Source organism: Xenopus tropicalis, chromosome 5 (assembly GCF_000004195.4).
Source record: "Xenopus tropicalis strain Nigerian chromosome 5, UCB_Xtro_10.0, whole genome shotgun sequence".
Taxonomy (NCBI): Eukaryota; Metazoa; Chordata; class Amphibia; order Anura; family Pipidae; genus Xenopus; species Xenopus tropicalis.
The window spans coordinates 32,384,523-32,456,611 of record NC_030681.2 but is presented as its reverse complement, the minus strand read 5'-3'; the positions used below and the strand labels follow the sequence as shown (position 1 = coordinate 32,456,611).

The 72,089-nt window shown below is 42.2% G+C and overlaps 1 protein-coding gene across 4 annotated transcripts; it reads left to right on the top strand.

Moving 5' to 3' along the window:
- The first annotated feature begins 19,419 nt into the window (after positions 1-19,419).
- On the top strand, positions 19,420-68,718 carry lgalsl (lectin, galactoside-binding-like). Of its 4 annotated transcripts, XM_031901614.1 has the most exons (6): positions 19,420-19,516; positions 19,800-19,871; positions 54,351-54,422; positions 60,886-60,974; positions 63,557-63,734; positions 67,437-68,713. In XM_031901614.1, the coding sequence occupies exons 2-6, from the start codon at positions 19,833-19,835 to the stop codon at positions 67,578-67,580; spliced, it is 522 nt and encodes a 173-aa protein (XP_031757474.1). In that variant the 5' UTR covers positions 19,420-19,516; positions 19,800-19,832; the 3' UTR covers positions 67,581-68,713.
- The last annotated feature ends 3,371 nt before the right edge of the window (positions 68,719-72,089 follow it).

Here is a 72,089-nt window from a genome sequence, read left to right as displayed (position 1 = left end):
GCGGCCCGCATGCGGCCCCCCTCTGTGTGGCCCCCCACCTGTCTGGCTGCTTTGATGGCTTACCTTTGAGTAAGCATTAAATGGTATCAGTACTGAGATTAACTGGCCCCCCGCATGGTTCTCACCTCAGATTCAGGCTGTAATCCCTCTGTATTGTTTAAAAATGTAATCCCCTGTGTTTTTCACACCTTTTAATACCTGCATTGTTCACCCCCTGCAGTGTTCACACCTCAGGCTCAGATTGTAATCACTCCCATTGTTCACTTCTTCACACCTCAGACATAGGTAGGCAGAGTATGTAGGCAGAGTATGGCACATACAGCCAGCATAGGGCAGGTAGAGTATGGCACACACAGGCAGCATAGGTCAGGGACTGTATGGCACACACAGGAAGGGTAGGGCAGGCAGAGTATGGCACACACAGGAAGGGTAGGGCAGGCAGAGTATGGCACACACAGGAAGGGTAGGGCAGGCAGAGTATGACACACACAGTCAGGGTAGGGCAGGCAGAGTATGGCACACACAGTCAGGGTAGGGCAGGCAGAGTATGGCACACACAGGCAGGGTAGGGCAGGCAGAGTATGGCACACACAAGCAGGGTAGGGCAGGCAGAGTATGGCACACACAGGAAGGGTAGGGCAGGCAGAGTATGACACACACAGTCAGGGTAGGGCAGGCAGAGTATGGCACACACAGGCAGGGTAGGGCAGGCAGAGTATGGCACACAGAGGCAGCATAGGGAAGGCAGAGTATGGCACACACAGGCAGGGTAGGACAGGCAGAGTATGGCACACACAGACAGCATAGGACAGGCAGAGTATGGCACACACAGGCAGGGTAGGGCAGGCAGAGTATGGCACACAGAGGCAGCATAGGGAAGGCAGAGTATGGCACACACAGTCAGGGTAGGGCAGGCAGAGTATGGCACACACAGTCAGGGCAGGGCAGGCAGAGTATGGCACACAGAGGCAGCATAGGGAAGGCAGAGTATGGCACACACAGGCAGGGTAGGGCAGGCAGAGTATGGCACACACAGACAGCATAGGACAGGCAGAGTGCTGCCTGTGTGTGCCATACTCTGCTTGCCCTATGCTGCTTGTGGGAGGTGAACCTGGCAGGGGTTTGTTAGCAGTTGGAAATAGCCATTAAATGGTCCCTAAGGTGTGTAGGGTAGGAGGAGGCATATGGAATTTAAGGGTATATCTTAATATGACATAATTCTTTCACATATGAATGATGGTTGATATCCCCACAGTAAGGACCAAGCATTTGGGATTTTGCTGTGCTACCACCATTGTGATAAAATAGGTGTGGTTTGAAGTGGGTGTGGTTTCAAAAAGGGGAGTGGTCAAAACTGGCTTCCATTAGCGGCCCTCCACCATGTATGCTAGAGAAATTCCGGCCCTCGGCACTGTAGAAGTTGGACAGCACTGCCCTAGAACAATGAGAGAGTTTTTTGTGCGAAGTGGAGCATAATGACTTGCACAAAAATACCCTGGGCTGGTGGGTGTTTTAAAGGGAAAATGTGCTGGCCAAGATTAGAAGACCTGTAATTATACTCACTGGTTGGCACTTGACAAATTTACCCCCTGGTGATTTTTTTTTCACACTTTTTAAAACCGTGTGCACACTTGCATGCACAGTACAAAATTATTTTCACACAAAATACTTTGTGCACATCACAATTTGTGTGCGAGTACAAGCGGAACATTGCTATAAGCTATAGGCTAATTCAGAATGATTTGCGGCCCCTCAGACCTCTTCCAGCGCTTTAAAGGCCGAGGGGGGGGGGCATCACATAAGTCTCTTCAGATGGTATTAGGAAACGCAGCTGCTTGCAGATACAATTTGTGTTACAGCCAGACTTTTACCATTTTTGGTATTTTTGGCCCCTGCACCACCCAAGGCCGCCCCCCCCCGCACCGCTAGTGTGGAGAGTGCAATTGCGTTGTCTGCACTAGCAAAGCCAAATTTCCGTCTGTGATAACTTTGGGGGCGCTGCTGCCTGAGATGAGTCTTTCAACTCGCCTCATGGTAGCAGCACCCCTGGCTAGGCCACATAATATAGGTGGCCAAGGCCACATGCACCCCCAACCACTTGATCTGCAACCAGTCCTTCTGCTACCACCACCAGTTCATCTGCATGGCCCCTTCACAGCTTGCAGTTCATTCCCTTTTCTCCTGTCAGCTTACCTCGCCTACCTACTGCTTGTCCCAGCCTTGTTTTACTATATAGCTCATCCTAATTTTGTCATTTATTTCAGCAATATTTGTGTGAATGATTATATTGACATATTTGTCTATTTTTACAGCAAGAAAGTGGGGAAAAAGTGATATTAGTACTGGTATTAGTAGTGACTATGATGTGATATTTGGATATGCAGCATGCAAGGTATTGAGGGATTAACTAAGAATCCCTTTCGTTCTTTTGCATCCACAGGGGGTTGGCAAGAGAGGGTTACTTGCCCAGCTCCTCCATAGGAATTTTCCTTGTCCCTATAATGGTGTTTAAGATCTTAACAATTGTTGACAACAATTGCATGGTCTCCCTGGCAACTGTAGCCTCATACCTGTTACTTTGTTTCATTTTGGTCAGAGACTGAGCCACCAGCATGGTCACATGATGCTGGGTACGACAGACAATATTTTAGAAAATGGCTCTGCTTTGTTGGAGACAGGGCCGCCATCAGGCGTACACAAGGGGGACAGTCGTCCCTGGCCCGGGCGATTTTTACTTTTAAAGGGGCACCAATATATTAGGGGGGCACTGATGCTGGGCACCAATGTGTTAGGGGGGCAGTACTGCTGGGCACCAATGTTTTAGGGGGTCACTGCTGCTGGGCACCAATGTATTAGGGGGGCTCTGCTGCTGGGCACCAATGTATTAGGTGGCACTGCTGCTGGGCACCAATGTATTTGTGGGGCACTGCTGCTGGGCACCAATGTATTAGGGGAGCTCTGCTGCTGGGCACCAATGTATTAGGTGGCACTGCTGCTTGCACCAATGTATTTGTGGGGCACTGCTGCTGGGCACCAATGTATTAGGGGGCACTGCTGCTCGGCACCAATGTATTAGGGGGGCACTGCTGCTGGGCACCAATGTATTGGGGAGGCTCTGCTGCTGGGCACCAATGTATTAGGTGGCACTGCTGCTTGCACCAATGTATTAGGGGGACACTGCTGCTTGCACCAATGTATTAGGGGGGCACTGCTGCTGGACACCATTGTATTAGGGGGGCACTGCTGCTGGGCTCCAATGTATTAGGGGGACACTGCTGCTGGGCTCCAATGTACAGTATTAGGGGGACACTGCTGCTGGGCTCCAATGTATTAGGGGGACACTGCTGCTGGGCTCCAATGTATTAGGGGGGCACTGCTGCTGGGCTCCGATGTATTAGGGGGACACTGCTGCTGGGCTCCAATGTATTAGGGGGTCACTGCTGCTGGGCACTAATGTATTAGGGGGGCACTGCTGCTGGGCTCCAATGTATTAGGAGGACACTGCTGCTGGGCTCCAATGTATTAGGGGGTCACTGCTGCTGGGCACCAATGTATTAGGGGGGCACTGCTGCTGGGCTCCAATGTATTAGGGGGACACTGCTGCTGGGCTCCAATGTATTAGGGGGACACTGCTGCTGGGCTCCAATGTATTAGGGGGGCACTGCTGCTGGGCTCCAATGTATTAGGGGGACACTGCTGCTGGGCTCCAATATATTAGGGGGACACTGCTGCTGGGCTCCAATGTATTAGGGGGGCACTGCTGCTGGGCTCCAATGTATTAGGGGGACACTGCTGCTGGGCTCCAATGTATTAGGGGGTCACTGCTGCTGGGCACCAATGTATTAGGGGGGCACTGCTGCTGGGCACCAATGTGTTAGGGGGCTCTGCTGGGCACCAATGTATTAGGGGGGCACTGCTGCTTGGCACCAATGTATTAGGGGGGCACTGCTGGCTACCAATGTATTAGGGGGCACTCCTGCTTGGCACCCATGTATTAGGTGGGCACAGCTGCTGGGCAGCAATGTATTAGAGGGTCACTGCTACTGGGCAGCAATGTATTAGGGGGTCACTGCTGCTGGGCAGCAATGTATTAGGGGGCACTGCTGCTGGGCACCAATGTATCAGTGGGTTACTGCTGCTGGGCACCACTGTATTAGGGGGGCACTGCTGCTTGCACCAGAGTATTAGGGGGTCACTGCTGCTTGCACCAGAGTATTAGGGGGTCACTGCTGCTGGGCGCCAATGTATTAGAGGGGTCACTGCTGCTGGGCACCAATGTATTAGGGGGCACTGCTGCTGGCACCAATGTATTAGGGGGACACTGCTGGCCACCAGTGTATTAGGGGGCACACTGGCCACCAATGTATTAGGTTGTTATGAACTGTAGGGGCCCTGGTCACCAATGTTTTATTATTTATGAGCTGTGTGGGCCCTGGTCAACAGTTTTTCAACTTTTTTTTTTCTTTTCTTTCCAAAGTTCTTATCACATTTTGTTTAGTTATGCTTAGGTATTTAAGTTAGTAGTGCAGATATAAGCCGGAGACAGGTTTCCATGTTTCATCACCCTTATTAGGACTGGATACTTTTTAAACAAGGGGTTAAACCAAATGGCTCTTATTTGTATATTTGAAATGCAGAAAAATTTTAACGCTAAGTGCAACTTAGGTTAGAATAGGTACCTACTGAAAGAGTGGTGGCAGGCTTAACTCTTTGGCCAAAAGTGTTTCTTTTAATGTTTTAGTGCTCATGTCTGTGTGTCCTTTGTACTGATTGTAGGAGCCATTTGGGGAGTGCTGCTCGGGGGAGGGGACGTGGGAGGCGGGCCCAGAAAATTTTGTTGTGAGGGGCCCCATGATTTCTGATGGCGGCCCTGGTTGGAGACAGCAGATGAATCTGTATTTTCTGTCTATGTGTTTCTGTGTAAGAAACACTGAGTACATGGATATGTGCATATATGTGTTCTTTAGTGTGGAGTAAGGGGGGGGTCAGCTTTTCACTTTACAATGTGCATCCAACGTTTATGCTTTTAAAAAAATGCACTGGCCTTGGTACCTTGTGCAGCCTTTTCTTTCATGCAATTGTTGGTTTACTTTATTCCTAATTAATTAAATTCTTAAAATTATGCAACAAAGGAGGCAACAACGTTGGCTGTAACCACAGGATTTCAGTTTCTTTCAGGATTTCAATTTCTTTTGGAAGGAGGTAAAAAAAAATGAAAGATGCCCATTGGCCTACTGTGGAACTGACGTCCATCTTTAATTCTAATGCAGGTGGTTTCAGCTATTGAGAAGGCAGCACCAGGCAAACAGCATGGGAGCATAATTAAGGCTGGAAAAAGTTTATAGCATTCTGCTTATGAAAGTTTAGGCAAAGTAATGCTTTTAATTAATTGATTTTCTGCAGTAATCCTACTAGGCATATTCGTTAATGTGTGTATTGTCTATTTTATGCAATGATCTGCATGTTTGGGGTTATTGTGCTCATTGTTCATTGCTGCAGTAATCTTACTGGCATTTGGGTTTCATATGATCATTGTCCATTTCTGAAATGATCTTGTGGCAAAACTAGTGCAAATTTTCTGCAGTGATCATACTGGTATGTCTTGTGTAAATGGAGTACATATACATGTTTGCAGTGACCTTACTGACATGTTAACATACTCATTGTCTGATTTCTGCAGAGACTTGTCATTTTGGTAGTTTTTTTTTTGGTGCTTTGCTTGTCCAGGTTGTCGGCTTATATGTTTGGCGGGTCCCTGAGGTGTGGTTCTTTAATGGCCCCCAGGTACCCAAGTCCAACACACCAAAAGTACAATTAATCTGAGCTGAATGGCTAACTAATGTGGTTTTATTTTACAGAATCAGTATCAAATGGCTAAGTAGCAGTGGGTAGAGTTCCCTGTGTACCATGGTCCAAGGTACCAAGGTGGCTGCTTTCTGAGCGAAAGAAGGGAGTTCTCTTCACAGAGCTCTTGTACATTATTACACAATTACTTATAGTTTTCAGGCACTAATATAGTAATTATATTTTGATGAGAGCCTACCTTTAACCCTTTAAGCGCCACAGAACATAGAATCTACATAATGTGCCGCATAATGTGGACTAAGTGTTCTGCTGCACTCCTGTGTCTTGGAGCCGAGGAGCCACTCCTTTGCTCCCCACTTGTTCTCCTGCCCCTAGGCAACTAGCTGAGGTGAGCGCTGGATCTCTCTTTCAGGCGCTCAGAGGCCATCCCCATTCTCCTCCTCCCTCAGGATTGCACGCATGCTGTCCTTGCACCTCACATATGGAGCACTGAAATTTGGTTTACCAGAGCCGGCTTTTTGCCGCTCCTTATAATTACCTACTCTTCACTGCTTGAGGCAAGGTTCTCACCTTGCCTCATGGCAGGAGGGGCCCCTGCATATTAGGCATCTGTTCAGTAGATTCCTGGTATTTAAATTATGGATCTTTTATGTTGGTACACTATGAAATTTGGGGTATATAATGTGATAAAATGCAAGCTTTGTGACGATTTTCAGAAATTTCATAAAAACTGTTCTATTTAGCATAGCTTTCTAGTTTGATAGTTTGCAGTAGAAAGATGTATTTACCTATTTTTGTTTTGTCAGAATGTTTACTTTCGGAAAATATATTGTTTTCTAGGGTCTCCGTACTTTTTGGGGGTCTTATGGCACATAATACATATATCGGGAGCTTATATTGTAGCTTATATTGGTTGGTTTTAAAGCTGTCAGCATCGTGATTAACAGTTCAAAGTCTCACACAGCAGGGCTGGAAGTAGGGTTAAACATAAGAGGCAGGGGTCTAGGCTGGGTAGGGTTGCCACCTTTTGGCTACAGATGCTCCGAACAGGAGGTAGGTGGTAACATCACGGGGTGGGAGCAGAGGTATTACCTGTGTTGTTGGGGTGTGGAGGTTACGTTGGGGGATGGGATTATTATGTAGTGTTTACTGACTGGCCGAACACCTGATCGCTTCATCAATCATGCAGTGTCCTGTCAAGATTTCCCCATTGGAAAACTGAGCTGGAAGGTTTGGCCCAGACAGGTGGGGGGGGGGGGGGGGGGGGGGGGGGGCAGGACAGTGAGCAAGTACCTCTTGGCATGTCTTCCCCTAGTTTTGGCCTGTCTTAAAGTCAGGGATTGGTGAGTTGTGCATGCACAGGGGTGTTTGTTTGCTTGCACCAAGCTTTGCCTTAGAGATGAGAGGGTGGGGGTGTGTAGCTGTTGCTTGCCTTGGGCACCTTTAGGATTGCCATTCAGTCGGCATTTCACCAGCCTAGCCGGTAACATACCAGCCAGGGCTGGTGCTGGAATTACAAATTTTGCTGGTAAATTTGTAATCCCTGCCTTGGGCCTACCCCAATGTTGCCCCCACTCCACCTCATTCCCCCTGCTTCTCTTCTATCCCACCCATTACCTTATTTGCAGCTCACTCTATTTTTCCCTGACAGCTTAGCAGATCCACCCCCACTGCATCATAGCACTGCCCCTTTGCATCATAGCCCCATCCATTTTCGGTCGCCCTCTGCCTCAGCTTCATCAGCGGTTAAGGGGCCACGAGAAAGGTGGCAACCCTAGGCACCTTCAAGGAGTTGTCAGGGGATGCAGGGAACAGCAGCTGGTGACACACATGTTGCAATCCTCTGGAAATGTGGTTAGCTTTTACCCCCTAGTCATATTAAGCTTATTTTAGCATCCTATACCCTAACATGAAGAGGTTACACTTGGGATAAGAATAGAGGCAGAACATGTTATACAAGCTGTTTCAGAACACCGTAACCTGTCCCACTTTAATCATAGCTCTGTCACCACTTGGCATTTGAATTGTTGTTATTAAATTCCATGGAATTACTTTGATGTGGCTTTCAGGCGAATTCTGTGAATCTGCTTTCTGTGAGGTACATTAAGGCCTGCTGTGGCAGCAGTGACAGTACAGCAATCACAGCCAATCATAGGCATAGTGCAGGCAGCTTCCGTTCCAGACAAAGGTGAGAATATCATTTTAGGCTGTTTCCATGCTAGGCCATTTCTCATTAAATGCTTTTGCCCAAGTGCAAAAAGACTAGGGGGAACAAAACACCTCTCTACTTGCTCATTGTTAAAGCACTCGCACCAGGGGTATATATGTGTGATAGATCAAAAATCTGGTGCAAGGCACAGAGTGCCACAAGCATGGGTGCAACGCAGCCTTGTACCTAACTCCTGCCACAGATTTGTCAGTGGGTTTCTGGTATATTTAGTTGGAGCACTGGAGGTTGGATGTCCAGATAGGAGGTCTTTCCATAATTTGCATTTCCATATATTGTCTACTTAAAAATCATTTAAAGTAGAAGGAAAGACTAAGTCTGGGTGCCAAAATGTTAGGCACCCCCCCCCCCCCAGTGACTTTAATCGCTTACCTTTTACCCAATGCTGGTGCTCCTGGAGAAGAAAACTGCACCAGCCTGGGGATACCTGCGAGTGGAGTGAGTGTCTCCTCTTCCTTCTGTTTTTGCACGCATGCGCAGTAGAGTGAAAAGCCGAACTTTAGCAAAAAAGTCAGCTTTTCACTCTTCTGTGCATGCGCCGGCCCCTGGAATCAGAAGACAAGAGGAAATATTCGCTCGCAGCTACCCCGGGCTGGTGTGGTTTTTCTCCTTTCTTTTTTTCTCCAAATTACGTGAAAAAAAGTACATTATCCGAAAATCCCCAGGTCCCGAGCATTCTGGATAACAGGTCCCATACCCTGTGTTCAGTTTTGATAATTGCGCAAAACCTGTCTATGGAAGTTTCTGGCTGCTGTGGAAGAACGCACTAATGCAAATGCACAAGATGGTTTGCACATGTGCGGTAGAAACAAGGGACACACCGTTTATGCACAATCCTCAAGGTTACCGTAGAAAATTTAAATGTGGCTGCAGGAGCAGTGCTATGTAGAGAAGGGTAAGTTAAATGGGTAAGTGGCTGCAGGGAAAAAGAACACTGCTGCTGCGGGGTTCTTACGGAAATAGTCGAATCCATAAAGAGCTTAGCAACTGAAGCAGCATGATTAGATGTGCATAGGGCTCCTTGGAGTGCAGTGTGCGATCTCTTCAAGGCAGAGTAAAGTGTACAGGGCTGCTGGTCTACTGTAGAAGCACAGTGTAATATGTATACAGATCAGGACATTTAGGGAAGTGCAGAAATTTTTTATGAAATGTGGTAAAGCACATTCATATACCTGTTGCTATGCTCCTTCAAGTGCTCAGTACTGTATGGAAAGTACCTGAAGCCATTTCAGTTCATATCCCCCATGTTCCGCACACCTGCAGCCTGCATTGCCCTCTGGCCAACTTTTGCACAGGCTGCTCCTGCAAATTGGCACCTGTGTGGTGCATGTGCGTCAACTTCTGTTCCCGTGTGTCTATTTTGCATGTGTGAAATTGGCACATGCATGATTCCTTTACAACCCTTCTTGGATTCTGCATGTTTGCACATACATTCAATAAAACACAGTATTAATGTACACTATCAAGGTAATTCCTGATGTGCAGTCATGGATTTTGTGTTTCCCAATTGCCTAAAATGCCATTGCCCTAAAAGGTATCTATTTGCAATTTTTTTTTTACAATTCAGCCTCTAGAGGTCAGTATGTAGTAGGCTATAAGGCTAATGCCACACGGAGCATATGGAGCGTATTTTCAGAAAACCGAAAAACACTTGCTGAGAATACGCTCCATACACTCAAAAATGCCACTACCAAATGAATTGTATATGCTCGGGTGTAGGCACATGTAGCCGATGCGCTGAAAATGTGAAGTCTCGCGTTTTTTGTCAGATATCGGCTCCATGTGCCTGCACCCGAGCGTATTCCATTTATTCAGGTGCAGGCACAAGGTAGGCCGAATTAACAGTAACAGTTCTCGGTAAGTGGTTTTCAGAGTCAAGAATTACCTTTGTATTTTCCCTCTTCTGCTCCTGGGAACTCAAATACAGCTGATATAGGCAATATCAAGGCAATTTAACAAGCAGGTTCTAGTTTCAGTGACTAAGAGCATTCCAGTTCAGTCTACTTAGCCAGAAATGCCCAGCGTCTATGTTGGTTACTCATAATACTGTTCCATCACCATTGCTTTGTGGAATATGCGGGACTTGCAAATCTGTACATTTATTCACCCTTTGATCCATTACTGTAATTGGATTGGTACTCAGAAATTGTATTATCTTTATGATATAATGGAACTGTAATTGGGACAGGTGGGCCTGCCTGTTTAACGATTCCTTTTTTAAGGAGAAGGAAAGGTGGAATCCCTGAGGGGTGCCAAAATGTTAGGCACCCCCAGTGATTGTAATCACTTACCTGATACCCCAGGCTGGTGCTCCTGCAAAGATACGCACCGGCCAGTGTTCCTCTGCTGACTTCTTTCTTCACCCTGGCTGCGCATGCACAGTAGAGTAAAAAGCTGCACTTTAACAAAAAAAAACAGCTTTTTGACTCTTCTGTGCATGCACAGGCCAAGGAGAAGTTAGAAAGAGGATGGCTGGTGCGATTTTCTGTTAATGGGAGCACTAGCCTGGGGTATCAGGCAAGCGATCTTAAAGGACAAGGAAAGGCAAAGTCACTTGGGGGTGCCAAAATGTTAGGCACCCCCAAGTGACTGTAATCGCTTACCTTGTACCCCGGGCTGGTGCCCCTGTTAGGAGAAAACAGCACCAGCCCAGGGTACCTGTAGTGCTGGCTCCCACACTGCTTTCCATCGCTTGGGTCGCCTTGTGTTGCTCTTCCAATTGCGCACCAGCACCTTCCGTGCTCTCCCTCTACGCTCTCACAGCGCAATTGCACAAAATAGCGTTGGTCATGTGGTACCGCGTGCATCTATTACCGTGCGTTAATTTGCGCATGTTGCGTAAAATACCGCACGAAAATGGTTAGTGAATCGTGTGCTAAGTCGCGAAAAATAAGAAGCAAAATTTTTTTTACCGCATGCTTTAAAGAGCGCTCGTTTTAACGCACTCTAGTTACATAGTTACATAGGGTTGAAAAAAGACCAGTGTCCATCAAGTTCAACACATCCAAGCAAACCCAGCACACCTAACCCACACCTACCAATCTATACACTCACATATATAAACTATAAATACAACCACTAATACTAACTGTAGATATTAGTATCACAATAGCCTTGGATATTCTGATTGATCAAGAACTCATCCAGGCCCCTCTTAAAGGCATTAATAGAATCTGCCATTACCCCATCACTAGGAAGGGCATTCCCCAACCTCACTGCCCTCACCGTGAAAAACCACCTACGCTGCTTCAAATGGAAGCTCCGTTCCTCTAATCTAAAGGGGTGACCTCTGGTGCGTTGATTGTTTTTATGGGAAAAAAGAACATCCCCCAACTGCCTATAATCCCCTCTAATGTACTTGTACAGAGTAATCATGTCCCCTCGCAAGCACCTCTTTTCCAGAGAAAACAACCCCAACCTCGACAGTCTAACCTCATAGTTTAACCCTTCCATCCCCTTAACCAGTTTAGTTGCACGTCTCTGCACTCTCTCCAGCTCATTAATATCCTTCTTAAGGACTGGAGCCCAAAACTGCACCGCATACTCAAGGTGAGGCCTTACCAGGGACCTATAAAGGGGCAAAATTATGTTCTCATCCCTTGAGTCAATGCCCTTTTTTATACAAGACAGCACTTTATTTGCTTTAGTAGCCACAGAATGACACTGCCTGGAATTAGACAACTTGTTATCAACAAAAACCCCTAGATCCTTCTCCATTAAGGAAACCCCCAACACACTACCATTCAGTAGATAGTTTGCGTTTATATTATTTCTACCAAAGTGCATAACTTTGCACTTATCAACATTGAACCTCATTTTCCAGTTTGCTGCCCAGTTATCTAATTTTGTCAAATTGCTCTGCAAAGCGGCAGCATCCTGCATGGAACTTATAGTTTTGCACAATTTTGTGTCATCAGAAAAAATAGAACAGTACTGTCTATGCCCACCTCCAGGTCATTAATAAACAAGTTAAAAAGCAAAGGACCAAGGACTGACCCCTGCGGTACTCCACTAACCACACTGGTCCAATTAGAAAATGTTCCATTTACAACCACTCTTTGTACTCTATCCTTCAGCCAGTTCTCTATCCAATTACAAATATTATGTTCTAGGCCAGTGCTGTCCAACTGGCGGCCCGCGGGCCGCATGCGGCCCTCGACCCCCCTCTGTGTGGCCCCCCACCTGTCTGGCTGCTTTGATGGCTTAACTTTGGGTTAGCTTTAAATAGTACTAACCTTAACTGGCCCCATGCATAGTTATCACCTCAGATTCAGGCTGTAATCCCTCTGTATTGTTTAAAAATGTAATCCCCTGTGTTGTTCACACCTTTTAATCTCTGCATTGTTCACCCCCTGTAGTGTTCACACCTCAGGCTCAGGCTGTAATCACCCACATTGTTCTCCTGTTCACACCTCAGACATTGTATGTACTGCCTGGCCTATGCTGCCTGTGTATAGGCAGCATAGGGTAGGCAGAGTATGGCACATAGGCAGCATAGGGCAGGCAGAATGCTGCCTGTGTGTGCCAGATTCTGTCTACCCTATGCTGCCTGTGGGAGGTGAACCTGGCAGGGGTTTGGTCTGGGAGTTTGTTAGCAGTTGGAAATAGCCATTAAATGGTCCCTACGGTGTGTAATTATATGCTGGGGGTTGCTGTGCTATCCACAGTGGAGGAGGAGGCGGCATATCGATTTAAGGGTGTGTCTTAATATGACATAATATCATTCTTTAACATATGAATGATGGTTGATATCCCTGCAGCGACCATTGTGACAAAATGGGTGTGGTTTGAAGTGGGTGTGGTTTAAAATGGGGGAGTGGCCAAAACTGGCTTCCATTAGCGGCCCTCCACCATGTATGCGAGAGAAATTCCGGCCCTCGGCACTGCAAAAGTTGGACAGCACTGCTGTAGAGTATGCACAATTTGCAAATGTTATACTTCACTTTCAGAAATCTATTGATATAGCTCTCCAGTTGGATTTTTAAATGGACTGCAAATATGGTATAAGGGTGTATCAATTAAAATAAGAAGTTTTTCCCATGACAACCCAGAGATTTACATATCCAATCAATCAGGTAGCACAGCTAGGTATCCGACTTTCTTATTTGTGGTACTCATACCATGTCATAGTATGTCATGCCAGTTGTCATACCATGGTAGTTAATGGCAGAAGTAGACATAGAATACATAATGTAAGACAGTGGTCCCCAACCTTTTTAGCACCAAGGACTGGTTTAAAGCAGGAAAATGTTTCCACGGCCCGGAAGGGGGGGGGGTGCACGTGGCGCGCTGTGCCTTTAAATGTGCAGCGCATTTATTCGTGTCTTTACACGCGCCGATTCGTGTAGGCAGCATATTCACCGCTGCTGGGAAAAGAGACGACACACTTGAAAGCAGCCCACGGCCCGGCGGTTTGGGGTTCCCTGAAGTAAGAGACACAGCACTGGCTATAGTAGCATTGTTATATTTGCATTTTTTAAAATACAATAACCAAGCATCAGTTTTGTATGTAATGAACCAGCATATATTAGCATTAGAAACCACAGCGTTTCATTAATCCTGTGAAAAATTAAAGGGAACGAGGAAGGATGGTATAGTGCGTAACACAGCTTTGTCCCATGGAAGGTGGGGAAAGGGAAAGTGCAGGAGAGGTCTCTCATTTTAGACACCCTTTGGGCCAATGACACTGCTACGAGGAACACAAACTTTCACGTTAGCAAAGTAAGGTCCACTTGTTTCATGGGCTCAAAGGGAGGGTCCAAAATTCCTTCAAGCACTAGATTGAGGTCCCAACCTGGAACTACTGAACAAAAGGGGGCGTACATGTGTTACCCCTTGGATAAAGGTCCGGTCCAGTGCTTCTAAGGCATGTCAGGATTGAAACTGGTCTGACAGAGCCGAGACCTGTACCTTGATCGAGCCAAGTTTTAGACCCATGTCCACTCCCCTCTGCAGAAACGATAGTATCTGGGATTGGTGTAAGTCTGGGTAGGTTGATGTTGATGGGTAGGTTGTGCTCTCGACACCATTCCTAGTAGGTGTGCTTTACTTTGTGATATGCTTCGGAAGAGACTGGTTTTCTAGCTTGTAACATAGTGGAGCTCACCTCCTCAGATATCCCCTGACATCGCTAGATGGATGCTTCAATAACCATCCCATTAAGGCAAACAGGCTGGGATTGGGGTGAGGGATTGGTCCCTGTTTGAGTAAATCTGATCTGCAAGGTAGCATAATGGGTTGTTTGATCAACATCTCCTGTTGGTCAGTGAACCAGGTCCTGCTTGGCCAGAAGGGTGGCACAACTGAGATTGCTAGATTTTCTTGAGTACCCTGGGTAGCTATGGAAGTGGAGGGAACACATACGCTAAGTCAAATCACCAGTTGTGAATCATGACATTCTCCCTCTGCCACAGGGTCCCAACTGCAAGAGAAGAACCAAGGTACTTTTATGTTGTGTCTGGAGGCCATAAGGTCGATCTGAGGACAGCCCCACTGTTGAACTAGGGAGAAGAACACCTCCTGATTGAGTTCCCACTCTCCCGAATCCATGCATGGCTGACAGAATTGCATTGTTGGTTTCCGCCTACTGTAGAATCCTTTGTGCCTCCGCCAAGGCACCTGTACTTCTTGTCTCGCCATGACGATTTATGTGTACCACGGGCCGGACATTGTTGCACTGGATCCGGATGGCCTGAGCCTGGAGTAAGTGTGACCAGTGGTCACTTGATGGGGAATCTGAAGAAAGGATTTCCCCTTCAGATTCCAAAGGTTCTGACTTGTTGAGGGACAGTCTCAAGGCAGGACTGGTTTCCCTTCTCTTGGGAAGGCTTAGTTTGTGCTTACCCGAGGAGGGATTTGTAGGTTTAGCAAGGGCTTTGCCCAGTTTGTCAGCACGGGAGGGAATCCCTTGTAGAAGTGAAGTACAAAGCCAGGAGGATCGGAGCGGCAGGTGGGTAGGGGGGCAGTTCCATTGCAGTACATGTACAAGGCAAGGGAACTTTCAGCCACCAAACTTACTGTGCTGGTGAAAAACTACACCGACCAGAGGTTCTGTACTCCCATACTGCTGGGGACAGGCATGTCTCTGAATGGTTGTCTTTCCCACGGGGGCCTGTAGGTAACCCCGGTGAGTACTCCCGGGTGGGGGGTTAACTAGAAGGGTGTAGGGGGAACCCTGTCCCACCCCAGGTGTCTGCGCTCCTCGCAGACCAAATTCATCCTTGAGGAAAGTCTCACTAGAGACTTTAGCATCCAGCCTGCTGGGGACATGACACTTAAAAAACAGAATAGCAAAGGTGATAAACAGTACCAGTCCTGGAGCTCCCACTTCTTTTTCCTTAAGTGTCCTGCCTCCTGGAGGGTGAAACTTTACCCCATCTGTCTACTGTATCCCCCAGAAATGATATTTATTGCATTTGTAGAACATGTATGATTAGCAGATCATACACTTGCATACACTGTAAGATCCAATTGCGAGCAGATCTTCTCCCAATATTGGTGGGCAATATTTAGCTAATTCAATAATTTGGCCCTAGGGGAGCAAATACACGAGCAGATAAGCTGCCGAATAGGTCTAATGGACCAATATCACCAGCTAAAATCAGCCCTTGTATGGACACATTTAGTAATATGGTTTAGTAGCTCAAGTTAAAAGTAAACAGATTTCAAAATAAGAGGAGTACTAAAGTGGCATAAAGGTTTTTTAAATCAAACTTAAAGCCACATGCCAATTAGATAGCAGTATTGGGTATATGTTTTTTTAAGCTGTGGTGCCAACTGTCAAATCAAGGCAGTAAGTGATGGGAGTCAGACTTGCATACTTGAGGAAAAATCAAGCCTGACTAGCAGCACTGAGAAAATGTAAATGAAACACATAAGTATGGAGTTGTGTTATAAAACAGCATTGCTTTATCTGTGAAAACCAGCACAGTGTTGGACTGGCCCTCCAGAATACCAGAAAAACCCAGGTGTCAGTGGGCCCTCCGGCTCACATAACCATTTGCCTTGTATACCATCTCCATTACTCAATTGTATATGAGAAGAAACAGAAGAAATGGAGGAAAGAATAGATAATGGTATGTAAAAAGAAGTCATTAAGAGACCAAAGAAAATGAGTGAACAGAGAAGGGAAGAGTGGGTCTAAGGTTATCTAGTGGGCCCTTGGCACCCCAGTCTGACACTGAGCACAGTCTTACAGGTCATGTAAGTGTTTTGGTGCTTGTGTTGGGTGGTGGGGTGTGTTAAATATGTATAACTGTGAAGTAATTAAGAGACTAAAAAAAGTGAAGGAACAGTGAAGGAACAGAGAAGGGGAGAGTGGGTCTAAGGTTTTCTAGTGGGCCCTTGGCACCCCACTCTGACACTGAGCATAGTCTTTTCAGTCTTGTCGTGTAAGTGTTGTGGTGCTTGTGTTAGGTGGTGGGGTGGGTTAAATATGTTTGAATGTGAATGTGTGTTTTTGGTACTGAGGGTGGGCTTCTGTGTTAGTCTTCCTTTCTATGGTTGAACCCTTAAAATGAACCAAGACCAGTGAAATGACATCTCTGGCAAGCGCAGGGTCTTCAGTCTTGGCAGGTAAGTGTGTGTTTTTTTGCTTGTGGTAGGTAGGGGGGTTAAATATGTTTAAATGTGAATGAGTGTTCTTTGGTACCGAGGGTGGGCTTGTGTGTTGGTCTTGGTTTTGCAGGTTGGACCCTGCAACTGAACGAATACCAATGGAATGACACCACTGACCAGCACAGTGTCTCCAGTCTTGGCTGGTGACTGTGTGTTTTGGTGCTTGTGGTAGGTGGGGGGGTAAAATATGTTTAAATGTGAATGAGTGTTTATGGTACTGAGGGTGGGCTTGTGTGTTGGTCTTGCAGGTTGGACCCTTGAACTAAACAAAGACCAATGAAATGTTACCTCTGGCCAGCGCAGGGTCTTTAGTCTTGGCTGGTGAGTGTGTGTTTTCTTGCTTGTGGTAGGTGGGGGGGTTAAATATGTTTAAATATGAATGAGTGTTTTTTGGTACTGAGGGTGGGCTTGTTTTTTGGTCTTTGTTTTGCAGGTTGAACCCTTAAACTGATCCAAGACCAGTGAAATGACATCTCTGGCAAGCGCAGGGTCTTCAGTCTTGGCAGGTGAGTGTGTGCATTTTTGCTTGTGGTATTTGGGGGGTTAAATATGTTTTAATGTGAACGAGTTTTTTTTGGTACTGAGGGTGGGCTTGTGATTTGGTTTTGCAGGTTGAACCCTTGAACTGCACATATACCAATGAAATGACATCTCTTGCCAGCGCAGGGGTTTTCAGTCTTTGCAGGTGAATGTGTGTTTTGTTTCTTGTGGTATTTGGGAGGTTAAATATGTTTAAATGTGAATGAGTGTTTTTTGGTACTGAGGGTGGGCTTGTGTGTTGGTTTTCTAGGTTGAACCACTGAACTGAACAAAGACCAATGAAATTACATCTCTGGCAAGAGCAAGGTGTTTAGTCTTTCCAGGTGAGTGTGTGTTTTGTTGCTTGTGGTAGGTGGGGGGGTTAAATATGTTTCAATGCGAATAAATGTCTTTTGGTACTGAGGGTGGGCTTGTGTGTTGGTTCCCTTGAACTGAACCAAAACCAGTGAAAGGAAATCTCTGGCAAGCGCATGGTTTTCAGTCTTGGCAGGTGAGTGTGTGTTTTCTTTCTTGTGGCAGGTGGGGGGGTTAAATATGTTTAAATGTGAATGAGTGTCTTTTGGTACTGAGAGTGGACTTGTGTTTTGGTCTTCGTTTTGCAGGTTGAACCTTAAACTGATACAAGGCCATGAGAATGGTCCACGAACGTATAAGGAAGCATAAGTCAGCAATAAATACAGGAAAAACAGATCAGATCTTCTTTCCCCATTTTTTCTCTTGTCCTGGCCTTTTAGTTTTTAATATCATTTTTATGTATTACTGAGGTTTTTAAGATATAAATGGGTGCTATGTTGCATTTTAACTAACACTGGAAGATACACATTGATCACTTAATTGTAACACATGAGTGTCTATTTAGTTACACTGTTGTTTGATACATTGTTGTAATTAAGAACATATCCACTAGATGGTGCACAGGGTATAAAAGGTGCTGGGCCTGATTCACTAAAGTTTATCGCACGCTTTTTTGCGGTAAAAAAGACGCGACAATTAGCGCGCGATTCACTACAGCATTACCGCATGCGATAAGTCGCATTTTCGCATGCGGTATTTCTAGCGCTAGTTTTACCGCATACGTTCATTTCCGTGCTGAAAAGAATATGATCGCATGATTCACTATAACTTTTGCGCGCTAAATATCGCATTCGGCTATGCGAAAATTAACACCTACTACAGGCAGGCGAAAAATTATACAAAAGTACAGTAAATGATTTTTTGCAATAAAATATGGACTTACAGTGTTATTTATTCAAGTATGTGTTTCCCCTAGAGTGACGCAGCCGCCAGTTTGCAGGGAAATGGTCATTTTTAATACAGTAATTTTCTGCAAGTATTGGCGTGTATGGCTAACATGGCATGCGTTCATTTGCGCGACTATTTATATTTGGCTATAAGTGATGAAATGTTTCGCCAGGCATGGATTCGCAGCGAATTTTTGGACGTGCGTTGAATTTTTTTGCGGTGGATTTTTTCATGCGTTTCGCAAAACAATCCGCCAATGGCGAAACGCCTGAAAAAATTTGCCACGCAAAAATTCACCGCACATACAAAAATTTATACAAGCGTCAAAAAATAATAGTCACACCAACAATTTTTTTGCCCGCACAACATTTTTGCCGTTTCGTGGATCTTTCGAAAGATTTGCTAATTTTCACTAAAGAAACCAGAACACATTTGCTCATCACTAGTGGCTACTATTTATAAGCATCTACTATTTATATGATACCATTTATATGATACCATTTATATGATACCATTTATATGTGGCTAATATTTATATACACCATTTATATGCGGCGACAATTTTTATACACTATTTCTAAGCTACCATTCATATGCGGTGACTATTCGCGGGCGTAATTTAGCACATGTACCAGCAAATACCGCATTGAAATAGTCTTCGCGAGTTAAATAACACATGCAATATCGCGCGTAAAAAAGCGCGAGTATGCTTATAGTGAATCGTGCGAAAAATCGCCAAAATTAAGAAGCGGTAAAAAATTTAACGCACGCTATAAATAGCGCACGTTAAATCGCACTTTAGTGAATCAGGCCCGCTGTGTGTAATTGCCAAGTAGCTTGATAAAAGGTCATATGTGACCTGAAACGTTGCTGCTGTTGTTATTTGCCCAAGAAAATAAAGGCATTTTAACCTAAAAAGACAAGAGGTGCTGTTCCTGTTCTTCTGTACTTGGATATGCCGATGGAAAGTGGCCATTGGGGAACCTGCACTACTTCTAATTAATCACAAAGTTTGGTGCTGACTACTACTCTCTAAGACCAATGAAATGACATCTCTGGCAAGCGCAGGGTCTTTAGTCTTGGCAGGTGAGTGTGTGTTTTGTTGCTTGTGGTAGGTGGGTGGGTTAAATATGTTTAAATGTGAATGGGTGTTTTTTGGTACTGAGGGTGGGCTTGTGTGTTGGTTTTGCAGGTTGAACCCTTAAACTGAAGATAGACCAATGAAATCACATCTCTTGCCAGCGCAGGGTTTTCAGTCTTGGCAGGTGAGTGTGTGTTTACTTGCATGTGGTAGGTTGGGGTTAAATATGTTTAAACGTGAATGAATGTTTTTTGGTACTGAGGGTGGGCTTGTGTGTTGGTTTTGCAGGTTGAACCCTTGAACTGAACATATACCAATGAAATGACATCTCTTGCCAGCGCAGGGTTTCAGTCTTTGCAGGTGAGTGTGTGTTTTTTGTTTCTTTTGGTAGGTAGGGGGGTTAAATATGTTTTAATGGTAATGAGTGTTTTTTTGGTACTGAGGGTGGGTTTGTGTTTTGGTCTTCGTTTTGCAGGTTCAACCCTTAAACTGATCCAAGACCAATGAAATGACAGGGTCTTGACAGCGCAGGGTCTTGAGTCTTGGCAGGTGAGTGTGTGTTTTTTTGCTTGTGGTAGGTGGGGGGGGGGGTTAAATATGTTTAAGTGTAAATGAGTGTTTTTTTGGTACTGAGGGTGGGCTTGTGGTCTTTTGGTCTTCGTTTTGCAGGTTGAACCTTAAACGGAACCAAGACCAATGAAATGAGTCTTGGCAGGTGAGTGTGTATTTAGTTGCTTGTGGTAGGTGGGGGGTTAAATATATTTAAACGTGAATGAATGCTTTTTGGTACTGAGGGTGGGCTTGTGTGTTTGTTGGTCTTGTTTTTGCAGGTTGGACCCAATAAGCAAAAGATGCTTATTGCCAGAGTAGGGTATTTAGTGTGTGTTTTGGTGTTTGTGACATATGGTGGTTACATACGTTTAACCCTTTAAATTGCCATAGAAGTAGAATCTATGTTCTTTTGATAAAACAACTGAAGAGCCACAGATCATAGATTATATGCTCTACAGCACTTCTGCTGAGTAGATTTCCAGCTTATTAAGATCACCCAGTTGCCCAATAGAAAACAGCAGGTACATGAAATTACACACGGTTCATGTTGGTAAGATGCAAGGATTGTGATGATTTTGAGAAATTTCATAAAAATGGTTTTATTTAGCATAGCTTTTCAGTTTGGTAGTTTTCATTAGAAAGGTGTATTTATACATTTTGATTTTGTCAGAATGTATAGGAAAATGTATGGTTCTCTAGGGTCTCCATAATGTCATACTGGGTGCTCAATTTGCAGCAGCCGGAGTGCCAGATGTTAAGATTCATGTGCACTATTTTTATTTGGGTGCTTCTGAACACCACATAGTTTGTAAAATCTATGCACAATGGGCATCAAACTGCTCAGTGGACCCTTGGCTTTGATATTTAGTATATTAACTTTAGTTTTAACTTGGTACCTAATGCTATGTAAGAGATAAGATATTTGAAAGCGAAAGCTTTGTGGCAATATTTTACAATTTTCAAAAGTTTTTCTAGAAATTGCTAATTCAGAAAAGCATTGCTGTTTGTTACTTAGGAGTTGGAAGACACGGTGACACATTTCGGATTTACCAGAAAGTGTACTTTTCAAAGATATATGGATTCCTGGGGTAAACCTAATGTTCCAGGATTTTTGGCTTTGGAATCCAAAGTGTGTTGTATTATGCTGTAATGCTTTGCTGGGAGTTTTTGATCTATAGTCATCTATAAGTCAGACATGAGGCTTTCCTAATCAGTTGAATTTTTGTCAATAAAATAAAATATGTTTCTGGTATAAATCCCTTTATCATAAAAATTTTATTTTGGTAATTAGATCTCTTTCCAGAAGTGGAAATACACACAAACTCAGGCAGATTTAGAAAGCTTAGGTTCTCCTATAAAAATGATATATAATTTTTCTACCTAAACTAAACCCGTCCCCCAGGAAATGCCCCTAAAATCAAAGAGCACAAAATGTTCAAAAAACATGAGGAGTGTTTATGGTACTGTATATCTATTTTTACCTACTGCAATGTTAAGAAACAATGTATAGCAGTAGCCAGCTGATTAATAGTCCTGGGGGGATACAAGGCTTTTACTATATGGTTTGGAGAGTCAGAACCAGTGAACAGAAAGGGATATAGGAAAGTTGTTTTATATTACACGATATTTATCTGTAAAATATTTTTGTTTTTGGCCGGTCATCCCCTTTACTGGACATGTAAACATCTCCTTTAAGTGTGGATTTTATGAAATGATGACCTCAGTGGCCCAGGTTAGAACAGCAGCAAAAGAGGCAATTATCACAGCTGAAAACACCCTAACACAGGCACAACAACAGCACTATAGTATCCCATCTGTAAATACCTATGAAGAGGTGAGGCAAGCAGAAGCAGCCTTAGCCAGGGAATCCACTGTTATAGCTAAAAAAGCCCTACTATACAGCTCCCAACGAATCTTTGATAAAGGGGACAAAAACAGTAAAACACTGGCCTTCCTAGCCAAACAACAGCAACCCTTTACAGCTGTGCCCCGCATTCAATGCGGGCCCGAATAATCTATGATCCTCACTTAATAGCTGAAACATTTGCTAAGTACTATGAAAACCTCTATAACTCCACTATCTAATGTACAATACCCTAGCTGAATAGCTACCTTGACTCCTCAGCAATACCCACAATATTCCCTGCAGAGAGAGCCTGGCTTGACCTACCTAGAACTGTCAATTTGAAAGGGCAATACAATCCCTCCCATCTAATAAAACGCCTGGACTGGACAGGTTATCCTCAGACTGGTATAAATCACTAAACAAAATAATAGCCCCCCCCCCCCGCCTTCTAGAGACCCTCCAAGCAGCCTGGGACTCTCAGTCATCAACCTCCGTCGACTTTTCGCTAGCCTCCAACTCCCACATACCAACAAAGGTTTCAGAGAAAGCCTTCAACTTGGTAGAATGGAACTACCTCTGGGAAGTGCTCCACAGATGTGGCCTGGGCACCAACTTCATCCAATGGGTTAAACTACTCTACAAATCTCCAGTTGCCAAAGTTAGGGTAAACAATTTCATCTCTCCCAATTGGCTCCACTTTGCCAATATTACAGAGAAAGTGTCTCTCTTTGCAGATGACATATTAATATATTTAGAGGACCCCTCAAAATCTCTTTCCACCGTGCTGTTGTCCAAGACTTTGGCTAATACTCAGGACTCCGTATTAAATGGGAAAAATTACAGCTATTTAGCTTTGACCCTACCCCTCACACCCCACCTCCCCAACAGACACAGCTGAAATGGGTTACATCCTTTAAATACCTGGGGATATGGATACACCCAGACCCCCAACTCTCCCTACAACTCAATTTAGACCCTATAATGGACTTCCTGTTACAAGCTCTTGAGACCTGGGCCAAACTACCGCTCACACTTTGGGGAAGAGTGAACATTATCAAGATCATATATGTTCACAACACCCCATTTATAATCCCTTGATCCCTTTTTAAAAAGTTGAAGAAATCATATCTCCATTCATTTGGGCCAACAGCACCCCTCGCATCTCCTGGGAGAGATTAACAGCAAGTATTGAAAATGGAGGCCTGGCCCTGCCGCACTTCTACTTTTACTATTTAGCTTCCCAGATTTACTATATACACTGGTGCCTCGCTCCCAACCTATACAACCCCAACACACACCTCCAAGCATCTATTCTCCACTCAATAGAAGGCCTAAGTACCTACCCATACAGACACCACTCGGATATGACCACTTTACCAAACACCTTACTGACCCCACACAAGGCATGGGCCACAGCCCCGAAAATCCTAAACCACCCATGGCTGCTTCTCTCACCTCAACTCCCACTCTCGGCCAACTCACTTCTACCCCAGCTACAGGAATTAAGACTGCACTTATTGGCTGCAACTGGGTGTTAAAAACCTTGGCGACCTCCCAGTTGGCTCCCAGTTCCCCACACACTAAGACCTGCAAGAAAGAGCCTTGGGCCAACAGGTACAGCTCTTTAGATACTTCCAGCTCAGACACGCCTTTCATGCACAATTCCACACCCTTCCCCCCCATTATAACTATGGTAACCCTAGAGGACATCCTGCTCTCCCCATCTCCAGCCAAACCTTTATCCAGTATGCACCCCTTGTTGACACCAATCCAAGGTTAATATACCAAACACTGTTTTGTATTTTATTGTTAATTGTTGTAAATATAAAAATTTACCTTTTAAAAAAAAAAAAAAAAAAAAAAAGTGGATATTATGAAAGCTTAGCAGAGTAATGTACCTGTTCCCTTTCCTGGCCATATTAGTACCAGGCATTGCTTTTTGTGCTCACTTTTCTAACCCACATCACATAAAAATTAAAAAGTGTGAGTACACTCCTTAATTCAGGGACACCACACCTCACAAACCACCCTATATTAAGTAGTAATTAGGTGGAGTAAGCACTAATTCTTGTTGTGTCTGAAAGTATTGCTCTCCATTTTGCCTCACCCTGCTAGACCAGTCCGTGTCATTTTGCACTCATTCACTCTTATATGGTAAGAACATTTCCTATGTTGCCCTATACGTTTTGGAACCACATTTTTTTATGGGTGATTGTGGCTGTGTTGATTGATGTGTGGATGTATTTAAAGGAGAAGGAAAGTCATTTTGGCATTTTACTGCCAATAGATTTGCCACATTAGTGCCACCTAGAACGCTATATTTATTCTGCAGAAAGCTTTACCATACCTGAGTAAAGAGCCATAGAAGCTTTCTGCAGTCTGTCTGCTGGAGGGCCACAGGTTTGATATGTTTCATGGGAATGCCTGATATATCTCATACTTATTACATAGTCTATGCTGTTTATTGTGCCAAGCGCTCTTCCCCTGCCATGAGTCACAGGGGAAATACCCTCCGCTGGTCACAAAGCTTCAAATAAAGGTCCTTAATGACTATTTTTAGTGACTAAAACAAGCCAAAAAGGGGTGAGCAAGCTATGGAAGAAAGTGATTGTTAAACTTCTCAATTTATGGCCCTGGCATAGGTGTGAAAGAGTTAGGGTTTCTTGTTGAAAAAAAAAGGCTTACACCTTACCTCGTGGCAGGAGCAACCCTGGTCCCTGCCCCTCCTCTGGCAGACACTTTTGGGACATCTAAGTTGAATGGAAACTGTATTTCCTATGGTGGGTAAGGTGACTTGTTTTTGTATCTATCTTGTAAATAAACTTTGATCACTTTTTCACAAATGCATAGTGTTGTTTGAGTCATTGTGTGGTTGGGATGGTCTCATTAAAAGTTAATATTAAGTGGTGTGGATGAGGGATGGAGCAATAGGGCATAACTCAGATATGTGCCCTCTTGCTCTGTAGTGCTCTGTAACTTTCTGTAGTTAAGATCATAGACACAACTCTGGGAGCTTTATGTGAGAGGCAAGACAAGTGCTAGTTCATTGGTTCATTTACAGGAAAGGCTGCCATTTTTAATTTTCTCTTTATATTTGCCCAGTACAGATATTAAGAGTTGACTACAGTATAGGGCTAATTCTCTAAGTCCGTTTTTGTTCTCCTCCAGTATTCCAGTGTAGTTGAGCATAGGATTCAGCTTGCACCATATTCCTCAAAATGGACACAAACTAGCAGAGTAAACCACTGAAAATATGCATAGGCCATGCCCACTTTTAGATACCATACCTACTGATGGTTTGTACATGAAGTGGCCCATTGTGTTACATGGTGCAGTGGCCCAGATCCTCATAACATTAATTGGTACAATGTACCCCAGCATATTATTCAGCAGTGACTCAATTTGGGTCACAGTCAAAGTACTAAATGCTAGAGTTCCCCAGCTACAGAGTTCCCCAGCAATAAACGGTACATTACAGTAGCCCACAGCAGTATGGGGTACAGTGGCCCATAACAATAAAGGGTGCAGTAGCTCACACCAGTAAGGGGCACAGTAGCCCATAGCAATAAGTGGTACAGTGGCACACAAATACTTTTTGTCTGTATTCCTTTGTATTGGTCACACCTTTAAGTCCCTGTATTGTTCACACCTTTTAGTCCCTGCATTGTTCACACCTCAGTCTCAGACTGTAAGTGCCCACATTCTTCACAACTCAGACAGACTGTAGGAGCAGTGCCAGCATTGTGTCTCTTTATGTACTGCTTATGTGTGCCATACTCTGCCTGCCCTACCCTGCCTGTGTGTGCCATACCCTGCCTGCCCTATGCTGCCTGTGTGTGCCATACTCTGCCTGCCCTACCCTGCCTGTTTGTGCCATACTCTGCCTGCCCTACCCTGCCTGTGTGTGCCATACTCTGCCTGCCCTATGCTGCCTGTGTGTACCATACTATGCCTGCCCTATGCTGCCTGTGTGTGTGCCATACTATGCTTGCCCTACCCTGCCTGTGTTTGCCATACTATGCCTGCCCTATGCTTACTGTGTGTGCCATACTCTGCCTGCCCTATGCTGCCTGTGTGTGCCATACTCTGCCTGCCCTATGCTGCCTGTGTGTGCCATACTCTGCCCGACCTATGCTGCCTGTGTGTGCCATACTTTGCCTGCCCTATGCTGCTTGTGTGTGCCATAGTCTGCCTGTCCTATGCTGCCTGTGTGTGCCATACTCTGCCTGCCCTACCCTGCCTGTGTGTGTCATACTCTGCCTGCCCTATGCTCCCTGTGTGTGCCATACTCTGCCTGCCCTATTCTCCCTGTGTGTGCGGCATACTCTGCCTGCCCTATGCTGCCTGTGTGTGCCATACTCTGCCTGCCCTATGCTGCCTGTGTGTGCCATACTCTGCCTGCCCTATGCTCCCTGTGTGTGCGCCATACTCTGCCTGCCCTATGATGCCTGTGTGTACCATACTCTGTCTGCCCTATGCTGCCTGTGTGTGTGCCATACTCTGCCTGCCCTATGCTGCCTGTGTGTGTGCCATACTCTGCCTGCCCTATGATGCCTGTGTGTACCATAGTCTGTCTGCCCTATGCTGCCTGTGTGTGTGCCATACTATGCCTGCCCTACCCTGCCGGTGTGTACTTATGTGCTGGGGAGTGCTGTGCTATCCACAGGGAAAGCATATGGATTTAAAGGTATTAATATAACATAATATCATAACATAATAAACTTATATCATAACATATAACATAATAAACTTCTTTTACATATGAATGAAGGGTGATATTCCTGCAGTGGGTAGCAACCATTTGGGTTTTTGCTGCGCTACCACCATTAATGTGGGTATGCTCTTAAAAGCTCCTGTGGTAACATGGGTGTGGTTTGAAGTGGGTCGAGTTTAAAAAAGGGGAGTGGTCAAAACCGGCTTCCATTATCAGCCCTCCTCCACGCCTAATGCAATCAGACAAAAGTTTTGCAAGAGAAGGGGGGGCAAGAAGATGGTTTTTGGGAGTGCGCTTCAGTTCCCTGTAACTTGGACAGCATTACATGCCAATATTCGCAACATGCAACTCCTTTTGCATGGAAGCATACTGCACCTTGGGCCTCATGAACCAGAGAAGGAGTAGACCAAGGTAACTGTGGCATATTGTGCCAAATATAAAGGCCCCTTTAGTTTTGGGTACCAAAGGTAACAGTGCCATATTTCACCATATTTCCAAAAATATGATTCTGCAACATCAGCGCCATATTGTGCCATATGAAGGTAATTACAATATTGTGTGGGTTGTCTGTGCATTAAACAGATAAATTGTGACAAAAGCTACAATTTCTACTGTCCCATAAGGATTCTCAGCTGCCTAGGCAGGGCCGGCATTGGGGGAATCCTATTTGGAGCTTGGTCAAATGTGGGGGTTTTACTAAAAATCTTAAGAAAATATAATTAACATAACTCAGTCAGACATGCTAGTCAACAATATCAAACTTATAGCCAACCTAAATTCCTAACTCTGTTCGCTGGCCAAATGTTCTGTGCCATACTGCTGTGAAAGAAGTATGTGTTTGTTCTTAAAGGGGTGTATCGGGTGTGGTCATGAAGGCATACAGGGCCCATATCTTCATACAGTCCCTGGGCCATTTTGGCGTAAATGGTAAATACATGACTTCTGCTCTGATAACTTTCATGTCCAAATGTGACGCAGAATAGAAAATCAACAAAATTAGGTGAAGGATTTTTTTATAACAAGAATGTCTTGAAATAACACCGGATATGTTTAAATACTGTCAAATTTAGGTTATTGGGACCTTTGAGGTCAAGTGGTTAAAACGGCACTAAGGAGTTCTGTGTATTTGTAAAACGAGAGAGATGATTATATTTCTGATATTGTGTCTTGGCTTTAGGGGTAAGGTCAGAAATCCAGTATTACCAGTTTGCCATGTGACTGCCTGCTAATGTCATGGTAAAAAGATAACATTCCAATTTCATTTGCAGGGCTTCTCTCCTGAATTTATTGTCTTATTTTTCCACTTCAGTCAACTTTATTCCTGTCTACTAAGAAACTGGGTGTAAAAGAATGGAAAGTGGTGCAGTTGATAAAGACAATTCTCATTTTTTGGGGGGAAAAGGTATGGTTAGCACCAGTGATGCAACTGCCTGGCCCCACTGCAAAACAATCTTCAGAAGGGCCTGGTGCAGAGTAGCAAACCCTGCCCAGCCCCCTGCCCACTCACAAAACGTTGGCCCTTCTGGTGCAGAGAGCATATCATTGTGGCAGCCTCAGGGGGTGTAGGGCTCAGAAACACCCCTGTATATTATCACTGTTTCCGCTTTCATGGGGGACAAATGTCCTAGGACCATACTAATGTATCTTATTCATTAATTATCTGGCAGAAACAGTCCTAGCTCAGTCTATGGCAAAAAGTATAAATATATGAAGGATTAGTGTACTGATCACACAGAGAAATCAAGTGTCTGACTGGGGTGTTTGGGGCCCACCAGGGCTGCCACCTTAGGGCCCCCCCTCCTACCGTAGTCACTTACTTCTTCTCTCTTGTAAAACTTGCAGCCAGCCAATACCCCCCCCCCCACACACACACACACACTTTTGTGCCGCATTGTGTCACAGTCCTCTTACTTGCAGCCTCAATTGGGTGGGGGAGGACCATAAAAATTCTTGATGGGGAGCGAGCCTGGGTCGGAGGGGCCCACCAAGTTTATTCAGAGTTTCCTGCCAGCCCAGTTCGACCCTGGCTTGAGAGGCCTTTATCTAATTTAACTATGAATAAGAAAGCGCTAATAATTTAGACTGAGGCAGTACAAACAAACCACCAAACCAAAATACATACAGTAAATCTACAATATCCATTGTTGGTTTATTGAGGTGGGGCACTGAATTTAGGGATCAGGCCTGGCTTGCAGTCGGCATTCTAATTCGTCCGACACCAGTTCATTTGGGTCGGGGCTCTGTGCAGCTCTGGTTCTTCCACTAGCATCTAGCAAACCCATTCTGTATGAAACTTGCATTTTGTTAGACGGCATTACGAAATACAAAAGAGTATTTCACAAGAGCAGGGTTGTAAAAGTCAACGTAAAAGACAATGTAGCTTTACGTTTTGCATCCACTGCAACCAGCCCTCACTCAAACCAGGATAAGAGATGCAGATCTTAATTTCTTCTCCATCAAACTTTATTGTCAGCATTGCAGCTAGAGTTCTCCTGACATGCAAAACCCAGACATTTATGTTAGACTTCCAGATGGTGAAACATAATTTATACGCCTAGAGCAGGAGTTAGCACTGATCCAGAGTCCAGTAGCAGTGACCTAATGGACTCCACATCACCCATTTTTTGGGAAGACCACAAAGGCCGTGGTCGAGGGCTGAAGGATACTGGGGGCAGTCTGTGCCCAGTATTGCCAGTTAAGTACGGTAGCTGGGGTGCAAGCTATGGAGGGATGGTGGCAAGGTGTGAGTGCAGAATGTAAGCGGTTGGTGGTGTAAGTCGGAAGAGGTGGGGTCCTAGGTGTGCCACACCATCCGCCCTGGTAATACTACTTTCTTTTGCACATTATTCACTTTGTTAAAATATGTGTTGCCTATTTACTTTTTTTCATTTGAAGGCTGAAATTCAGCAATTTTGTCCCACTGTTTAAGTTTCTTATCTGGTTGAGATGACAATAAAAAATAATCTAAATCAAAGAATTCAGTGTCGTTTCGCTAAACTGCCACTGCAAAGTAATGATCTGCAACAAAAAATATCACCATCAATGACAGTGCAAATATATTACCTTGTTATTGCATAAATGCTTTGTAAACTGTTTTGCAAGTGTAGTGCCAAAATTATCCCTTGGGCATGCCAATACCTCCACATTTATCATCACCAGGAGAGGGGATTAAAATGTCACATAATTGTCTAATGGGTAAAATGGGATATCAGTGTTTAACAACAGTATCCATTAAATGATAACTATATATAAAAGTATTACTAGCGTTTTCATTTGTAAAAATTAATACACAATGACAATAACGGAAAACCTATATTAATTGATTGAAATAAATGTGATAATGTTATGTTCATAAATTGATAATCACAACTTTATTGATTAACCATATTGATAATTTATTTAGACTATTAGTTATTATTATATTATTAAATATGTGCCATTGTACCTGGGGTGATGAGCTAGCTGCAGGAATATGCAAACTTTGGCCATGTAAGTGTTGCAGATCTACAGTCTTCAGAAGCATCACTGACAGCTTCTACTCAAGAAAGACAAACTATGAGCAATAAAAGGTGGTATTTTTAATAGTTAGGAGAGTGCAGTGAAGGAACTAACTCCTCAGTAAAGCTGGCCATACATGTTCTGATTTTAGTCTTCTTCCAAACGGGTATTGATCGTACGTTGAAATGCAATGATCTAAAACTAACATTCAGACTAAAAATGTAGGATAAAAATAACACATTGGAGGATGTTTTGAACATGAATAGTTCTCAGACACCAATCGTACGAAAGTGACTTCAATCGTAGGTCCCCCAAGGATATGTCACATACGTAATAGATGCACAGATTTTATCGTTATCCGGGCAAAATTTTTTAACCTGTCCAATCGACTAAACAACCGATTGCCATGGTACGAAAATTATCGGGACAATAATTCGGAGCCCACACACGGTCCAAAAATCGCACAAAACTACAACCAATTTATGTAAGTGCCTGTGTGGCCACAAGAGCTTTCTGGCCTTTCTGTCCCTTGTGTGAGACTGGCTGGTGTGGGTGCAACTTCAGACCACATGACAGAGGTGATGTCTGACCACTGCTCAATCAATCAGCTTGAAATACACTCTAGCTCATAGTATCACTGATCATGTTGTTTTAATAACAGAATTTTTTTATTTTTTAAGGATCACTGATGTCAAAAAAGTGAAAATATCTGTTAACATTTAAAGTTTGTGTATACTGATCTACACAGCATTCTGGGGCTGCTGCCACCACTACCTTGTGTGCTCTGCATTTACCTTTTTGGCATCTAAGCTGATCAAGGGGTGGTAGCATCTATAAAAGCCTAATTTCCCTTTTAAAACCGGAAAGTCGGTTCTTTGCCATCCCTGGTAACTGGCCTCTCTCTGCCACCAATAAATTTACCATTTCTTGGCAAAAAATGTCCTATTTTATTTAAGATAGGTTTCGATCTATAGTTCTGTGACATTTACTTTCCTGTGTAATAATGTAACACATTGCATTCTACAAAACTTATCTGTTATGTGAGGTATAAATCTGTGCCTTTTTTACTATTGCAGCTTGAATGGCTGCCCCCATGGCTACACAGCAGCTTGTTTATATCAATTATAATAGTGTTTCTGAAGCAAACAACTTATACCAAGTAGGGCAACAGTACAATGTATTTTAATTACTGTAAAACACTTTCATTTTTTATGGTCACTATTTAGTGTTTTTATATCTTTGTTGGGGATTTGTCAAATCTTTTATTTTTGGAGGTGTCCAGATGCCAAACTTTCTACAAAGGATTCATTGGAATGTACATTTGAATCAGAATCCTAACTTGCATATTCAGATTTGAGCAAATCTGAATATCTGTGGAAATATATTGCCTTTAGCAATAAAAAAGATGTCACCAAGAAGTCACAATCTGGTTATCTAAGCAGAAAAAAGCAAAAACCTATCCCCTGGATGCAGGGACCTGAGGATTATACATGGGATCCATTTCATGTAGGTGCTTTTTATTGCAATGTTCTCTAGCACTGCACACAGTGCACATATATGATACATATACTGTATATCATTAAACATAGCATTGCACACATATGATACATACAAGGGTTTATTTATATTGTTTCTTACCACCACCCCCCCCACACACACACTATACCCACCTTGTGTTTTCCCTCGCTATATTGGTTAGATGGGGAATAAACGTACAATAAATTTGTATTTGTACATTCTTAGACATGTATTTGCTTGAGATCACTCCCAGACAATAGCTTTCCTCCAATCCGTAGTTACCATACCAAATGAAAAGTGAGTCTGAGAATATCAGAAACAGAGGCCACTGTAAAACTAAACCTGCACCTTTTTACAATTAACATACTTAAAAAACGTTTTGGGGTTAGTTTTAGCTTCTGCCACAATGCGCTCCTCATTTGGTAGAAACTTTTTTTCGCATTTTTGCCCCCCAAATGATGCTGCCCATATGGTAGATGTGTCCCTGGGTGTCTGTACACCATGTTTGAGTGGGTAGTGGCTAATAATTGCTATGCATGCCATAACCTTAAAGGCCTGTCCTCTACACATTTAAATGTAACTCTTTAGTGTGTGATTACAATGTAGTTGTAGTTGCACTACCCTGTAAGTCATTTGAACAATAATATAAGAAGACAAGTGGAAATTCTATTGGCTATCATGTACCATATACAGCATATTCTCTGCCAGACACCCAGGGCAGGAATCTGTAATACGGTACTGGGTCCTTCAGCTAACCATTAGATAGATTTGTAGAACAGATCTACACAGAAGATACCATGGATGACTGGCAGAACATATGACATTGAGAGATCATAGTGGTTTGATGAATGATCTTTCAACACATACTCAGAGATCTAAAGATAGAAATAAAGATATAGTTACATCTGTAACAAGTTGTGGTTTGGAAGGTGAAGCAAACAAGTGACAGTTTGACAATCATAATCAAGACAAATCTTACAACACAGAATAATTTGTACTGCCAGAAATGCCGATTTTTTTTTTATTACTTGCATCCTATGAAATCCAGAATGAAGGCTGTATGCTCACAATCAATGGTAGGACTGCAAGATACAATAAAAATGTTTTTTTACATTAACATAAGTCAGTGACTCTATTAGTGAATTGGTTTCTGTCCCTAAAATTACCTGCTATTAACACTGAGGTTTTAAACTGAAACATAGTTATGGCTAATTCAGTAATTAGCCATATAAACCAGTTTGTTACCTGCTTTTGTTATTCTAGCAGCTATTGGATGATATCAGTTTGTTGGCCACCATGTCAGGGTTCCTTAAAGGAGAAGGAAAGTCATTTTGGCATTTTACTTCAAATAGATTTGCCACATTAGTGCCACCTAGAATGTTATATTTATTCTGCAGAAACCATTAACATACCTGAGTAAACAGCTTTAGGGCTCTGGTACACGGGGAAATTAGTCGCCCGCGGCAAAACTCCCTGCTCGCGGGCGACTAATCTCCCCGAGTTGCCTTCCCCCTGCCATCCCACCGGCGCGATTTTGCGCAAATCGCCGAAAAAGACTTGCGAGGCTTTTTCGGTGATTTCCCGAAATTGCCCCGCCGCCGACTTACATGTTCGCCGGTGGGATGGCAGGGGGAAGGCAACTCGGGGAGATTAGTCGCCCGCGAGCAGGGAGTTTTGCCGCGGCCGACTAATCTCCCCGTGTACCAGAGCCCTTAGAAGCTTTCTCCTTTTGCTTAAGATAGCGGCTGCCATTTTAGGCAGCTTCCTTCCTGCAGTCTCCTCCAGCTAGAAACTTCCTGCAGTCTCTAGCTGAGATCACACATTCCTAAGGGGGGGGGGAGTTTTTAGCATTCTGGTGGGAGGGGGAGCAGGAGAGGGGAGAGAACTGCGCAGCCTCTGGCCCCGGAAATTAAAGGAGAAGGAAAGGCAAAGTCACTTGGGGGTGCCAAAATGTTAGGCACCCCCAAGTGACTTTAATCGCTTACCTTGTACTCCGGGCTGGTGCCCCTGTTAGGAGAAAACAGCACCAGCCCGGGGTACCTGGAGCGAGCGCTTCCTCCTTCCTACTTGTGCTGCTGCTGATTGTCCGGGACAGGCGCATGCGCAGTAGAGTGAATAGCCGACTTCACTGTTAAAGTTCGGCTTTTCACTCTACTGCGCATGTGCGCGCATCGATACAGGAAGGAGGAAGCGCTGGCAGCTACCCCGGGCTGGTGCTGTTCTCTCCTATAAGAGGCACCAGCCCGGGGTAAAAGGTAGGCTATTTAAGTCACTTGGGGGTGCCTAACATTTTGGCACCCCCAAGTAACTTTGACTTTCCTTCTCCTTTAAGGCTGTTTGTGAGAGAGGAAGTCAGACACTGGAACATCATGTTTACAAAAAAGAGACAAGAAATCCTGTGTTTCTTTTGATAGAGTGCAGCTTTACATTAAATGCTTATGGCTTACAGACCTTTCTGATAAAGCTTACTTAGTTTTTACCTTTCCTTCTCCTTTAAGTTACGAGTCTGCTTTCATAGGTACAGCCCCTTCTGATTTTCTTTTAAAAATGGATGGTTCCACTACACTTTGTATAATATGATGTTGGGAAACACCCCTACAGTTATTAAATGGAGAGAGGACTCTTCCAAGTTGTGCACACACAAATGCATGCTGTTGTTTTAGTCATCAGCGATATGTGGTTGTCCATTTAGACCTAATAGGGCTTTATTTGTATCCAATGCACATCACTGTCATTCCTGCTGGTCTGTCTATGTTCTCTGCCTCTTGGGGAGACCAAAGCCTTAGCACCTGCATGTTTCTTCTAGACGTGAGCTGGGTGGGGCAGCCATATATCAGGAATTTCTCTCTGAATATAATCGGCACAGTAAATTGTCTAACTTTATAGTTATGAGACATCATTATGAGGGCGCTTCAAATGGGTGGAGTGCTAATACCAAATGAAAGTTGGCCAACCCTTTCAGTAATATGGCTTTGGCATGCACACCCAAAACTGCATTTAAAGTGCCACTCATTAGGCCAAAATAGCAAAGGAAATAAAGACATTAGGATACACCTGCATTTACACATTCATTCATTAAGTCATTCAGTACACATTACCTGCAAATTAACACAGTTATATTTCAGTTCCACAGTATGTTAAGGTTTCCATACATATTAGGCTCTGTTTCCAAAAGTGTTGACAGCTGCTGCATGCTCTGTAGTTGTATGCATTTAGCCTCACAGCCATGCATGTATAAAAGTTAGTCATACATTAAAAGGTTGCCCAACACATGGATCTTTGCAGATTTGGCTACCCATGTGAGGATAAGCCCATTGGTATAGGACAACATCAATGGGCACTGAGGTCCTAAGCCAGTGATCCCCAACCAGTGGCTCCCGAGCAACATGTTGCTCCCCAATCCCTTGGATGTTGCTCCCAGGGGCCTCAAAGTAGGTGCTTATTTTTGAATTCCTCGCTTGGGGGCAAGTTTGGTGGCATAAAACCCAGTGTAAAGTCAAACAGAGCCTTCAATAGGCTACCAGTCCACATAGGGGCTACCAAATAGCCAATTATAGCTCTTATTTGCACCCCCAGAAACTTTTTCCATGCTTGTGATGCTCCCCAACAATTTTTCCTCATTTGAATGTGGCTCACGAGTATAAAAGGTTGGGGATCCCTGTCCTAACCCAATGGAGATTTTTCAACCTCCCTTCCAATAAGTTACTCTGGAGTGGCCTGTAACTACAATGCAGAGCTATACCCATAGGAGCAGGCACCAGTGCTGAATGCATTAAAGGGGCAGTTAATCCATAAATTAACTTTTTTAACTTTTAAATTAACTGTTGCTGAAAAACCAAATTCGAGAGCTGCTGAACAAAAAGCCAAATAACTGAAAAACCCTGCATTCAGGGTTGGCGTCTACTCACAGACTTGAAGAGCAACATTGACTGTGCGAAGCACCAATATCCAGGCCAAAAAGTGGGGCACCATGGCACAGTTTAAGAGGGAGCAAATTCCTTGACAAGTTGATGTGAACTAACAGTAAAACATTAAAATCTAATGATTTTACTGGGATAAACATGCAAAATAAAGAGAACTGGAAACGTCCCCTGCACAAGGAAATGCATTTAGGCCTATGGCACACACAGTGTAAAAGGTATTTAGCAATCTTAGGTGTTTTGACTGCAGATTATTCTGTTTGGAAGATTTTTTAAAGAATGCTCACTAAAAGAATTATACTTTGGGCAAAATGAGTATAATCAGAATGTCTGCCATCAGCTCAAATACAGCAACTGCTATAAAAATATGTTTGCTTTTTTAAATGTTTCTAGGTACATTCCAAATTAAGTCATTTTATTAATAAAAAAAATTATAGGCATTATAGGGCTGTGCATGTCTTACATATAATACCTGTATATGGCTGCGTTTCTTACAACCGGTTATTACAATTAAAGAGAATTAATTGGCTATCATGCTCTCTTATTTCTTTACCAAAGTGAGTACAGTTAGACTGTGTATCCTATTAAGTCATCCACTTTATTTAATGGATTAGGTCAGTGCTGTCCAACTGGCGGCCCGCGGGCCGCATGCGGCCCGCGACCCCCCTCTGTGTGGCCCCCCACCTGTCTGGCTGCTTTGATGGCTTACCTTTGTGTAAGCTTTAAATGGTATCAGTACTGTGATTAACTGCCCCCCTGCATGGTTCTCACCTCAGATTCAGGCTGTAATCCCCCTGTATTGTTTAAATATGTAATCCCCTGTGTTTTTCACACCTTTTAATCTCTGCATTGTTCAACCCCTGCAGTTTTCACACCTCAGGCCCAGGCTGTAATCACCCCCATTGTTCCCCTGTTCACACCTCAGGAGCAGTAGAAACCCACAAATAATCCCTGCACACTACAAAAAGAACATATACTGAGGTGGTACTGCAATTAAAAAGTTTTTTAATATATAGTTATTGTGCAGACTGTAGGAGCAGTGCCAGCACTGTGTCACTGTAGGCTGCCTGTGTGTGCCATATACACAGGCAGCATAGGGCAAGCAGAGTATGGCACACACAGGCAGGGTAGGGAAGGCAGAGTATGGCAAACACAGGCAGGGTAGGGCAGGCAGAGTATGGCAAACACAGGCAGGGTAGGGAAGGCAGAGTATGGCAAACACAGGCAGGGTAGGGAAGGCAGAGTATGGCACACACAGGCAGGGTAGGGCAGGCAGAGTATGGCACACACAGGCCAAGTTTGGCACAAACCAGCCAAGAATGGCACACACAGTGAAAGTATGGCACACGCAGGCAGGGTAGGGAAGGCAGAGTATGGCACACACAGGCAGAGTAGGGCAAGCAGAGTATGGCACACACAGGCCAAGTATGGCACAAACCAGCCAAGAATGGCACACACAGTGAAAGTATGGCACACAGGCAGGGTAGGGCAGGCAGAGTATGGCACACACAAAGGCAGGGTAGGACAGGCAGAGTATGGCACACAGGCAGGGTAGGGCAGGCAGAGTATGGCAGGTTTTTGCTGTACTACAACCATTAATATGGGTATGGTCATGTGATAACATGGGTGTGGTTTCAAGTGGGTGCGGTTTCAAAAAGGGGAGTGGTCAAAACTGGCTTCCATTATCGGCCCTCCACCACGTAGGTCGGAAAAATTCCGGCCCTCGGTACAACAGAAGTTGGACAGCACTGGATTAGGTGATGCATCTAGCTCTTTCATGAAATGCTACTTGACACGGTTCTTTACGGATAATCTTTCTTTTCCATGCAGCAAAGTCAGCCACTAATGACTTTAAAAGGCACATATATCCCACAGTGTAACTACAGGTATGGGACCCATTATCCAGAATGCTCGGAACCTGGGGTTTTCCGGATAAGGGGTCTTTCCGTTATTTGGATCTCCTATCTTAAGTCTGTGAAAAAAATTATTTAAACAGTAATTAAACCCAATAGGATTATTTTGGCTCCAATAAGCATTAATAATATCTTAGTTGGGATCAAGTACAAGGTACTGTTTTATTATTACAGAGAAAAAGGAAAACATTTTTACAAATGTGAATTATTTAATTAAAATGGAGTCTATGGGAGATGACCTTTCCATAATTCAGAACTTTCTGGATAAGGGGTCCGATACCTGTATATGATATCCAGCACAATAGAAGAATCATTTGAGACCCCCAAAAACCTTAGGAACACGACTTGATTCAGAAATATATGTTGATACTAACAGCAGGCCCTCTGGCATTTGCAGGAATCCACAGATTGCCCAATGAGGGTCTAGCACCCATTGGACAGCAATGTGGTCTGCTTTCTATGTTATTATGCACTTTCTTATGTCAATCAGACTCAGAATATGTACACCCTCTTGTTTTCTTGGTATAAGGCACTGACACCTCTGACCAATAAGCAATGTGCATCCAAGGTCCAGTCATGCAAAATACTTTACGTTTTGCAAATTAATTGGTACAGATTGACCATTCAGGCTGTGCCTAGAACAGGCCTGGACAGCTATTCAAAGTAGGCCCTGGCATTAAAAGCATGCAGAGGCCCAAACAGCACCCCTAACAGCCACTAAATATTGACTGTCTATGCTCCAGTCCGGGCCTGGCGTAGAACCATTCTCTCATATTGGTGATCCAACCAAACAACTGGGTTGCTGGTTGGATTACCAGTGTGGTGGGCCAAATATAATTGATTGAACGTTCATCCCGTTATTTTAAACCAACAATTGAATATAATTCTTGACTAACTGAATTATCCACATGGCCCAATCAATATCTGGAGTCAGGGAGCTAATAGAAATGTCTACAGCATCATCATTATAGAGGAACAGAAAAGCAGGAAATAATCACAAAATGTTTATTTCAGCCATACAGAGTTAAGTAAGTTAAATATGTATTACTGTTTTAAGCAGTACTGCTGGCTGTAGTGCCTTACCTGGCTGGATTAGAAAAATATGTTTTTCCCCTCAGATTTTATACAGATAGATTCTAAAAAAAGTGTTTTTTTCTTTTAAAATTGTGTAATCTATTAATGATATATGTAAAGGGCGATTTAATGTCTCAGTTAAACAGATGACACAATGGCAGTATGTAATGACAATACGTAATTGTGCCACACCAAAGTGTTTCCCTTCTTGCCAAGCAAAGGATCAGCCCAGGGAGTGGTATAAATACCTGGGAACTACACCATATAAGCAGTGATACAGACAAAGACAGCACAATTAACCCTTTAGCTTCAGGTGAAAGCAATGCAGGCTTTGTGAGAGATCCACCCATCCCTGCCTACAGGGAATAGGCTAAATATAGCTTCATTATGGTTTATTCACAGTTAATTAGCTGGGTGGGAACATAAGGAAGGTGTTTGCTGATGCCCTGGTATGTCAGCATCTTGGTGGAAAATGCCAGTAAAACAAGCTCACATGCCATGATGTAGTGAAAAATGCAAAAATACAGAAACCGCATGTGAATGAATAAACCACTCTTGCCTAGGTGCTCTTAATAAATTCATTATGGGGTCCAATGATCCCTACATAAACTGCACTACTGGAGAAGTCATGAAAGTTGAATGTTGCAACATAAATGGTTGCCTATCCCTGTAACAGACACAATTTGTGTGGTGTGGTTAGGGACATGTAAGTGGGAGAATACAAATATTTGTTTGCTAGGTAATATTAGAAATTATTAGAGATTTGGCCTGGGGCATACACAGCATTTGACATCCTCAGAGATGATGTCAGGTGCAGATCTGTCGGGAAAACCATATATATATGCCAAAGGCCTTATAGTCATTTACATCCACACAAGCGTTAAAGGAACAATTAAACCAAGTAAAATATAATGTATTGTTGCCTACACTGGTAAAAGTTGTGTGTTTGCTTATGAAATGCTACTATAGTTTATATAAACAAAGTTGCTGTGTAGCCATAGGGGCAGCTATTCAAACTGGAATATCTATTACTCAATGGATAATATGGAGGCTTAAGGAACAGTAACACCAGTGTAACTACTCTGCGCTGAATAACAAGCCCTAACCAGCCCACTTGTCCTCACTATACGCGTCCCCTGGCCCACTTGTGAATAAATCCCTGCTTCCTGCCAGGGCCACTTTACTAAATGGGCAAAAGGGGTATCTGCCCAGGGCCCACCGGGCCAGTATGTCTTTTTTTTTCTTCCCTCATAGACATGCCCCCCTCACTGCCACCACTGCCCTCCTAACCCCAGCAGTGTCTCTTTTCGTTCTGAGAAAATCCAAGATGGCTGGGCATACACTGTGGAATTCATGGCCATATTGGATTTTTTCACTGGCTTTTAATTGGCAGAGAAGGAAAGGAAGAAAAGAAGAAAACTTTGCTACTGATGTTCTGCTTCTGCAAGTGTAGGTAATGTTTTCAATCTATCTGATCTTCCCAGGATGTGTGGATATAATAAAGTGCTTATTGGCTAATTTTCAGTGATCTAACTGGCATGTATAGAGTTAAATGGAATGCTTATTGGCCATTTTCAATGATCTTTCTAGGGTGTGGATTTATTTAAGTGCTTATTGCCCATTATTTAGTGATCGTACTTGATTGGGGACTGGGATTGATGGAGTGCTCATTGGCCATTTCTACATTTTCTGTAGTAATTATACTGGCATATTAGGGGTTAATATGCTAAAAATAAGCCCTGTATTATATAAATATTATATTTTTTGCTTGTTTGTTTTTGTTTTACTCATTACATTACATGTAATGTATATGACCCTTCCAATCCCTTTATTTTATTTAAGGGAACAATTCAGTATAATGAGCACTTTATTATCTCCACACATCCTGGGAAGATCAGATAGATTGAAAACATTACCTACACTTGCAGAAGCAGAACATCAGTAGCAAAGTTTTCTTCTTTTCTTCCTATACAGTAGATAGACTGTGCAATACAAAATATTTCTATTAGTTAGGCAAAAATTTAATCTATAAAAGCTGGAGTAAGCAGATGTCTAACTCTCTAACCTCTTAGTGACTTTAGGGGGAGCACATGGGATATAACTCTGACTGCTAACAGCTTAGAGAGCTGTAAAGCACAAAGTAGTGCTCTGGCCATTATGTTAGACATCTGCTCACTCCAGCCTTTATAGATTACATTTCTGCCTAACTAACTATATTGAAAACATTTTTTATTTTACCCAGTTTCATTTTTACACTAAACTGCTGCCTGCCCCAGGTACCTTAGTCTGACACTGATCAATTTATACATGCCACCCTTTATGACAGCTCTAAACAATCAGAATCCCTTTATTATTTCTCTTTGACAGGCCTCACTATCCATTAATTGTACCTAATCTTTTGTAAGTACTGCTGGCTGCAGGTTGTGTGTTTTCTAAATTGACAACTTGTTTCCCCTCTCTCTGCTCTGTCAGTAAAGCATAATACATTCACAACAAGCCTTCAGAGCATCTCAAGCTTGAGAGAGGAGCTGGAATGTTCCAAAAGCTTGCTAGGATTATTATCTTACCCACAAAGATGAATCAGTTTGACATCACTTTTAATATGTTTAATTACACAACCGTAACCCTTTAAATGACTGATTGGCTAATATAACACTGCAGCTTCACCTGGAAGTGCAGCCAAATGATTGCTAACCTTAAGGAAGGCTACAGCACTATTTTTTTATTAAGGGTACACTATGTGGTACTATTTACACTTTCATTCCTACCCATCATGCAATGGGAAACAGGTGACTGCCAGGCAATGTTATCAGTTAAAGATATGCTTTGTCCTGTTTCATAAGGATACAATGTTAATTATATATCCTGATATAATGGTTCACATATAGTTACATAGTTACATAGGGTTGAAAAAAGACCATTGTCCATCAAGTTCAACCCATTCGAGTAAACCCAGCACACAACCTATACTAACCAATCTATACACTCACATACATAAACTATATATATACAACCAGTAATACTAACTGTAGATATTAGTATCACAATAGCCTTGGATATTCTGCTTGTTCAAAAACTCATCCAGGCCCCTCTTAAAGGCATTAACAGAGTCTGCCATTACCACATCACTAGGAAGGGCATTCCCCAACCTCACTGCCCTCACCGTGAAAAACCACCTACGCTGCTTCAAATGGAAGCTCTGTTCCTCTAATCTATAGGGGTGACCTCTGGTGCGCTGATTGTTTTTATGGGAAAAAAGAACATCCCCCAACTGCCTATAATCCCCTCTAATGTACTTGTACAGAGTAATCATGTCCCCTCGCAAGCGCCTCTTTTCCAGAGAAAACAACCCCAACCTCGACAGTCTAACCTCATAGCTTAAATCTTCCATCCCCTTTACCAGTTTAGTTGCACGTCTCTGCACTCTCTCCAGCTCATTAATATCCTTCTTAAGAACTGGAGCCCAAAACTGCACCGCATACTCAAGGTGAGGCCTTACCAGGGACCTATAAAGCGGCAAAAATATGTCCTCATCCCTTGAGTCAATGCCCTTTTTTATACAAGACAGCACTTTATTTGCTGTAGTAGCCACAGAATGACACTCCCTGGAATTAGACAACTTGTGATCTACAAAAACCCCTAGATCCTTCTCCATTAAGGATGCCCCCAACACACTACCATTCAGTAGATAGTTCGCGTTTATATTATTCCTACCAAAGTGCATAACTTTGCACTTGTCAACATTGAACCTCATTTTCCAGTTTGCTGCCCAGTTTTCCAATTTTGTCAAATCGCTCTGCAAAGCGGCAGCATCCTGCATGGAACTTATAGTTTTGCACAATTTAGTGTCATCAGCAAAAATAGAAACAGTACTCTCTATGCCCACCTCCAGGTCATTAATAAACAAGTTAAAAAGCAAAGGACCAAGGACTGACCCCTGCTGTACTTCACTAACCACACTGGCCCAATTAGAAAATGTTCCATTTACCACCACTCTTTGTACTCTATCCTTCAGCCAGTTTTCTATCCAATTACAAATATTATGTTCTAGGCCAATATTCCTCAATTTGATCATTAACCTTCTGTGAGGTACTGTATCAAACGCTTTAGCAAAATCTAAGTAGATGACATCAACTGCCATTCCAGCATCAAGGTTCCTGCTCACCTCCTCATAAAAGGCAACTAAATTAGTCTGGCAAGATCTGTTACGCATAAAACCATGCTGGCACAAACTAATAGTATTGTGAACTGCAATGTATTCAACTATCCTATCCCTTATTACCCCTTCCAGAAGCTTTCCTACTACTGATGTCAGACTAACAGGCCTATAGTTTTCAGGCTGAGAACGAGATCCCTTTTTAAATAACGGCACCACATTAGCAATCCGCCAGTCTCTCGGCACCATGCCAAACCTCAACGAATCCTGAAAAATTATGTGAAGAGGCTTGGCAATCACAGCGCTCAGCTCATTTAATACCCTGGGATGAATCCCATCCGGTCCTGGACCTTTGTTTACCTTTACATGTTCAAGTCTCTTTTGAATTTCCTCCTGAGTGACCCACGCGTCAGTAGCTAAATTACTAGCACTGGGTATATTAAAAGGGAAGCCTTCATTATCTGGCTCCTCAGATGTATAGACAGATGAAAAATAAGAGTTCAAAATTTCTGCTTTTTCCCCGTTCTCATCAACCAACGTACCCCCCCGTGATAATAAAGTTCCCACCCCTTCTTGCTTCATTTTTTTACTATTCACATAATTAAAAAATAATTTTGGATTCTTTTTACTCCTAGCTGCAATATCCCTTTCCATCTCTATTTTAGCTTGCCTGATAGCTTTTTTGCATGCTTTATTTGCTTCCTTGTACCTGATGAAAGTTTCTGCTGTCCCAGCTAACTTGAATGCTTTAAAAGCACGTTTTTTATTACCAACCTCGACCTTAACTCTTTTATTCAGCCATAAAGGTTTTGCTTTGCGATGCCTCTCCTTGCTTACAAGGGGAATATACTGTTGTGTATACTTGCAAAGCAATGTTTTAAAGATGTTCCATTTTCCTTCTGTGTCTAACCCCATGAAAAGCCTTTCCCAGTTGACACATTGCAGAGATGCCCTTAAACTGGCAAAGTCTGCACGTCTAAAATTGAGCGTTTTAGTTACTCCCTTATAGAGCTGTCTCTGTAGCATTATGTCAAAGGAGACCATGTTGTGATCACTGTTCCCCAAATGCTCACCCACACAAATGTTAGAGATAAGTTCAGTATTATTAGATATTACCAGGTCCAAAATAGACTCATTCCGAGTAGGTTCTTGAACCACCTGAAATAAAAAGTTGTCATTTAGCATATTTACAAACCTACTAGGTTTTTCTGACACCCCATTACTCCAGTCAATGTCCGGATAATTAAAGTCCCCCATAATAACAACTTGACCCAATTTTGAAGCCTCCTCCATTTGCAAAAGTAGCTGGGACTCATCCCCCTCATCTATACGGGGTGGTTTATAGCATACACCAATGATCATTTTCTTTGTGACCTTCAGCCCTACTGAAATTTCTACCCAAAGAGATTCAACGTTTTCATTTGTAATGTCTTTATTACATGGCTTTAAATCTGACTTTACATAAAGACAAACCCCTCCACCCTTTTTAATCCCTCTGTCCCTCCTAAAAAGCGTATACCCATTTAAATTCACAGCCCAGTCGCATTTTTCATCCCACCAGGTCTCAGTGATACCAATTAAGTCATAATTTTCAATACATGCAATAGCCTGCAGCTCCCCTATTTTTCCCGACAAGCTACGCGCATTAGCCAGCATGCAGCGGAGATTACTACTTCTTCCTCTACAGCTTACATTAGCTAAAGGACAGTTAGAGCTAAGGTGAAAATTAGTCTGTTTCCCTTGTAACAATGGAAGCTCCTTATCTGATAAACTATATGCCCCCCTCACTCCTCCCCCACAACCCTTTACTGGTCCCACTGCCCCATCTACACTAGCTCTCCCATAAGAATCTAGCTTACCAACCCCCCCCCTTGTCTAGTTTAAACACTCCTCCAGCCTCTTAACCATTCTCTCCCCTAGCACAGTAGACCCCCTTCCATTGAGGTGCAATCCGTCAGGGCTGTATAGATTGTACCCCAAAGAAAAGTCAGCCCAGTGCTCTAGGAACCCAAACCCTTACTTCCTACACCAAGACTTTAGCCACGCATTTAGCTCCCTAAGCTCCCGCTGTCTCCCTAAACTAGCACGCGGCACCGGCAAAATTTCCGAAAAAATGACATTTTGTAAAGTAAGTGATGTGACAGGGGACACAAGACAAGATGTCTTTCAAGAAGTACCTTACTGTGAGTATCAAGACAGGGCCCAGACACAGTGGTGATTTCAATTCACTTTGGTCAGAGATGCCAATCCAAAGTGATCTGGGTGCACCTTGGCTGAGCCTATCACACCCCCAGTCCCAAACCTGTTCTGCCCCTGGACAATATTGGAGGAGTTCAGGTGTTGATTCTATGCATTTTAATGGAGCACATATGATACCTTTGAGGTGAAGAATTACTGACAGCAGGAGGCTAAACTCTTACTGTGGGTGAAATTCAGGGATTCTCCAAATAAATACTGGGGAAATTGACATGGGAGGCAATTTTTATTGTCCAGCCCCCATCCCACTACAGCTGTCTTACCTATTATCTCTTTACTTGGACCTGTAGAATTGGTTCAGCACCTGTAAAAATGATTATTATTAACAAGTGGCACAGGCTACTCAAGCTACTAATCGCTGCGTGTGTCTTCGCCCAAAGTAGAATAACATCTATGTCTCCATTGCAAGTTCTTCTGAAGAGGGGCCTCTGTTCTTCTCTCATGTCATTACTTCTACTCTGATCCTTGTTTAACAGTAAAGAGAATAGATTGGGATGTCACATATAAGTGGAATAGTCGTACTGTAGTTGTATTGAAAGTACGTAACAGTGTTGTTATTGCAACCTGGGGTTTTTATGTTTATGAATTATTTTTACTAAGCCTTTAGACACGTTTCTGGTAGTTTCTTAACGCCAACCCCCACACCTGCCAGGAAAAGGTATGGTAGAAGGTATGAATAAGGCCCTGCAAATCTCAGCCTCTTCCCACCTTATTTCTTAAATCATTGGGACATGGCTCCTGGACTTGTTTGCTGCTACTTTCCTGTATGTCTTATTATTCTGCCCAGTCCTGTATGGCGTGTCTGTCTGCTACTTTTACTTTACATTTCTGCATATCCAGTTCTTGCCAGTCCCTTTTCTTGCTTTACAGCCCAGGTCTAGTAATCCCTCTGTTGCCCCTGTTATTACCCCTGGACCTCTGCCTTTAGGCATTCAACTCTTTTTAAAGGTAGGAATGTTAGCCACCCTAACTATCTATTCATTTAACCCTAGACTTGTTGACTCTAAAGCCTTGTAAAAATGCAAATATTTCAGAAACCACTGAAAACAGAAAATAAATAAAACTTACAGATGTGCTCAGAGAAGCACTCTAAATATGTTTAAATAAATTCAGTTTTTTGGGTGTAGTTCCCCTTTAATACTTGTGCAAGGCTCAGCCTATCATGGGTTGCAATGCACTATTATTTTATAGTTTGAAATATGTATTACTATTATTATTCTACTGAGCTGCTACCAGCTCCGTCTGTTTAATGAGGTAGAACCAGTAGTGCAGAGAATATAAACATACATTGCTTTCTATATTACATTTACAAATAACTTTAGGAGCATTGACATTGTTCAGTTTGTATATAGGGAAGCTTTGAGACCTGTTTTGCTTATGATTGACTGGGTTTAGTTTTGCTAATGTACAAATAATGGTAACAGCCAGAAAAAGGCCAAATTATAAGGCAGTGAATTTAACGCTATGGGATTATTACCTATAGTATGGCAAGATGGTGTCATTGAACAGAGCTGCAACTGTAGGGCAGTGTGTATAGCAAGGCAAGGTGGGGTAACAGTAACCTGTTGTTGCACTACTACTAGTGTTTGGGATGTGGGAATTGTAGTTCATTGGAACCCTATATCCAAAACTGGGTTGGGGCACAGTAGGATTCATTTGTGAATCCGCCATACCAGCCCTTCGTGTTTACAAATGCAGAAGCTAGTGATTATCCATAGACACTGCCAGCCTGAGCCTGAGCTTGTCTCCTCCATTCACACACATAGCAACTCCTCCTCCATCGCCACCTCCCCTCTCCCCAGCTGGTGGGAAGGTTTTGCAGTGCCAGGTCAGCCCCGGCTTCCTTCTGTTCTGTGCGCCGGCTGAGCTGGACTCAGACCTGCCCTCCCATCCCCTGCTACTGTCACCTCCTCCTTCTCCCTCCCGGGCTCCAGCTGATCCGGTGCCCCCCGCAGCCTTTGCTTATCCGTGCTAGGCTTCGCTACAAGATGGCGGGATCCCTGGTTGAAAGCGAAGCACTGGTAAGTCATTATACGTCAACATATTATTGCTGATCCATAAAGAATCGGGAGCATACCAATTGAGGGGAAGGGGGGGGGGCAGTGCCACCTTACTGGTGCCCGCTTGGATCCTTTGGCATGCTGTGTCTGACCTGGCCGCCTTGTTAGCTGGCAGACTATACAGTATCCATGAGGGCTGACAGATATTACAACGTGTACTAGTCCCGACTCCCTACAGTAGCACGGTATGTATAGGAACACGACTGGAACAAACCTGCTGCATAATATATATCGATGTGTGGAAAGCACCACCTATTCGTATGTAGAATATTCTCTATTACTAAGTATGGCCAAATCACTGTTAGTCCAATAACCAGGAATCACAGTATAAGAATTGTAGTGTAAATCGGGGCAAGTCCATTCCTATGCACACACTAGGAGCCTGTCAGCTTGGCTTACCGGCTGCTGGAAGGACAGGCACTAGCCCGCACTGCTGGATTGCTCCACTGGGGAAATGGTGGACATGTTGGCGATCATGAACTGTGGGGCCCTGTGACATTCATTCAACAAAAAAGCACCACAGTTTTGGAAAAAATGCATTTCAGTACAGGCAAGGTTTGTAGAGTGGTATGTGCCTGCCAGGGTGCCCTGTCTTGGTTGGGACCTGGCCTGAGGCTTGGGTGGCCACCGCTTCTGGAAGAAATACCAGCTTACCTATATTTTTTATCTTTTGTCACTATGAATACCATTGACAGGGCCCCACTGGAACATCTGTGCAGGCACCCTCTAAATTTCGATTGATGTACTGATATGGAACCTGTGCGCCCATTGAAACCCCACTGGGATCTCGCTACTGTGGGGCTCCCAGATGGTGGTGGGTTTGTTGTTTTTACTGTTACAACCTTGAACTATTTGGTCCCAGCACCTTTGGGTGGCCTTTTTATGGTTAGTCTTTGCCCCCACCTTAGACTTGGCACCAAATGTTAAATGTTTGTAGGTAGGCACAGAATTTTTTGCAGCGCTCTTAGTAAATGAACCCCACGTGTTTCGGACAAAGTATGAACGGATAATGAAATGGACTGACATTAGGCCTCAGAACCGTGAAGCTGTCACAAACAGGACCGTGAGAATGGGCTGTTAGAAAAGAATTACAGCGATAAGTCTCCCTTTATTTACCCACGGATTCCCTTTAATCCCTGGTGTCTCTTGTTGTTCTCTGTCTTGCATTTCTGATGTGTAACCTTGCAAAGCTCAGAGAACGCATAAAGCACCATGTAAAAAGATATTTTACATTCTAAATATTATCCTTGTGTGGAAGAGAAACACACCCTTCATTTGTAATTTGAACAAAAAATGCTGGTTAATCTTTCTTAGATATGTTACTCTCTAACATATTTATGTTTCTCTGTTTATTTTTATATTGTTTGGGGAATGAGAGTCCGATCAGTTAGAGGCTCAAAAAACACAAAATTAGTTTTTTTTAGGCTTTGCTTTTGCTCTTTTTTCTAATCAGCAAAAGCTAAACAAAATGTATTTTGTGTTTTTTGAGCCTCTAACTGATCGGACCTTATGACTGCAGGGAGCATGGCGCTAGCATGAAATGCGTAGGGTTACTGTCTCATTCCCCAAACAATATAAAAATAAACAGAGAAACATAAATATGTTAGAGAGTAACATATCTAAGTAAGATTAATCAGCATTTTTGCTGAAAGAATAAAATGCAATTACAAATGAATTGGATGTTTCTCTGCCATACAAGGATAATATTTAGGATGTAAAATATCTTTTTACATGGTCCTTCAGATATTCAGTTCAAAATTAACAGCAGGGTAATGCTAGTGTCACACAGGGCAATTATAACCTGGCATATTGTAGCATGGTGAAAAGTGCCTGTGGCATTCCTTCACTTGACTGCTGTACTTTCAGAAGTGTTGGGTGTAGATAGACCTGGACACCTCAGAATATCATACTGTTAAGTGGGACTTATTCTGAGTGGTTCTATCAACATTTTTCATTCATTTCATTTTCTGAGCCACTTTTAGGCTGCTGATGCCAGGCTAAATATTCAGTATTAACTGAAAGTGCATAGATGTTTAAGCTTGCTGTCACTGTGACCTTCAAAGAAAGCTGAAAGCCTGGTATTAGCAGATTTATACCCAGACAACTTTTATGTAAATTGCACTTAGAGGGCCACCGTGAATAAGTTTACACCAATTTATGTTTCTTGATCCATTTTAAAAAGCATTGGACTGTTAGCCATGGGAAGCATGCTTTTTTTTTATTTTGAACCACATTGTACCTTTATATAGACTTGCCAGGTTAACCAAAATTGCTCTTTCCATTCATATAAATAAAAACAAATATGCAGATAACCTGTGTCTGTGTATTGTACTAGATATTTACAGAATAATATTATAACGTAAACACTGCTTATATATAGGGCCTATTTTATCTCTGAGCCACACTTTGCTCCTGAGGGAAGGTGTATTTCAGTAGCAGCTGGGAGGGGGGGATGCAGCTGCTACGAGGAAGCTACATTCTTAAAGAGACCTGGTTTGAGAAAGTGCCACTTTAAAAGACCTGATGACTGTTTCTGTATGAGAGTGTATTTACTCTTAGCGCTACGTCTTGCCCTGTATTTATAGTAATCCCCTGGCAGACTCTACATGACATGCCACGTGTTTGAACAGAACCAATTTCACAGGCATTGGTCGGAGTACAAAATAAACTGGCAGTAGTGCAAAGTAGGATATCTTGGAATTTTGTTGGTATTTTCAAATGATAGATGTACCAGTGGCCTATAATTGTCAGTCCAGGAAAGCTTGCTGTTCTATAGGATAGCCCAGTCTCTCATTTCTTGGCTTGTGTATAATACACACTTACAGTTCATGTCAGAGGCACGTAGAACATTGGTTGGAGGTAACTCCTACATGACAATTTGTGCCCTAGGGAACATTTTATATGAACTTTGTTAATAAAAGGAATTTAAGATATGTGTGTTATAGTACATCCCACTTTATTTACTGTTCCGTTGCTAAGCATATTTTAATAAAGCCTGATCTAAGCTAATAGCCGAGAGGGTTTACCTTGAAATATATTTGGACAGAGAAACTCAGCTCAACACTTTTCCAGCCACACCATGTTCTTTAAGAATCCGAATTGTGTTGTTACAGGCCAGAAAATCATAGCACAAATAAGTTGTCAGAATATTTTTTATCCATAACCAACTCAACCAAAAGAAATACAACAACCAAGACAAAGGAGTAATTTACAAATGCAATTTCACATGCCATTTGGCACTTTTTATTACCCAGAATGGAGCATGTTTATACTCGATTGCAGTTTCAGCGCAGCTGTGAAGGGGTGCTGCATCTGATGCAGTAGCGCCAAATGCATCTAATTGTGTGTATACGTATAGAATTACGGGAAGCCATCTCCTATAGACCCCATTTTAATCAAATTATTATTATTAACATTTATTTATAAAGCGCCAACATATTCCGCAGTGCTGTACAATAAGTATAGTTACAACTTTTAAAAATAATTTATTTTTTTCCCTGTGATAATAAAACACTATGTTTTACTTGATCCTAACTCCTTATTGGAGGCAAAACAATTCTATTTATTTAATGGTTAAAAAATTTTTTTAGTAGACTTAGGGCTCTGGCACACGAGGGAGATTAGTCGCGTGTGCCAGAGCCCTTTAGGTATGGAGATCCAAATTACAGAAAGACCCCTTATCTGGAAACCCCCAGGTCCAGAACATTCTGGATAACCGGTCCTTTATCTGTACTATCTGGTGCTCTGCATCTAAAAGCCATCTGTATATAATTCTTTAGGTGCAAATCTTCTGTGGTATTGACAAGCCCAAAGTGGGAACCCCTGGAATTACTGCCAGCTTAAGGGTGAGGACACACAAAGCTACTTAGTAGCAGCTACTTGTCATGGCTACTAAACGCCAGAAAATACCCTGCCATAACAATACTGAGAGTTGCCTCTGCTAAAACACACAGAGACAATTATCAGTAAATGATCAGCATTGTCTATTTCTGTAGCTGCAACTAGTACCTCCATGTGTCTGAACCCTAAGGGCAATGGCACACAGAGAGATTAGCCGCCTGGGATAAATCTTTGTTACCGTGGGCAACTAATCTCTGGCAATCTCCAGCAAGACTGTAAATCGATGGTGGAATGGCATATGCGTTGAAGTGATGCGCATGCCATCCCACCGGTGATTCCCATTCTTGCCGGTGAGATGGCATTTAAAGAAGATTAGTCGCCCTCAATAGCGATTTATTGTGGGGTCGACTAATCTCCATGTGTGCCACTACCCTAATGCTAATGTTCCATTACGATTTAGTCACCCACGATAGATCTGTGCTACCACAGGTGACTAACTGTTCCGAAGTGCCTTTCCACCGGGAACAATTGGAGTCATTAGTGGAAAGGCCTATGCATCACTTTGACTTTCCAAAGTTGCGTGAAGTCGCCTGCGGAGACTTTGAAAAGCTGAAACGATGTGTAGGCCTCTCCACTGGCGACTCCTATTGTTCCCGGTGGAAAGGCATTTCTGAGCAGCTAACTCATTCTGTGTTCCATTAGTGTAAGGGTGGCAGTAGCTCCTGGATTCCCCTTTGCTGATTGGAACAGGAGGCAGATGAACACACCTCTGTCTAGCACAACTATAGGAATGTCTTTGGATGCAAGTACCTTTAATAAATGGCATCAGTATGTGCAACGACTTTGTCCATTTTTGTTCAGCTGCAATTTCAGCTGCTGTGGCAAATAAGACGTAAAGTGTCTTGATAAAAAATTCTCTAATATCCCAGTGCTGAAAAATGTCATCCCGACTTGGTGGCCAAACTGTGTTTATTTCAGCACATGGTTTATGTAAATCATTTTTTTTTAAATGTATAATAATTTTTAACATACAATCCTAGAATATAGATAGGGTTTAAGCAACTTAATAATATTTAGAAACTGTGTGTGGTAATGATCCTCTGCTTTTTCAAAACAGTATACAAATGAATACATTGGCAGAGAATGATATACACTCTCGCTCTGAGTTTTTCTTTTTTGAGGTGATCAGATCTCTATTATTACTGTATAAATTCTGCTGTAAATCATGTTTTTTTTGTATTATAAACTGCTGAAAACATCCAGCTGCACTTAGTAAGCTGCCATCTTTGTTATTTAGTCCAGCCGTCTGTTTGTGTCTCTGACTTTTGGAAATCTGTTTTCATCCACAAAATCAAAACGGCTGTCTGCATAGTGCAAATACAATGCAATACATTTACTTGTAGCTGTTCTGTTTGAATGCTGTGAAGGATCCAATCACAGCTGGCAGTTATTACTTGTGAGACAGTGCTATATAACTATATAACTATGACTCTTGCATAAAATAGAAAAAATGTTTTGTATTTCATTGCTCCTTGAATCCCACAGACTTAAAGTTTGTGTCCCAAGCTTTGTTGGAAAATATTATTTTCCAGCTGTGGGAAACATCTGTTTTTATGTTTCTGCAACTCAAAATAAATGATGGGTTTCCAGCAGCGATGCCAATTTCTAATTGTCCATATTCAGAACTTTCATGTGTTTGAGAAGCACAGAGCACTTTAATTATTCGTCAAATCTTAATGAGAAACCAGAGCAGTTCAAGGGGACTGTGAATAATAGGGTAAGCTGGTCAGTGCCTCTCTGTGGGTTCCACATTTAGTCATCTCAGAATGAAAAAGGAGAAAGTATGACCCATCAAATTATACCTCCCCCTCCGTCAAATAGAATTTTTAAAACGTAACTTTTATTATCATCTGCAAATAAAAAGGAGAAAAGAGTGTGCTGGATGAAAATAAAAATATTAAAAATACCAGTTAGGCTAAAGCCTGAAATGGTGGCAACCAGAAATTTAACACAAGAGCAATGGTAATACCTATGTACTGTTTGTAAACCCCCTGAGGTGATCCAGTAAAAATTGATAGCAAAAAATGCAGATTGATCCTACAGTGACATCAAATTAACAATTAGTAACCACAAGGGCTTAGATGATAATGTGAGGTGGATCTGCCTATAATCATTTAGTGGCGTCTGATGCGGTACACATAAAATTCTTACATTAATAGTAAGCCCACCTATGGCTACTCAGGCTAGCAGCGTCTAATACAATGTCGACTGCAGCATCTTAGCCCATTGATATAGGTGGAATGGTGAATTGGATGCAAATCTAATTTGATTTCTCCTTTTTCATTGTGAGGTCACTATGTACTTTTGACGCTGCACAACTTACGGTGTTCATATATACGTATATATTTATTGCAGAGAGCGTTGTTTTTTTAGCTATCCTAGATTTCTCACTGGCTGGGATCCTGGATATTTATCCCTGATGCAACATTTTTTTTCTGCAGATACAGGAACCTGGTAATTATCAGGGTCACCTGACTGCTGATTCCGTGTTTGCTGCCCACGCATTGTATTTGATATGCCATAATACTCTGTCTTTATAAACATTTTGTTTGCCAACACAAGCTTTGCTCTATCAGGTGATATAGTAATACCACACCCCCACTATCCTTATTCCTCAACAGAGGAATGAAGTGGTGGATAAGCAGCATTCTGGGACTTTATAGTTAATATCCCCTCACATCTTGTGAGGAGAAAAATGCAAAAAAAAAATGCAATCAAATGACTTACTTAAGCTACTTTGCTTCACATAAGCCAGGAATTGTCATAATTTCTTGACTGGACTGAACAAGTGGTTTCTCTCATTCTATTTCCTGTTACCACAGGAATGTAACTTACACCACCCTTTTTCACATATATTAAAGCAGGAGTTGCAATGTTTCGCTGCATCCCATTCATTACATATGTTTTTTAAAAAAAAAATATTTTTTTTTGTTAAAGGTTGATCTATTGTAGCTGATGGCAAGGTTTTTAAGTACTTTTTTTTTCATTTGGTCATGGCTAGAGTTTGTTCTGGTTACCTCACAAACCCCACAGGGTTTATCTTCAGCTTTTTAATTGTTTATAGGAAGAGTGAGGGGATTATTAACACATATTTATAAAGCGCCAACATATAAGTTCAGTCCAATAAAAAAAAACTGTACATCTTACTGCAGCAGAAACTGTAGTGGCTTCTGTTTTTGCTGATGTCTATGCGAAAATCTTTATCAAAGGCAAATAGTACGTCAAATGCCGCTCCTTTGTATTAGCTCTGTGGTGAACTTTACCCTGCTTGCACTTGGTTGTGGTAGAAGAAGCAAATTCATGTATAAATGGGGTAATGGGGTAAATGGGGCCTAAGTATTCTTGTGCCAAAGGCCTAGTGATTCTGATCCACTGCCCTGTCATCTCCACAGAGACATTAGCATTCATTGTCTTGTATATCTTCTCTTTCAGCAGATGGGCGTTAGACGTTTGAGCAGTCCCTTAACGTCCCCGGTACAAGCTGAGGTTTATTTTCCACGACTGGTAAGCAATATGTTTTCTGTTTTTTAAACTGGCTTTTTACATAGATTGGGTACCATATTACATAGGAGAACCAACATGAACAACAATTAGGTGGTAGGGACCAAACGGGTGATCTTTACCTTTAACAAGAATGGGGCAATTTAGGTAAAACTATGAAAAAACAACAAAGAGCAAGAGAAATGTGCTTGAGCTAGTGCAATAATATGTAAAAATATTAATAATGTGACATATCAGAGGTGAGTATGATAAATCACATGTCTCATACAAACATTGCAATTATGGGTTTTTTTTGATACAAGGGTACAACTTGTCACACAAAGCTATGTACAGATATGGGATCCATTATCCAGAAACCTGTTATCCAGAAAGCTCTGAATTATGGAATGACCATCTCCCATAGACTCCATTTTATTCATAAAATGAAATTTTTTCTAAATTATATATTTTTTCTTGTTTAAATTATTTTTTAGTAGATCCAAATTACGGAAAGGCCCCTTATCCAGAAAACCCATGGTCCCAAAGCATTCTGGATAATAGGTCCCATACCTGTAGAAGTTTATGTTTTTTAAAATATTCAGTTGGCCATCTCAAAAAAGAATCGAAGATGCTAGCTTAACTGAGATATATTTCCACTCCCCTGTCCTCTTTCTGCTGTATCCTTTTGCCACTGTGTATATATTACAGGTATAGGACCCATTATCCAGAATGCTCGAGACCAAGGGTATTCCGGATAAGGGGTCTTTCCGTAATTTTCCGTAATCCGATCTCAATACCTTAAGTCTACTAAAAAATCAATAAAACATTAATTAAACCCAATAGGATTGTTTTGCATCCAATAAGGATTAATTATATCTTAGTTGGAATCAATTACAAGGTTCTGTTTTATTTCTACGTAGAAAAAGGAAATCAGAAATTCTGAATTCTTTGATTAAAATGGAGTCTATGGGAGACGAGCATTCCGTAATTCGGAGCTTTCTGGATAACGGGTTTCCAGATAAGGGGTCCGATACCTGTATTACATTTAAATTTACAAAAAATTATAGAAAATGCAGTTCTTACTAATCGACTAGTCGACAACATGCTACTTCTGCTAAAGAAGAGACAGAATTTGTAAATACTGATGTACACATTTTGTTCATTGACGTTAATGTGCTGTCCATATAGATGGAAAAATATAAATCTCCAAACAGTCATAAACAGCCTTTTAAAAAGTTTCTTTAAACTGTTCCATGACTTTCCGCACTTCACTCAGTCCATTGTATAGTGAGAGGTAGGCCAAGTTTTCCACTACTCTGCCCAAACTCAGCAAATCCCATGGGACAGCTTCCCACCTCCCCCACCCACTCTGCGTCCCATTAAACACACACAAATGTACACACACAAAATACCAGCCTTTACTACTGCTGCTGTTGTACACTTTATTTTCATTCTTTCAAACCGGTAATAAAGTCAAGGCCCATTTGTGTGTTATTCATAAAGTTCTCAGTCACTCCCTCATTAGACCAGCTTGTGTTTTGTGGTCACTACACCAGCACACGCAATACAGAGATCTTGAGTAACAGCTCATCTGGCCCAAAGAGTTTGCTAGCAGCAGATTCTGCACAATATTTTTGACACTCCTGTATTTTTGATACCCCAGCTAATGATTAAGTCATTTAGAAGAGTTGCTCCAGATACTGGGGCTGCATTACCTGCTACCTATAGCAACAAATCAGGTCTTTGCTTACATATTTCTATCTTGTACTATGCTATTCATAGCTAATTGCTCATTGGTTACTATGGGCAACTGCACTCGTGCAGATTAGCTCCTCTGTTAGCAAGTACAGCAACCCTACAGCATTTAAGTACCTGACTAAATGGGGGAATTTGTGTCCTATCAGTATGTTTTCTGATCAGACCTCTAGTGATGTTGTTGTTACTTTCCCATCCCTGTGTATAAATACTATAAAGAAAGAAAGATGAGTTCTGGCCATAGTAAGCTACATGCTACAAGGGCAGTATAAAGTTATTGCTGCCTTTGCTTCAAATAAAAAACAAAACACAGTTTTTGTGTGGGTGCAGGAAGCTTCCTGTGCAGGTTGAATGGTTGCACTATATTAAATTGCAGTACAGTGAAATCTTAACCTTTACTATACCATCTTTATCACTGACCCTTTGAGACCTTGCACCCTCTTTTTTGTTTAAAAGGGCGGCTTACAATAAAATTAAATTTTAGTTGTTGTAACTTCTTTTTACTCTTTAATTATTGTAGTTTTTGAATTATTTAATCTTTTGCCAAGTTGTTAGGAACCCCACAGTGAATATAATTGCTTGTTTCAGATCCCAGGGTACTGCTGCTGGGGTGCCACTTTGCTATCTTCATATTCTCCATTTATCCGCTCTACAGCCCTGGGCTGGGAGCTCATGAGCAATAGAGTAAAACATTGGCTCTGTGCTTTTAAGTTCAATTTTCAGCTTTCCTGTGCATGCATACAGCTTCAGGTGATCCCTAGGAGTGATAAAAAGATAGTAAGAAGTAGTACACTGGGCTAATGCACTGGCCCAGGGTCCGATTGTTGTAATCAGTCATTTTAAATTACTATAGAAAGGTGGAATAGACAGGCAAAGTGTTTAATAAACCAACAATAAAGAACAGAATGGAGGTCGACTGAGAATATCATTATTTACAGTGAAAGCATTAGGTTAGCATTAAACAATATATAATTGCATAGTGTTTCTTTCCTTTCTCCACGTTACCAAATGTATAAATGATAATAGGGGGAATGAGAAAAGGAACAAATTCAAAGCACAGAAAACTATAATAATAAAATGCAACTTTAAGTAAATCCCAATCCTAGCAGAAAGTAAATCTCTAAATAAATATAAACATAAAGGGGTGGTTCACCTGTAAGTTAACATTTAGTATGTTATACAATTCCCTATTCATTGCAACTTTGCGATTGGTTTTCATTATTTTTTTTATAATTTGTCATCCTCTTCTGCCTCTTTCCAGCTTTCAAATGGGGGTCACTGACCCCTGTTGCTAAAAACTGTTGCTCTGTAAGTCTGTAAGACTACAGTTTTATTATTATTGTTACTTATTATTACTTATCTTTCTATACAGCTATTCATATTCCCATCTCTTGTTTAAACTACTGCCTAGTTGCTAGGGTAAATAAGACCCTAGCAACCAAATAACTGCTAAAATACTAAATGGAGAGCTGCTGAACAAAAAGCTAAAGAAATAAGACAAATTGCAAATTGTCTCAGAATATCAATGTCTACATCATATTAAAAGTTAATTTAAAGGTGAACTACCCCTTTAATTAGTGTAAGGGCTTTGGGTGCTGTTATGCTTCTTAAGGCCAGCAAGCCCTACACCTTTTAATTTACAGCCACCTATTCTTCCCTTTCTGGCCTTTTCTTATGCAGCCCTCCCCTCTCCCCCCAGGGCAAAGTGCCCATGCAATTCTCTGTATTAGTATGCAGGGTACTGGTTTCCATGCAAATGTAGCACCCTACACCCTGGTGTGGCAAACTATACATACTTTAGATTCACAGCTTAGAATAGCATATATGCCTAGAAACTCATTAAACTGTTAATTAAGTCTGTTTAGAGGAAATTGGCCTTAAGTTAAAGTAGTCTGGATCCCAGCCTAGATAGCCTAGTTGAAATTAAAAATCAGCATCAATAACTTGTGACCCTGGACAAGTCACTTAATTTGTATTGAACCCACATAAATAGAGGCTGCTTTTATTGTTAGGAAAGCAATGCAGTAGCAGGGATGGCAAATTTTATAATATACTATATAGGAAGAAGTATAAGAAGCAGAAATAGGTTGGTTATTTTATAGACCACTGAGACCTGACCTTGATTATTGCATTTAATTTTTGGAGGCCCAGTCTACAGATACATATTAATAAAATATAAGATGACAAGGTAATGGCAGCTCAGATTATTCATGGCCTGAATAACAAAGCATATCAGGAAAGCCTTGAAGACATAAACACGTACAATTTAGAAGAGAGAATTGAGTGATTTGATATTATAGAAACTTTCAAATATATCAGGGGAATTAACAGAGTTGCGGAAAAAATCATTCAGCAGCAGACCATGGCTAGAACCAGTGGCGAAACTAGCTATACAGCAGATCCCGCAGTCCTGGGGGGGCACGGACTGCGGGGTCTGCTGTATTGCACTGACTCCTTCCCTGCCCCTCTATTATTTTATTTTTTTTTAAATAGCAAATTGCGGCCTGGGAGGCGCGACATGAGCTGGATGGGAGAGGAGAGACCCCTTAGAAGATTTGTTTGCAGGGGGCCTGGCATGGCCAAGTTACGCCACCAGCTAGAACCTGACACATCATGCAGTTTGAGGGTGCAAAACTGAAAGCAGAATTAAGCATTTCATGGGCTGACTAAAGGGGCCAACTGGTTTCTTCCTACAGCTCAATTTTATGTTTAAATGTTAGCTTTTCCTATGGCTTTGCATAGCCCACTTAAATGGGATTATTGGATATTACGAGATTGATATGCCCATGTTGTATAAACAAATAATGTAGGTTTGATGCAGCCTGAATGTTGCAGAACCATAATTAAGGGCTGTGACAGATGGGGAGATTAGTCGCCCGCGACAAATCTCCCTGAAATGCCATGCCACTGGCTGGAATGTAAATCGTCTGTGGGATGGCATACGTGGTGCGGCGATTTGCCGAAATTGCCAAAGTTGCCTTGAGAGGAAACTTCGGCGATTTTGGCGCCGCATATGCTATCCCGCCGGCGATTTACATTCTAGCCGGTGGGATGGCATTTCGGGAAGATTTGTTGCACGCGGACTAATCTCCCCGTCTGTCACAGCCCTAAAGGGGACATATTGTGTGAAAACCAAAATTGTGCTAATGAATTGTACTCATCTAAAAATAGAAGGAATGTGCTCCAAAACCCCGCCCATCTGTTCCACTTTCTACTGAATCCTTTCCCAGGTTGTGCAGGGGGGGCGGCGGCGGCACTCAGTACACTGCACTGTAGGATAGGAACCAGCCAAGTAGGCTGACCTAATAGGGAACTGAAGCTTGTCTTGTGTGACTGCAGGGCTGTGATTGGCTATTCCCCTCCTACTGTGCTTCTGGCAGGGACCAATATGACACGCCCACCCCTCATTTGAAACACAGGAAGGGACCTGAGAGGATCTATACGGAGCTCCAATAATAGGGGCCATTTTTACAGATAGTATTAATTTTTAGACCAAAGTGAAACCAGCACCCTATATTATTCAGAATTGCCTAAAAGATTACCGTTTTTTTAAGTTTGTCCTATATGTCTCATTTAAGGGTCTGCATTCTCAGGGTTTATTTGCAATAACAAAGCTTTTATTTAGCAGTCCTGGTCAGGACCCCTACATAAAGCTAGTGGAGAGTTGTGGTAAGTGAATTGCATGCTAATGCTGTCTTTGAAGTTGTTTTTTTATGCATTACACACAATTGTGGTGGACACAGAAATTATGCTAACATTTTTGGGAAAAAATGTTGCACTATTGGGGAGAAACTTTTAGATGAGGTCTGACCCCAGCAGCCAAAAACTATTGTTCTATGAGGTTACAATTTCATTATTATTGTTACTTTTTATTACATATCTTTCTATTCAGTCTCTCTCCAAAAGTAAAAGTAAACAAGATGCTAGCAACAAGATAGTTGCTGAAATTGCAAACTGGAGAGCTGCTGAACAATAGGCTAAATAACTAAAAAAAACACAAAAAAATAAAAACCAATTGCAAATTGTCTCAGAATATCATTTCTATGTCATAGTAAAAGTTTATTTCAAGTTGAACAACCACTTCAAATCCTGAGAGTGTATTCCATACAGATGTTTGTACCACACAGCACCATTTTTAGTGAAAACTATACAATTTGCAATTTGTGTGACACAAGAAGTAATGTTTTGACAATACTACATAGTTGCATAGTTACATAGTTATGTAGGGTTGAAAAAAGACCAGAGTCCATCAAGTTCAACCCTTCCAAGTAAACCCAGCACCCACAAACTATACTTACCAATCTATACACTCACATACATAAACTATATATACAAACATTAATACTAACTGTAGATATTAGTATCACAATAGCCTTGGATATTCTGATGGTTCAAGAACTCATCCAGGCCCCTCTTAAAGGCATTAACAGAATCTGCCATTACTACATCTCTAGGAAGGGCATTCCCCAACCTCACTGCCCTCAACGTGAGGAACCCCCTATGCTGCTTCAAATGGAAGCTCTGTTCCTCTAATCTAAAGGGGAAGAAAAGAACACCCCCCATCTGCCTATAATCCCCTCTACTAGCCAGACTGACCTTGCTGTTATGCTGTTGAAATGCAGTTCATTCAATAGCACACACATGAATACTTTGCTTTCTGGATGTAAATAGCATGGAACTTGTCTGGTATATCTTTCTTGGTTGACTGAATCAAACCTGTGTTTTATTTCAGACAGTTCCATTCTGTGGCCATATAAAAGGAGGCATGAGACCAGGAAAGAAAATCCTTATTATGGGGATTGTTAACCTGGAGCCAAAGAGGTAAGAACACACCGTCATAAATATTCTATTGATTTGCTCTCTTTGTGCGGTCCCTATGATTTGTACCTACATGTATCTCAGTGATGGGCTGCTATCCTTTATTGCTGAGAAGTTAGAAACACAAGAGGTTGGCTTTGTACTAAATCATGTTTGCTTCTTCATCATTTTTCCAATTGTGCACATTGTAATATCTCAGCCTGACAGCACACCATTTCCCTTTAATCCCATAATCTAATCCCGAGCAAATTTACACATGCACAATCTGTCAGTGCCCACTTATATATCCAGTTTGCTTGGTTATAGGAGAACTAAATATTAATATATATATATATCTGCGTGTGTGTGTCTCTCTCTATATTCATATATAGATATGTATGATGTACAGTAAAGGGACTCCTCTAGAGGGATTTCATCTGTATAATAATTAGCATATTTTTCTGAGAATATGACTCACTTATTTATTTAAGTAAAATTACAGGGAAAGAAAGAGTCTGAATGAAAATTTAACAGGAAAAAATATGTCTTATCTGCAGATACACATGGTGTACACATGAGTTCTTAACTCCCAACTCATTTTCTCTTAATCCTTGATCTTTCATCTACTCTCATCTTATGTTCTGTTCTTCCATCTTTGCTCTTCTTTGTTGTCATCTTATTTTGGATGAGTTTTCTTCTATTTTTGTAATTTTCTGTATGTTGTTCCCCAGATTTCTTCTCTTCTCTGCTCCTTTCCCTTTTCCTTTGATCTCCTCCTTACATATTTCTAACCTCCCGGTCCTTTTTTTTTTTTTTTTTTTGTTCCACTTTCAAAGTCTTTTACCTCTTATTAACCCCCTATACTCCTTCATTATCTCTCCCTTCTCATCTGAATTTCTCTGAAGCTTTTCTTTTTCTGTCATGTTGTCCCTGTAACATTAAAATGTGGTGCCTGATAGGACAGGGGTGCACTGTTCATATAGAGATAAATAAGATGGGTGCACAGTCAGATCATAACATAGAGAACAAAAGCATATAGTTTATCTCAAAGGCTTTAGGGGTAATTTACAATAAAAAGGCAAAGTGCAAAGAAAAGGGCACAATCTGCCATTTTTTGCATTGTGCCTTCCTTGTATAAAGAATTAAAGGAACAGTAACACCAAAAAATGAAAGTGTATAAATCTAACTAAAATATAATGTGCTGCTGCCCTGCACTGGTAAAAGTTGAGTGTTTACTTCAGAAAGTCTACTATAATTTATATAAATAAGCTGCTGTGTAGCCATGGGGGCAGCCATTCAAAGGAGAAAAGGCACAGGCACATAGCAGATAACAGATAAAACACTATTGTATTCTACAGAGCTTATCTGTTATCTGGCATGTAACCTGTGCCTTTTCTCCTTTTTTCCAGCTTGAATGGCTGCCCCCGTGGCTACACAGCAGCTTATTATATAAATTATAGTAGTGTTACTGTAGCAAACACACCAATCTTACCAGTGCAGGGCAACAGTGCATTATATTTTTATTACTTTAAAGCTCTTTCATTTTTTGGTGTTACTGTTCCTTTAATGCAGGTCTCTGTGCTCCATTTCAGAGCACAAAGATCTGTGCCTGCCTTCATGAATGCAGTGCTATCAGCCCCATGAGGGGCGGGACTTAAGCTGTAGGCCAAACGAGATCAAGAGGAGCAGGGAATATTTTAAAGAGTAAAAGTACTAAAAACAGGGCAGTTTCAAGCTTGTCTTTAAAGAGAAAAGCATATAGAGCTAATTCAGGAAATTGTAGGTGCTAAAAAAAGAAAACTATTTTCTTTGAGAAAATTATTTTACTGTCTAGGTTATTTTAAAAAACATAGCTTTATAGTTTTAAAGAACATAGTATCTAGGCATCCATACCCTGCCAATGATGGTTCCAATTAAAAAGGTTATTGACTTTTCCCAAATGGGCAATCCAGACCACCTACTTCTGGTCTTGGTACATAATACCTGTATGGCTAATCTTGGACATTTCATTTTATGCAAGTTATTCAAAAAGCTCTGAATTATATGAATGTCATCTCCCATAGAGTCCATTTTAATCAAATAATTACAATTTTTAAAAATGATTACTTTTTTCCTCTAATAGTAAAACAGTACCTTGTACTTGGTCCCGTCTAAGATATAATTAATCCTCATTAATGGCAAAACAATCATATTGGGTTTATTTAATGTTTGAATGATTTAGTAGATGATAGAAAATTATTTTAGTAGACTTAAGGTATGGAGATCCAAATTACAGAGAGACCCCTTGTCCCCAGCATTCTGGATATCAGGTCCCATACCTGTATAACAAATCTGTTGGGTGCAGCTTTCCTTAGTGTATGCTTCTGCTTCCCATTGCAATTTAAAAATCTTGCCTGCATATGCATTCTCCTCTATCCCAGTGGTTTCAAAACTGTAAGGCCAACATCATTTTAGTAATAATCTTTGCCATAGTGCTACAATCAGTAGTTCTTTATTACTGTGCTTTCCAGGAAAATTCCAATGTCCTTGTGTTGTACCTAATAGTCTGTTTATGATGAATTAGACATAAACCAAAGCCTTTGCTAACCTGTTACTGCTCCCATCAGTTTTGACATCAGGTTGACATGCGGGGACTCAGAAGATCCAGCAGCCGATATTGCCATTGAGCTGAGAGCAGAGTTTGCTGACAAACAGCTTCTAAGGAACGCTTGTGTATCCGGAAAGTGGGGAGAAGAAGAATCAGCAATACCTTATTTCCCCTTCATTGCAGATCAGCCTTTCAGGGTAAGTGAAGACAAATATTTCATGGGCCCTATCTGTACATTTGTAGATATGCTCCCTTGAGCCAACAGTAATTCACCAGAGGTACAGCAAGGTGCCAGGTAGCAAGCAGCATGTACTGATAAGCTGCGTGAAACTGCACAACAGTTAGGAATATATTTTTAAAGAATCTCACTTAAACAAATACTTGAGAAAAGGATAAAAGAGGAAAATAATTAGTGATTAAGAAACACTGTGAAATGTGCTAACAAATTAGTTGCAATGCAGAACTGTGGAGAATATGGACTGACAGGGCACAAGAGACATCCCGAGACATCCCGAGAGGGCCAAAGGGAATGTTTTGCAAACCAGAGACAACTGGTAGTAACTAAATTTCCTAAATATCTACTTGCAGTAAGGCATAACAAAGTGGTACATATATCCACTGAGATAAAAGTTAGTGTCACTGTTGAACTATAGTGCTACGGAGACATTGGGATTAATTTTGGGAGTAGTAGAATTTTTTCGTAATCAGAAATGCTTTGTGTCTGTAAGGAATAGCCTTAAGGTGGCCATACTCGCTAAAATCTGCACACTTGGCAAGGTCGCCATGAAAGCAGATCTTCTCCTGATATCCCCACCTACGGGTGGGCGATATCGGGCTAATTCAGTTGTTTGGCCCTTTGGTTATAGGCATCTGTTGGTTCGAGGACCGCATCAACAAGTCGATGTCGGTCGGGCAGAACCCTCGTTAGTGCCCATACACAGGCCGATAAGCTGCCGAATCAGTCAAAGGGTCAGATATCGGCAGCTAGAATCGGCCCGTGTATGGCAACCTTTAGTTACGTGGAGTCTTATCTACAGCTCTGCATCCTAGCTAATGTTTCATAGGGTTGAGCCATCAGAGTGACATCAATTGTGGGATGTGAAAATAAGCCCTCTGTATAAGCTTTCATGTATCTCAAAGCCTGACAATGGGAGATGGGGGGTGGGTTGTTTATACAGAGCTTATTATCTCTATTTAACAATGGTAAAGGTAAAATCATCTGGATGGGGGTGTCGAGTTCTTAAAGGAACAGTAACACCAAAAAATGAAAGTGTATAAAAGTAATAACAATATAATGTACTGTTGCCCTGCATTGGTACAACTGGTGTGTTTGCCTCAGAAAGACTACTATAGCTTATATAAATTAGCTGCTGTGTAGCCATGGGGGCAGCCATTCAAAGGAGAAAAGGCACAGGTTACTTAGCAGATAACAGACAAACCCCCATTATATGGGACTTATTTACTAGTTATCTGCTATGTGACCTGTGCCTTTTCTTCTTTTTTCCAGCTTGAATGGCTGCCCCCATGGCTACACAGCAGCTTATTTATATAGTAGCTTTTCTGAAGCAAAAACACCATTTTTTTTTGCAGAGCAACAGCACATTATATTTTAATTACTTTAAAACACTTTTTTGATGTTTCTGTTCCTTTAATAATCCTTAGTTACTTGATCACAAGCCTGCTACCACAGGCCAGCACACTTCTTTAAAAAAAATGCACAAAGTACACTGCATCAGCATTGGCCTGGGGTAGAAGATTAGAGTCACAAGGGGTGCCAATATTATATAATATAAAAGAACCCTGCTGAAATGATATCAATCCAATTCATTTACCTGAGAACAGAGCAGCTACAGAGAACACACACCTGCATTGCTGTGTTATTAGCTGCTTCTGTGTTTTCAGCCAGTAACAGGGTTTACTATACAGTGATTTGTGATGTTTTATTTCGGCCAACTGACTTAATGATCATATTCACCATACACGAACTGGAGCTCATCAATATCTTTGTTATATGCAGCATAGAGCATTATACTGTAACAATGTAGGAAAGAACATCCTGTTTTGTTTCCATTGTTACAAGTGCTTATACTGTGATTCAGCAGTGAAGTACCGTGTCACGTTTCTGCTCTCTCCTCTTTGTCACGGCTGCTTTTCCGCTGCTGCTCATGGAGATTCATCTTTATGTTTTTTCATTTAATCTTCTTCTCAGGACAAATACTATCGTAGGAGGAACTAGATTATTTCCCACTCTGTACCTTTATAGGATTTGTGGTCTTGAACATTTTAAAAGCTGTAGAATACATAAAGTATTTTTAAGTAGCTTTTTTAAGTCCCTTTTTTACACTAATAATCTGCTTTAGCCATCTTTTTTCCTCTAAAATGGACCTACAGCAGGGAATAAAGTGCTTCTCAGTCGTTGTCCTTTCTAGTTCTACCACTACTTCTTAGAGGGTGAGAAAGCTAGGAACGGCTAGTAGAAAGCTGGGAGCAGAGGGCTGGAAACTGATAGCAGTAGAAGCCTAGAGGTGGCCAGACACTATAAGATCTGCTTGTTCACGAGGTTGCCAAATGAGCAGATCTTTCCACCGATATGCCCACCTAAGGTTGGCGATAGAGTAATTTGATTATGTGGTCCGAGGACCGCATCAATAAGCCAGTGTGGTCCCAGATCTGACAGAAAAATCAACATGCCCACCAGAGGTCCCTATACACGTGCAGATAAGCAAATTGGTCTGAAGGAGCCGAAGTGGCATCTTCAATCTGCCTGTGGTGGCCACCTTAAGATTACTTGGTGATAAAGCTAAGAGCATAAGGGGAGAAAGCTGGCAGTTAAAGGCATGGAACTGGTGAATACATAACCTAAGATTACTGGGTAAACAAACTGACAGAAGAGAATGCTGACAGGAGAGGGCAGGAAACTGGCAGCAGTGGATAAAGCATAAAGGACCCAAGATGAGGATGAAGGGTGAGGAAGCTTGGGGCAGTAGGTGAAGCTGGTAGCAGAAGGCAGGAAACTGGTAGCAGTGGATAAGGAGCCTAAAATTAGTGACTGTGGGAGCTAGGGGGAGTAGTTGAGAAAGCTGGCAGCACAGGCCAGGATAATGGTAGCAGTGAATTAGAAGAAAAAGATTAATAATAATTGGTAGCAGAGGGCCGGGGAGCTGGGGGTACTGGCTGAGCAGTGTATCTGGGCATCACTACAGAAATCAGCTACAGTGCCTAAAGCAGCCATTTCCCATTCACCATTTGAGAAGCATCGAAACTGCAACTTTAAATGAATCTGACTTCATGAGAAATTGCTGGCCTGGATGGGGGGGGGGGTCACCCATGAAAAATAAGTTTTCAGTGATATGTTAATGTTCCTCATACCACTCAATGCTATGACTGTCCTGCTTTACCAGTGAAGGTTAATGAATTCTCCCATTACAAAAGAGCAAGTCACCCTGTTTTGAATGTCACATATTTATTAATGGCTTCGATTCAACACGTTCATCTCAGTGAAAAACTATTGTTCAGCAAGACTGACTTTCCCACACGCGTGTATTCATACATGCTTACTATTTTTTCTTCATTTCCTCTGTGTGCTTTGTACATAATACTTACTAGAAACCCACTGCTGTCCGACTCGCTGAACTGATACTTTGTTTGCTTTGCGCTAGCTACATCACTAAACCAATCCTGTATTTCAACTTTTTCTCCTTACCTCTCGATACCATTTTGGCAGGCTAGTGCCACTCTGTGCTTTGTCTGCTACTATATATAAGTTACAGGATATTTATGTCTTTTGTGTATTATAAGAAATATATAGAATTGTAACCAGCAGGTTATAATAATGTAGTGGAATTTTTATAGGGTTTAAGAAAAAAATCTGATTTTCCTTTTTGTATTTCTTGTTGCAGGTAGAGATACACTGCGAGCACCCGCGGCTCAGGATATTTGTGGATGGACATCAGCTGTTTGATTTTTATCATCGCGTCGAGACACTTTCAGCCATTAACACAATTAAAATTAACGGTGACCTACAACTGACCAAACTTGGTTGATGACTGCGATGTTCCTGTGCCACCAGTGGACTAGTTCAACTGCAACCATGCAAGGTCACCAAGCAGCGCAGTTCCTTCTGCCAGCAACCCCAGTGACCTTGTATTTACTTCTGAGAGTAACAGGCCGAGAGACTATAGTCACAGAGAGACAGTTTTTATTTGATTGTAGTAATGGACAGTGCGGTACTTCACAGGTGGCTGCCATGTATATTACCTACAATTATTCTTTTTTTTTTTTTTTTGACCTGGACTACAATAAACTGGAAACTGCAAGTCACATGACTTGTGCTTCTTTTTTAATTTTTGGTTTGTTCTGAAATATATCTGCCATGTGTATGCCACTTACACCATGCAGCCAATGAATGAAAGAGATTTCAGTTGTATGCCTTTCATTGATTGGTTTGACAGTAGCAGTTTCCTTTTTTTTCTAATTTCCTTGGTTTTAGCATGTAGCAAGTACATATATTTTTTGGCAATGGGGGGAAAAGACTGCTACTTTAATACTATTATATCACAAGGCCCTTACATCGTGCTCTTGGGAGCAGTGGGCCTGCAGTGTGGCAAAAAAGGTTAATATATAACCATTTTTTAACAAAGTGCTAAAATAACATCCAAACAAAAACACTTTTTTTTGTAAAAACATTGTTTCTGCACTGAAGTGTACTAGCCTAGCACAACAATATATTTATATTTAGTCAGGGTATTTGCATAGAATGTAGAGTATGTTTCTTTGCACTGTGTATTGTTGACACTTATACCGCTTTGATGGTAGTTTATTTATCTATTGTACGTAGCAATAGAACAATCCACGGCATTCTTTGCCTCTGAGATAAAGTCTGTAACCATTTTGAATGTACGAATGTGCTTTTGGGTCAGCGTTCATCCTTGTCACATCTCATGAACTTAAGGTATTTAATGTAGGTTTTTTCACACTAGTTAGCTAGACAGGATGATGCCGGGTAATGAATGTGATTTTCATGCTTTTTACATTTTTTGTAATGACTCACAAGTATTAAGACAATTCTGCCATTTTTTTGTAATTTGTTAAGAACTCAGACAGTGATTCCAAAAATCAAAAAGAAAATCTATTCTGAGAATAAAAACATTGAAACACAAGCTGATAAAGACAATAATGGAAGCTGTAAATGTGAGCCTGTTTATGTGAATCAGTGAGATGAACTGGTGGATTCTCAAGTCGGTTCTGTTAATAGAATTGTTAGCGTATGTGCTGCTGCAGCCCCATGGAACATCACAGCATTGGATGGCACAACAGTTGTTTAGGAAACAGAACTCCCTTCCCTGATAGCTTACCCAGTAGCTGCAAAGAAAGCTTTTCAAAGCAAGCAAAACAACTATGGTGGCTCAGATGTATATGTATAAATGCAAAATACAGATAGAGAATAACCACACATCCAGCAAGGGAAAATTGAGTTAATAAGGCGTAGGGTTTCTGTTCCACTTCCTACTGCCATATGTAACTAATTTCAGCCCACTTTACACACAATTTACAACCACTTTGTGTTCATCCAGTGTGGCCTGCTTGTTTGCCCAAGCACAGCACCTTGACAGGTTTCTGGATTATATTCTATTTTAAAGGAAAAGAAAAGGTATAATCACTGGGGGGAAGCCGAATGCTAGGCGCCCCCCAGTGATTGTAATCACTTACCTGATACCCTGGGGTATATGCGAGCAAGCACTTCTCTTCCTCCTGTCTTCTTTCTTCACAAACCCAAGGCCAACGCATGCGCAGTAGAGTGAAAAAGCAGAGTTTTCTGTTAAAGTTCAGCTTTTCGCTCTACTATGCATTTGCAACCGGTGCAAAGACAGAAGGGGGAAGAGGATCTCTGGCTCACAGGAATCCCGGGTCCATGCGGTTTCCTGTTAACATAAACATCGGCCCGGGGTATCAGGTAAGTGATCACAATCGCTGGGGGTTGCCTAACATTTTTAATGATTTAAAAGTGCAAAGCGAAAAAAAAATTGTCACAATTGCCAGTCTTTGCACCCGAAACAGTGCTACCCAGTACGGAGCTTCCCAGTAGGTTGCTACCCGGTACAGCGCTACCCAGTACGGAGCTTCCCGGTACAGCGCTACCCAGTACGGAGCTTCCCGGTACATCGCTACCCAGTACGGAGCTTCCCGGTACATCGCTACCCAGTACGGAGCTTCCCGGTACAGCGCTACCCAGTACGGAGCTTCCCGGTACAGCGCTACCCAGTACGGAGCATCCCGGTACAGCGCTACCCAGTGCTACCTAGTACGGAGCTTCCCGGTACAGCGCTACCCAGTACGGAGCTTCCCGGTACAGCGCTACCCAGTACGGAGCTTCCCGGTACAGCGCTACCCAGTACGGAGCTTCCCGGTACAGCGCTACCCAGTACGGAGCATCCCGGTACAGCGCTACCCAGTGCTACCCAGTACGGAGCTTCCCGGTACAGCGCTACCCAGTATGGAGCTTCCCGGTACAGCGCTACCCAGTACGGAGCTTCCCGGTACAGCGCTACCCAGTGCTACCCAGTACGGAGCTTCCCGGTACAGCGCTACCCAGTGCTACCCAGTACGGAGCTTCCCGGTACAGCGCTACCCAGTACGGAGCTTCCCGGTACAGCGCTACCCAGTACGGAGCTTCCCGGTACAGCGCTACCCAGTACGGAGCTTCCCGGTACAGCGCTACCCAGTACGGAGAGCAGTGGCCATGAGGGCACAAAAAAAGCATTAAAGATATTTTTATTTTAAATATTACTGTATAGTAAGTTTCCCAATTTAGGACTAGAACAGATTTCTTTTAAACTACAAGGGATGGGGGGATTATTTCCAACCCTTCTCTTAAGGTGTCGAGAAACATAACTACCAGAATATGTGGTAGCCCACAAAATCCACCCCTGATATTGCGCACACTTTTTTTCAGCCTTAAAAGGCTCACTAGAATATTTTCAGAACAAAAAGTGGTGGTGCTTAGGCATTATTTGTTCAGGATAATAGGAGGGCGCAGCATGGCCTTTAACATATATCATAAGGCCCAAGTCATAATGTGGCCAATAAAAAGGCAGATGTGTTCTAGGTTCCACTTGGAGGGCCTGTACTTGGGACTGGACACTTCGAAGAAGACAGAATCAACATTTTTATTTTTACCCCAATGGATAAATTGTTGGAAGCTTTGTATGCTGATATATACTGAATAACTGTACTATATTTGTCTGTGTCTGTCTTCCAAGAGACTGTTCTACACTCCTGTGACTAAAGAGTTATCATTTGTATTAAAGAGCCACTGGCACCCAATTGACATTAGTTCAGCAACTCCCTTCCTCTATTAAGTCTGCAAGGGGCCTTTCCAAGAGATTAAAGGTCACATGTTTATTTGTCTATTTAGTGAGTTACTGGAGCACACAGCACCTACATTTAACTATAGGCATACAAGTACAAGAAATACAAAACATACATATTTCTATTTAAAAAAAATAGGTAAAAAGCTTGTTTGGTACAAGTTAAAAGAGGGGAATACAGCCCCAATACCTACATATCTCTGTAGTAATAAGTCAAATCAACTGGACTTGCTGTGTTTGAGAAAGCCAGTCGGATGACTGGTGAAACATCTTCAAGAAAAACACAGCAAGTCCAGTTGATTTGACTTATTAGTACAGAGATACAATGACCTGGATGAATAACCTTCACAAACATACATACATTTAATATATACTGAGATGAAACAGTGACATCTTGTGGTCTATGTGGGTAGTGTTAGGATTTGCATACGAGATTATTTTGGGTTTTTTTTTTGTTGCATGTAATTAACATGGTGCAAATAATCTCCTGACTAAGGTTCTGATATGGGGCTGAAACGGTCCATGATTGCAGAACTTGTAGGTAAGCGTTTCATTCGGGGGCAATAAATTCCTCTCACACACCGTGTGACCCCCAAGCTCTGGTTGATCATTTCTGGGAGGTGTGCGCTTGACATATTTCAGTTTCAAGGCTACAGCCACATGAGGATTTTTGGCCCGTGGAAATGCAGGTCTCGAATCAGCCTTTAAATGTAGCTGCCCCAGAGTCACTGCCCAGGTGCAGACATAAGCTGTTTAGCCATTCCCATACCATCTCATACAATATACCTTGGAACTTATGAAACAACACGTTTGTGACCACTTCATGGATTTATAGGGGTAAAACATCTTGTGCACCCACATTTATACGACCCATTCACATCTAACCAAGTGCTGCTGGCCTCACTTATATCTGTACCAATAACCAAGCTTAAAGGTACTACATTTCCTATTGCTTTAGATAAAAACTATAGGAAGATAATCCCCCAACTGCATTTTCAGTAACAGGTAAATATTCCCCATTAATCCTGAACAATAAACTCACTTGCAGAATCAATCTGCATCGATTGGCCTTCTTTTGATACAGCCTTTTTATAATATCACCCACCTCTATGGCCTAGAATTGGGGGTGCCCAAGGCAAGTGTCCCTGCCCCTGCACTTCCTCTGATCCACACGCATGCAGAATT

Bases quoted from the DNA above. Each gene is read 5' to 3' on its own strand.
- lgalsl (XM_031901614.1), top strand. From the start codon at position 19,833: ATGACATCTCTTGCCAGCGCAGGGTTTCAGTCTTTGCAG. The intron at 19,872-54,350 runs GTGAGTGTGTGT...CTTCTCTTTCAG, and splicing joins CAGGGTTTCAGTCTTTGCAG to CAGATGGGCGTTAGACGTTT. The intron at 54,423-60,885 runs GTAAGCAATATG...GTTTTATTTCAG, and splicing joins AGGTTTATTTTCCACGACTG to ACAGTTCCATTCTGTGGCCA.